Source organism: Gossypium raimondii, chromosome 12 (assembly GCF_025698545.1).
Source record: "Gossypium raimondii isolate GPD5lz chromosome 12, ASM2569854v1, whole genome shotgun sequence".
Taxonomy (NCBI): Eukaryota; Viridiplantae; Streptophyta; class Magnoliopsida; order Malvales; family Malvaceae; genus Gossypium; species Gossypium raimondii.
Window position 1 is genome coordinate 52,296,130 of NC_068576.1, and position 69,189 is coordinate 52,365,318.

The following is a 69,189-nucleotide window of genomic DNA, read 5'->3' on the forward strand; positions in this document are numbered from 1 at the left end:
GAAGTAGTTAATTAATATTTTAAGCATATCTAATATATCATTTGCCAACCTTCTTACGGTTTCATCTTCTGCTAAATTCATATGTAGCTATAGACTGTATTTTTATCCTCCTCCTTTACCATATTCCCATCTCAAATTTGTGGGAATTAACTTAATTGCATTAAATCTTACACACAAAACCTCCATGCATTATACTCATCTTTTGGTATAATTAAATTTATTACCAATGTTTATTAAAATTGGATTAAAATGCAAAGACACCATTATTAAATTACCACCATCTCCGACCAAACTTATCCCAGAGAATCATTATCAGTTAAAAGGACACTTATGCAGAGTATACAAAACAAAGCTATGAATAGTAACAACAGGAATTAATGAATCTTCATCGTCTTGATAGTGATTTTAAAAGCAGGTGCTGCTAAAGAAAAATTCATGCTGAGATTGAGCTGCCCTTGCTCCTCTACGAGTCACACGTGTCACAATGGGACACAAACTGGATATATGCGTGTGTATGCCAAGATCTACAAGGATTTTTTTTTGTTGTGGAGGCAAACCTACGAGATTCCTCCACTTGGAAGTGTCCACCGGATTTCCAAGATTTAACTGCTTTTCTTGAAATAGGATTGATGTTATACCGGGATAAAAATAAATTTATAAGAAGTTAACGAAGGTTTTAAAGTGTGTATCAATGTTATTTCTTTAGGTTCTATTCATTTCTACCTATATTGTGGTGCGTAAAAAAATTGCTAGCAAATGAACATTGAAAATACAATGAAGCCTAATGATTATCTATATTTTGCACTGACGAAAACAGTTCACTGAGCGTTGAGCGGAGCATAGCAAAGATATTAATTCCTATAAAAACATTCTGCAGTAATTCTTTATAAAATAATTTAAGAATATAAAATATAGTGGGAGAATAGAAAGAAACTTTTGATGTGTTTTTCTGATGTGTCGGACAGATAAAATTTGGCTCCTATTTACAAGAGCTTTCGTGTTTTTTCATAAGAACACAACTATTTAAATAGATAGTCACATCTTTTAACAATAAACATGATTATTCAATAGATGTATTCTTGAATAATCATGATTAGATTGTTAATAATAAAGTGATATAATTTTTGAATTTAAGAGACATAATTCATCACTATGAAATGTGATAACTTTTGGTTAAAACCAAGTGATATAACTTCCGGTTATTTATAACTTTTCATTTGCAACTATTGAAACTCTAAATATATTTTGAAAATATTCCAACAAGGATTAAAAGTAAAATCATGACCGATAATTGTTTGATATAAAATAAAATGATGAACTCTAACTCAAATTTAAACTTTAGAGATTATTCCATAACACCCAGTTTGCAATCATACAATTCCTAACAAGAAAGCTTTTAGATTCAGTTCCCTTTTTTTCTCAAATTTCAAAGCTCAATCTTCAAAACAAAACCCTAGTGAAAAGAAATGTTATTGTCAATTTCATAAAAAAAAATGTATATTATATGATTATATGTGGATGAAAGCTCTTCATTGGAATTGACTTCAAAAGCAAGAAAAGAACTTTCTCAATCTTTGTAAAAAGTCCATCTATCACAATCCTAGTTCATATTATGCGAAAAAGGCAAAAATAAAGTTGATTTTAAGCAAACTATTGCTGCTTTAAGCATGCAGCTAAATAGGAAGAGGCTGCTTTATAAAGAGATTAAAAGAACAGGACATTAAATTACTTCCTACTGTCCTTTAATCTTTGTAGTTACTTAAAAGATGTGATGATCAATTTAGAACATGACTTAACACGCGATTAAGGATGCCTTTGGATGGTCGGTGAAATTGAAAATAACAATAGTGGTAAAATTAATTATTGTGGCAATAAGATTTGATTATTGCGCGGTGACATTAAAAGTGAGAATTGACTATTGAAGACATTAGGCTAAAAATATATATATAGTAAGAGTTTTAAATTATTTCAATTTTAAGAAATTATTAAAAATAAATCTAATTCTAATTCTACTAATAAAATAATATGTATGATAATATTTTTGGATTTTTGTTACTGATATAACTATTTATTGTTTATTAAAATAATTACTTACATTAATCCTAGTGTATTGATCATTATTATTTATGATATTTAAAGTAAAAATTTGAAATAATGTCATTTATATGTTCATATAAATATTTTAATTAATTGCTTAGCAAAAATATTTTAATTAAAGTCATTTTTTTATGATATACTCTTTTTTACAATTTCATTTAGAGCAATTATCAAGATAGCCCAATATCATTCAACATGGAAAAACATTATTTAAAGATAAGGGCAATTTGAACATTGAAAAAATACACACAATTGCACCTAAAAGCTCCAGTGAAAAATGGCTGGTACGTTCCACCAATCTCACCACAATCAAATATCACACAAACACTAGTTAAAGGGCTTTTTTTTTTTGCATAAAAAGCGTGAACCACACCTAAATATGGCATCCAAAAAAGCCTAAATGGAATTGAATTAAACCCCGAGCTCAAATTAGCTTTAAACTAAAGTATTTCAGCCACCTTTTTTTCTGTATAAGATTACAAACTAATCAGACGGTTGAGATATGGGTATTGGATTTTTAAAAAACCTATGAAGACAATAGTAAGCATATTCACACAACTAAAGTTAAAGTAAGGGAGTGGCCTTTATTTTTTCAGTGCTTTACAAAATGATTGGTACTTAAGTTGCACTCAGGAAGCTAGTAGGAAGTTCTTGATCCTTATGCTTTTTCCCATTGACCTCACTCCTCACCTCTCCCATTAAGTGTTATCAAAGCACCTTTTAATTAAACATTATATCAATAGGTGAAAAGTGTGTTGTTTTTATTATCAGAAAAGACAATTTACTAATGAAAAAGTTGGGGGAAAAAAAGAATAGTGAGAGAGTCATTTCCAGAGAAGCCAGGTGTCCCCTTTTTTATGGAAGGAATCAGCATTGCTAATACTTATAAATTTACAAGGTGCCTTTTAAACTATTCTTTAATGAGACTAGCTTTCTGGGATTTAGTAGCTAGGTTATGACCTATTAATAGTAATTAACTTATAACTTGCCAAAGGATCATGTACCTTAATGGTATATCCTTCTTTTATTAATTATTTGAAGGTTTTTTTCTATCTCCAATCTTAACATGCAAGAATGGTTCTAAGAGCTACTAAGCTATAGACAGAGCTTTCTGAGGATATGCATCAGACATTCTTTTAGGCCAAATGTGCTAAGGTTAGATCCATAATGGCAACCACTGACGATAAAGCATGAAGAGAAGAGACCTTCTCGTGATTCATGTTGTTATATAATATAAAGCAAGTGAAAGCAATTTGTTAGGGGAATGATATTTAACTTCATTGTCCCCATTCAATATTTTATTAGCAAAAGCCAGAATTCAAGGGTGGGAATGGATAGAAAATTGAAAAACAAAGGCCTCATACAACTCAATTCCAAAAATCAATAAAAAACTTGCCATGACCATGAAAATCATGGATTAGATTAACTTCATGGAGACTTAAAGAGGTTGTACCGGCTTGTGGTTCGAATTAAATATATATATCTCTTTAATAGAGTCTCGGGATTTGGAGATTTTTATACAAAGAAGGTTTCAATCTAAAGACAAGAAAGAGTTACAAATGTTAAGATTCGTCTCTTTAACTTAAGGGTGACAGCATATATGAACCACTTGGGTTAAGCCCAGGTTCGGTACATGAAGCATATTATATGGCAGCCATGAACAGCCAATCTAATTAATGGAATAATTACGTCACTCAGAATCTACAACTTTCCTATTTGAGTTCAAACTTTTATATAGTGGATTTTTTGAGACCCAACAATCAGCAGAAATCAGTATTTTATGTCAACTTTACATTATGGAAGCTCTTTATGTAATCACCTGCACAGCATACAACATGATAAATCTACTTTTTTTTTGTCTGTTTCTTGTTTTTTTTCTCACAGCTATCAGGGTTTCAGTTGGTTCTAAACGTTTCGAATCAACATTCAGATTAAGTGCACCCTCTCCGTAAGGGAGAAGAACGTATAAAATATTAACTATGATGTGATGAAATGAAACCACTAGCAGCAGCAATGTGTTAGTTTATGAACTACCTTTAAATGGTGGCATCTAGCAGGTACGGGTCAAAATCACAGCATTTGCAAACTGTTCCTCTAGGCTGTGTTTTCTAGCAAAAGAAAAAAAAAGTGTACGAAAAAACAAATAAAAGGACTAGGAAAAAGTACATATACAGGGAACAGGGAGCTCGAAAGTATCACAAAGAGTACTTACAGTTGTAATAAACTAAAAACTATATAGGATATACTAAATTGATTTCGTATAATAACAAGGTAAGATCTTGAGAATTTAATGTAGTTAATTTAGATGGTCTGCCATCACTGAAAAGAAACCTATTATTTCTACTAGCTGAACAAAAAGAAAATGGATTAAAAAAACTCTTCCATGGCCCGCATGCAGCTGGTTTTAATATTTTCTATGTCACATGCGCATCCTCGCCAATGGAAAGTGGTATCTATGCTTGATTTGCATGGAAAATCCACATTAAAATTAAAGAAGAGGTGGATTGACGTTCCATGCCTTGGATGAGCCATTGGTTTCTCCTTTTTCACAAGATTTTAAAGCCAAACAATATGCTAAGGAGAAGGCGGCAAAAGCAAACAAGTAAAGTGTAAAACCAAGAAAAAGGTCTCTGTAAAGTTCACACAAGACATTACTTTTGGGGCTGGACACCATAAGGCTTGAACATCACCTTTATTCTGTGCCTGCAATGACTGCTTTCAGCATCCATTCACTGAAAATAAAGTCTCAATCTTCAAAGGCATCAATGTAGTTGCCACTTCACTAATTAAACCAGAATGGGTTAAAATCTTCATATACTTTCTTGCATTTATCCTTCCCATGAACACCACTAAAACAAAATATTTTCTGTCCTTATGATAAAGTACAATTCCCTCAACTATCAATGCACTTCAGACATTATCAATTCACAAGTCATTCCCTTATGTGTAATTGGGAATTAGGGTTCCAAATCCACTATTGTCAACAAAAGGATAAAGATAACTGTAAATGTCAGGTAGAGCAACTTTTTAGGAATCTCTTTTGAGGGAACGCAGTTGTCAAGAATTGACATTTATCATTACTCATACCAAAAAAGAAATAACATCTGAACATTCTCCCAACTTTCATTGAACCAAAATCTAAAGTTTAGGTCCAATGCCACCTAGCATAATGTTTTCACAAATGAATATACACAAAGATATAATAACCTGGTTTACTTAGATCTCTCTATATGTTCAAAGTGAAAGCATGATCACAGATATAAAATGATCTGATCCAAACATATCGATATCCAACAATCAGTTGACCAGCTTATGAAGGTGGTTGGGCTTCACAAAGCTAATTATTTAGCTTTTCTAAGTGTGTATCTTTTTTACCTTCTTGTTCTTCAGAAACCAATAATATCAAAAGATTAACAAGATTGATAAAATCATTACACTTCAATAATCTTTCTTTGCTTTGATAAGTGGAGTTGAAATTAAAGTATGAAGAATACATGAATGGCTTCAATTTTTACGATTTCACAAAAATTCAATTCATCTGGAAAATCCGCATCAAGTCACAAACCTTAGTGCTCTTATTTAGCAAGAAGATATTAAGAATCTTAAATAGTTAGTGTTGTTCTATGGTGCTACTTGCTACACGTATATATGTAGAGAAACCTATTTGATTGAATAGGATTAGCAAACAAGCTAGTGATTTCTTTCCTCAAGAATCATTCCAAATTCCCTTTTTGGGTAGAGTTACACAAGTTCTAGTTATATAAAGTCTTTTACAAAGGAGTAGAATGTAAATGGATTGTGGCAATTCTCATAAATAGATTAAGGAAAGATTGATATAAGAAAGCTAGCTTAAGCATACATGAAACTTAAAAGAGGTATCTATATTTGAGTAAACATGTTATATTAAACTTATTTAAGACACTCAATGTACGGATGGTGTCTCTTTATCCCATTGATGGTTAGGGTAGCAAGGATATGAGTAATGCCCCTATTAGTTTTCTCCTTCCATTTAATACCATAAAAAGTTTCTAAAGACTATCCTGCGGAATTTCAATTAAGATAAAACAGCCATACAAGTCTCAATGGAATTTGATATTGAACTTCCCAAAAACAGGACATTAGCAAAGGCAGCAATAAGCCACTAGCAACAAGCATTTGAATATGAAACAAGAAATTTCTTATGATACTTTCTGCATTGCTTGGGGGAGATGAGAATAGATGTCTTTATGTTCTATGTTAACATGGAAGACAGACAATTAAAAATTTTCAATACTGCAAAAACTACATATATTCTGCAGAATCTTTGCTCACTCTTAATGGCCATTGGCATTTGTCAACAAATGCTTCTTTTTCCTGTTTAGGTCAAAAGTATTATTTTTTCCATCAACATGTATGTATGTGTTGAGCATCATGTTTGTTGATGTTTCAATTTCTCCAGAACAGACATGAAAAATTCAACTCAAGGAAACAGAGTTAACAACTTGTTCAAGGTGTATTCATAATGATGAAACCGTCTTCACATAGTGACTGCAATATGACACATTGAAAGGCTAAACTTCTGACAGAAGGCCAATAGATTTATATATCAAAGGCATAGAAGCAGTAACTGAGGATGGAGAGTAGAAGTAAAGAGCCAAAGATTGAAATGGAAATCTCTCTTAATAAAAGTTTGCAGTGATAAGTTCAGGTGGCAAAGATTATGCATAACTAAAAAAGTTGGCTACTACTAGTCAGTGGAGATGTTGACTAACAGGATTCGTGCCACAAGGGATAATCCCCTTCAATCCCATTGCTTACATTGATCAAATTTTTCGATTTCATGAAGATGAAATACTAACCTTTCTCAATGAAAGAAATATGAGCGAAACCTTTTGTTACTTAAAGGTTGTGTTTAAAAGTTAAAACATTAATATGAATATTGCTTTAGAATAAGTGTTGTCTGGACAGAGTTATTGGATGGGAATTTGATGTCCAAGAAAAGCTATTTGAAAGGAGAACTTTTGACGTATTAATACCGCTAATGATAACTTTAAGGAAAAAGATGTTTTTAATGAAAGAGAAAGATAATAAACTTTTGTTCCACAAAAGTAGATAATGTATATCATAATATTCCTCATTTGGAAAAGCCTGATTTGAGGCATCCCACCAAAGTGTGAGAGGAAATAGAAGAAAGGAGTGGTGAAGGGAATGGGTAGGTGGCATTGTTGGTGGAGGTAATAGTGATGGTGTTTTGTTTTTTTATTTGTGGGACTTAATCAATACTTTGGCTCCCAGATCCCAATAGCATCTGTCAAGAACCATGTGGATGTTGTTGAACCAGATCAAGGATGTCTATTGGCCTTTCAAAGGTTAAACACAGATGATAACCTTGTTAATTCAAACCCAAAAGTTTTGTACAAATGATGCCAAAATTCTCTTACAAGTTCAAAAAGAAAGTTATATTTAAATTAAGTTTATATTTGACTGGCTATCTAAGCATAAGTTTGGGTTTTAGCTAGTTTTTTAATTAGAAGGAATACGTTAAGCTTCACAAAGGTACAAGTAATTGAGTGTATCTGATTGGCTGGTTAACTGACAGACTTTAGAGTTCAAGTAGTTTCAAAGGGAATAAAATTTTCAGCATTTTATATATATAGTGGAGATAAAGTTGGATTGATAATTTACAGGACATGCTGCATTAAATCAAGCATTAAAAACTAATCAATCGAGAACTAGATCCCTATGGAATTTGACCACATTATTAAATTACAAATTAATATGTTAGTAGGGTCAATCTCTAAATTAGACATAATGCTATATTTGTTTCACAGTTTTATTGTTACTGTTTTGTCTTATAATTTTGTTTGCATGTTGGAAGTCAACTGCTAACAGTAATTTATAGTACCATCAGTTTACCTCAGTTAAGAGAGCTTCTATATAACTATTGATCAGGGTTACACTACTTTTCCAATGTTTTTCCACATTTTTCTAATTAATTAGCTGAGTTTTACATTATTTAGCTATCGCGTAACCTGTGGCCAGAACCCACCAATCTTCCATTTCACAAGCTATTTGATCTCAGTTTAAATTCTTGGGGAAAAAAAGTCCACTTTACTTTTCCAGCCACAGAAAATATTCTTACCATGCTCTACGAAAACTCAGAATGAGTATTAGATATGAATGAGATCTACTCAAATCTTTTGGTTTTTTCATATTCAAATTCAAATATATATCGGACACAAACATTTATAACAGAAGAGAGTCCAAATATAGATAAGCATATTTAGCAGTAACAAACTCTTCAAATTAGTAGACACAACTTTCTCAAACATTTATAATAATAAAGGGTCCAAATATAGATGAGCATATTTAGCAGTAACAAACTCTTCAAATTAGTAGACACAACTTTCTCAGAGTCTCATGAACAACATTTATCGAAAAACAGTTAGCCTACGAACTTAAAGTTCATAGATGCATGTTTTCCACCATCTTTTTTTATTCGTAGATTCACAAAACTGCAGCTGAGTCTCACTAGTGAAATCAAATTTGGAAGACAAGATTTAGACAAAATGACGATTTCACAAACAAATATGTTCTAGAAGTTGGGTAATCTAATGATGATATATAACAATAAAAGTGGATGCTACAATTAATTTTGTTTTTACAGGCCACAAATCCGTACTCTTATTCTGTAAGCATGCTGATTGTTATTTAAAACATCTAATCAAAATTCTACCAGTGCATATATGACTACAGTGGATTCCTATTTACATCTTTATACAGCAAATAACGTGACCGGGTTTTTCCAAGTGCAGCGTACCTGAAAATGGTAGCAAAATTTATCAGTCTTCAAGCCCATAATCAAATCTGCAGAAACTAAAGGAAGAGAACATTCTGACATCTTAGCAAGAAATTTTAAGAGTTTATTTTTTCCTCACCATTGCGGCACAAAAGGTGCCATCCATATAACGTCACCAGCTTGAACCGGATACCTATTTCACAATAGAAAACAGAGCAAAGTGATGAAAATGGGCTTTATGGCAGATACTGGTGTGAACAATCAGATGAGAACATGAGATATATTGACTTAGGAAGGCCTTAGCATGTTACTTTCAATGTTCTATTACTTGGTTAGAGCACGTCCTCTATGGTCCATGCAAGCACATTCCATGGAAGATGGCATATGACACATGCCAGAAAACACAACTGTATGCACTGAAAATATAAAAAGGAGAAAATATTCTTGTCTTCCCCATGTAGCTATTGATACCGCATGCCAAAAACATTTTTGAAAATTTTATATTCCATGATAAACACAAATAGCAGATAAATGTGAGATAGCCAGAACTATCAGGTTGCTTTCTAGAGAATCTTCACACAATGGCTCCCGGATGATAAAGGCAATATATAGATAACTTGTAGTATGCTTTAACAAGGTTTCAACAGTCATTTATGACTCTTACCAGCTATCACCCAAGCGATAAATACCCTGTCCCTCTAAAAGCAACAAACCATGTTGATTATAATGGACCTCCTGCAAAAAGCAAAAGGAAAACTTATCTCAAAAGATGCTCAACTATAAGGAGCACTGGGTTATTCAGCGTCACTGAAGTGTAATACAAATCAGAAGTGGATCAAAATGATTAATGAATGCACATGTTTAAGCCTAAAAATGTATCAAAAAGAAGAATTAGCAAACTTTAGCCTAATTCTGTTTACTTATAAGGTGTATTAGTCAACTTTATTTTTCCTTCTATTTTCTAGTTATGGTAATATATTTCCTGGTCTCTTTGCTTATAATCAGTTCTCTGATGACACATAAGTAACCAAAATAAATTTTAATACCAGCAATTATCAAATAACATAGTATCAATCATCCAGAAACAAAGGCTTACCTTCACATTAAGGAATTCTCCCGGTTGAAAATCCATAACCTATAATAAAGGGTCCAAAGTCGAAACGTCAGCTATAAAAACAAGAATTTATTGTCTTTATTTCAGTAAAGAACTCTTACCAATCCATATCATACCTAAGTAAACAAAGGAAATGATTCCAAGTTTTACATTTATTATGGAAATAATGACAAAATAGGATTTTGTTTCAATAACTGGAAAACAACTATCAATTGGTGAACCAAAGCAAGAATCTGAATGAAAAGTAATAATCAGAAACCAGTCCACTTCTCCCTCAGTAAGAAACTGGCAATCAAGCCCAATTCATAATTTACAATTATCATTTACACTGTAAACTGCATCGCTCTAAGGTGATAAAACTTACTGCATCAAATGTTTTTGGCTTTAACCTTGGAAGACCTAATATATGAAGGTTTATTATCATGTAATCCAAATTCTCTCACTGAGTGATTTAACAAAAAATGCATGCTAGTTTAGCACTCAAAAGGGAAGTTATATGAAGCACAAAAATGACTGTCAAATGAAACACGGGATTAAGGTTTGCAGCATGCATCCTTTATTACAATGAAGATTAATTTTCGTTTTTTAGGCATCCAACAAAAAGACAAAACTTAGTTTAGCATATATCTTTTTCAATCTTAAAGTCTCAACCAAACAAAATTTGGATTTTTGTATTAGCAAATAACATAGACAACATCATAGGCTAAATCAAGACAAGAAGTGAAATTGTGTAGTGACTATAGCTTACATGGATATTGAAGTCATAAGGCATTGATGCTGGAAGAAGCTTCCTAAGTTCAAACACCTGTGAAGTAAAGAAAGATCGTATGAGAAAAAAAATCCAGATATCATCATGTATATAAGTTCAGCGTCGGGAATCCTTCTTAAACTTTTGTATGGCAAAACAACCTCTTAAAAAAAACAAAATCAATATAGTGCAATGTGATTGAATCACTTTACAAATGGGGAAATGGAATTATTTCCATATGTTCAAATCTGGAACCTAGAATAAATACTGACAAAAGAGCAAATAAGAATAGGCAAAACTATATTACCTCACCAGGAGTTTCTAGAAGTGGCTGCTTATCTGTTGAACCAACAATATGCTCAGTGATGTGATTATCCAGAAAGGCATATCTACAAGGGGCAAGTAGCACATGCTAAGAGAACTAGATATTAATAATTAAGAATGTAGGACTAGTACATCATCCCAATAAGCTTTCTAAACGTGATTAGTCCTGCAACTAGTGACCTTGGTGTCAGAATATACTAATAAGAGAAGTTTAACAGATACACAACATGATGTGTGATGATGTACCTCCGTTCAAATACTACAAGAGTAGCAGAGCCATCACACTTCAGAGAATGATCAAAATTAGGAGGAAGATAAGCATATGAATCCACCTGCATAACAGAGAGAATGACATCAAGCTTTATATTTCAATTAATGTATACATCCCCCCCCCTTCTTTTTTTTCCTTTTCTAAATTTTTGGTATTAAGAAAAACTGGAATGGAGATACATTTGTTTATTCTTGTGAAAAAACTTGAAAGGTTCTTTTAATACAAATAACAAGGTACTGCTGATCTGAAACTACAAAATAAAACTAAAAGTAGGGGAAGATAAGCTGTTAACTTTTCAAATATTATTAGAGAAAGCTACGCCCTCTAGCACATGGAAAAAATTTGATGCCTCTACTAGAACATTGTAAAGGGGATCATGCTAATTTTATCGGTACTATTGCATTCATGACATATTGGTTAGTAAATGTAAACGGAGCATCCTTTACCACCAATTTGTTGCTAATGCCAGATGAATTGGTGAGAGTGACAGCACCCTGAGTCACAAATATGAGCCTAAGAACAAAGATATAATGGGGATTAAAACTCAACGCAAAAAAATAAATGGACAGTGTAATTGTTATATTTGAGTCTTATCAATTTCTGCTAAAACTAAAAGACAAACAAAAACTCGCCACCTCTCCACATCATTAGGGGGAAGCCCTGACCTCGAGTTTTCTGCAAACAGATAAACAACAGTGTATTAAATCATGCACTTTGTTCCAATAGAACTAACACTCATATAGGATCAGACCTTGCATTTTTGCCAGATACATCACGAAATGTGAACCAATTGCCGGTGTTATTAAATATGCTCCCAGTGTATTTGTCCTGTTAAAATAACTCGAATCAATATACCCACGCTAACAAAGTCAAAGATTTAAAAAATAAAAAAAGTTTAAATCTAAACATGAGTGAAATACCAATCAGGCAAAGGACTGAAAACATGACTTTCTGGCGTTATTAACGCATGGTCCCTTCTGTAAACACTACGAGTGAAACCAGGTAAGTCTGCAAAGAAACCAATTTAAACTTGGAAAGTAAACATTTGTATTTCCCTTGTAGGCTGTAGCTGTCCAGAATTTATCAGAAGAAGCTAAAACTAACATAAACTAACCTTGGAGATGCGAAGGAGACAGGGTTGGGCTAGTGACTTTCCAGTACAAAGGTTTAGAGGAACTATCAGTTTGGTCCAATATGGAAGGAGCGGAACAGAATCCTTCATCACCCAGTACTTGGTTGAACACACCTGAGAAAGCAAAGGAAATGCGCACACACGCACACACACACACACACACAAAAAAACAATAAAGATCGGGATGATTGAAGTTTATAGTGGATAGGAAATCATAGGAGGAAAGTACTTGTTAGAGTGAAGGATAAAAGTAGAAGTCGAGGAAGAGAGGGATTCTGCATTTTCTTCAGCGTATTTCGTTGTCGTATGGATTAGGGGAAAGGGACAAAATTGGACTGAGTACTGAATGTGTTGTGTGATTTAGGATTTGGAGTATGACCCTTATTTTTTACAGGAAATTCTGAAACTCGCAAAGTTGTGTTGGGGATTGAGTTGGACCCCCACTTGTTTTGTTTTATTGCTAAACTATAAAATTAGTCAGTTTTGTTTACATTAAATTATATTTTAGTCACTTATATTTAAAATTTACTTTCTAGTTACTTAAATTATCGTTTTGTTACAAAGATATCATTCTACCATTAAGCTTCGTTTCTTGTCTAATAATAGTCCTACATGGCAGTCCAAATAGATTTTAAATGTCAACTTAAAATTCTTACATGGCAATCCAAATTAAATTTATTTAATTAAAAACATATTTTAATCGCAACAACTAAACATTCAAGTTGGCATTTAAAACCTATTTGGACTCCCACGTAAGACTGATGTTAAGGAAGTAACGGAGTTTAACGGTAAAGTGAACACTTCGTAACAAAATGATAATGTAAGTGACTAAAACGTAATATTTCAAACATATGTGACTAAAATATAATCTGAAGCAAACAAAAGTAATTATTTTTGTATTTTTTTAAAAAAATGACTATTTTTTTTAGTTTACCCTTTTTTTTCCCTTTAATTCTCTTTTTCTTTTTATTTTACATTAAGAAAGATTAATTGTTTTGGTCAACATTTGATATTAATCCTCGTAATTTGTTTAAATTATGGATTTAGTTCTTATACATTAATTTGATCAAATTTAGTTTTTATATTTTTCTAATTTTGAATTTCCATTATAACTGATTCTTTTTGTGGAGTAATATTTGAAAATAGCAAATTGACATAACATGACATTATAAATGTAATAATATGTTTGTCAAGTTAGATTTTGAAAATAGCTTAACTTAATGACTTCAAGAGTTATTATTTAGCCAAAGACTGGAATTTTAAAATTAATAAAATACAATGACTAAAAATAACCAATTTAAAGTGGCATAGAAACTAATGATAGAACTTAACCTTTTATTTTTTACTAAGAAAGACTAGTTTATGAAGGGAATAAATGCATGTATTTATTTTAAATGATGATCCACTTACACTAACATAAAAATTTAAGTGTTTTTATATTTTTCATAATTTTTATAGAGTTAATATTTTATATGCACGACAAGTATTAGTATCTTAATAAAATCAATTGTTAAATTATTAAAATTTAATTGTATAAAAATTAATTTATTATTTTAAAAATTAATATATATTATTAAAACTAAACGTCGATAATGGTAATATAAAACAATCGCAAAGTAATAAGAAAATAAAAATAAAAATACACAAATTTTACTTGAAAATCCTTTCGAAAAAAAATCTATCGGCAGAAGATGAGAAATTTACTAATATTGAAAACCAAAAAATCTTATTCTAATCAATGTCAAATAGAATAAGTATAGTTCTATATGGATTCTACTTGTGCGATATGGTCCGTACACAGATCTACTTATTTTGCTACTATTTTACTGATTGTTATTTATGAATTTCATGTTTTCTAAAAAATAAAAAGATTGATAAGTCAAAGTGATGGGTTCTCTTTCAATAAGTGTTTGGCAATAATCTCTATATCGAAGAAGATGATCTAATCAAGAGCAATAGGCAAATCAAGTAGCCTTCTGCTCTTACAAAACTCTCTTCCTAATGGTCCAAAAGTTTCTTATAAGGGTTCTCTAAACCTTAAACTAAAGAACAAGAAGTTCATATCATAATCAATGGTTATCGATGATAAATCTTTTTACGAAAATATAATGCTTTAGACAATATCGAAAATGAATAAGAAGGGAAAGTTGAAGACATTAACATTACTTTGAACTTTGATGAAAAGTTGCACATAATGGACAAATTCAAAGTCTATTGTTGTAAAAGTTTTTGGCAATACTGGGAATATGGGTTCATTTCAAACCATATGACCTCTATTTGAAGCCCTTCAAGTAAGCTTTTTTTTTTTAACTGATTAAGGCTTGACCATTTCATTATAAGGATAAATGAATGTGTTGATTGTAATAATGTCATTAAGAACGAACCTTGGTTTATTGAAAGTCATTTTATTATTGTTTGAATATAGGAATCAAATTTAGAGCTTCATATTACGATACAAGTATCTCAAGGAAAGTTGGTGGGTGCATTGGCTTCTTATTCAAAATATAGTCACACTATTGATGGAGAAATGGGAAAATATTACGCACTTGTGTGTTCAACTCAATCTTAAAATATCTTTGTCAAGGTTTTTTTAATTATTGAAGGCTTCAAATAGCCTATCATCTATGAGGGTTTAAATTACATTTGTTACCAATGTAGGAGGATAAACCATATTGTACCAAATGCTCTTTAACCCTTCTGAATCTTTCATTGACTATTCTTGTGCAAACCTTACTACAAGTGTTAATGTCCTTAATAAACCTCAAAACATTAAAGAATGATATGCTCTATAGATGCTTGTCTAAAGGAAGAAAAAGAAACTCTCGTTTTCCCATGCATGCAGTGGTTGCAACGAATGTCTCATCCTAATTAAATGACTTTGAGAATACTTTTTTTTTGTCATAACCCAGGTATAGTAGTGATTAATCCCCTTGTTACAGGTGCTCTTAAAATAAATAAACGAGTGACCATGAAATGTGCTCCATTTCCATGAGTGGTGATCGAATCTCCAACCACATGGTTGAATATTATGGTTAACTTACCACCTTTACTATTGAAGATACGATGACTGATAGTTGTATTAATTGTAGTAATGATATGGTTGTGAATTTTGGCTCTTTTGGTGCAATGAAGTTTTCTTCCTTAAATAATTCATTTTTCAAGCTTTTGAACCTTAACCTCTTTTGATGGTAAGTACAATAACGATAATAGGTTTCAAAGGTTGGAAATTTGGTATATGCAAATCAAAGGATGAAGATTTGCGTGGAAAGGAAATCTATTATGCTCTATAAGCGACCAATCATGACAAGGTTAGCTCATGTGATGTGTTAAGACCTAAGGCCAGGGGATGCTCAACCTCACCTATAGATACCCATCACTGGCCTTAGGAGAATTGTTGCTTTAACCTTCCACCCCTGCCTGTTATACATTGATTTCCTCTTGTTTCTCGACTACTCTCAACACCTTACCTCCATCTGAATCACTTTCTTTCTCTATTTCTCTTTCAATCCTTAAATGATATAAGTAAATTATTAATGGTTTAATTTGATACAAATTAAAGTTTAAGAATTTGTTTGGGTTAAAAAAAGTAAGAGCTTATTTAAATAAAATAACAAAGTTTAAAGGCTTATTTTAATGTAATAAAAGTATTATAATGTAACAAAGTTAAGAGATTATTTAACACTAACTTTTGTTACATCTATTATGAGGATGAAAGTAAAATAATTTGTATTTTTAGAAGGAAATAACTGTAGTTTTAAAAGTAAACCATATATATATATATATATATATATATATATATATATTTTAAGAAAGTAGCTTTTTAGGTGCTATTTTTAAAGGTGGATGGTTTTCAAACACCTGTCTTGCACTGATTTAAATCATGTTACATTCATCCCTCATTTTTAGTACTAGCTTTTGTGATTATTTGTAATATCTTATACTACATCCGATCATCGAATCCAAACTTTGAGATGTTATATTCGTTGTTGGAACAACTACGATCTTAATACCATATAATTAAACAATTTATACATAATATTATATTCCATATGTAATCGTGACATGTTATATAACAAATTTGGGGTTTAAACAAGCTTACAGAAGCTCTTTCAATACCCTGACGTTGCAATGCCAACCTGATAATTTTAAAAATGTTACATTTTAGTCCTTAAATGACCTTGAATTATTGAAAAAACTTTCGTAAGCCCGTTTAAACCCTAAAATTGTTATATAACATGTCATGATTACATATGGAACATAATAACATGTATAAATTGTTGAATTGTATAGTATTGAGATCGTAATTGTTTCGGCAACAAATGTAGCACCCAGTAGCTCAAACCTGACGCGGGTCGAGTATTAATTTTATTATTTTAATCAAAACCTCATTTAGATTTTATATAATGCTTTAAATATTGGATAAGTGGTCGAATTAGTCATACCACTAATTTTTGGTTCAACCTCCTGTCCAACATTAATTAAATAAATAATGAAAAATGAGTAAAAAACATAAAATGGATCAATCATATTTGTTATCCTGATTTTTTATTTTTTACGTTTTCGAATAGTTTGTTCAAAGTCCAGTTCAATCCCCTTTATTTGAATTTGTATATCAATAGTTTTTGATTCAATCAACTAATTCGATCCAAGTCTAACCACACTAATTTTATATTAATTTTTATAAATATATTTGTTAGATAAAATTTTCATCCAAGTGTACTATAATCTAAGATTATATAAAATTATTAAAAGATAAAAAGTAAAGTATTTGTTATTTAAAAAAAAAAGTTTTTATTTTCATTGAGAATATTGAATTAACGTATTTTATTAATTAAAAATGAAAAGGCGGAAACGCCACCAAACTAGGGTTTATAAAAGAAAAGGCGGTTTATGTCATAACAACAATTTATAGCCGTTGCGCCATTTTTTTCTCGGTTGAAGTTCTATTGAGAATTGGAGGAAAAATTTAAAAAGAACAACAACAAAAAAAGAGTTTCTCATTGGATGCAATGGCCGCCGCCGTTATCTCTTCACTGTCAAAGAGCTTTGGACAAATTCCTCCGTCGGCCATTCCACCTATGTTGGATTGTATATTGACCTCAACTGCCGTATCTTCGTCGTCACTTTTCTCTTCTCTTCTCGACGATCTCCCCGATCTCATTGAGGTAAATTTATTCTTCTACTATACTTAACCCTAATCGGAAAATCGCAATTAGTTTTTTTCTTATTTTATGTAAAAGAAGTAAACTCTACTATTAGTTATTTTCTTTTCCATATTTTTTATAGCAACATGTGCATTTTTTTTTGTGTAGAGTGGTAACAGAGATGGGAAATTGGATTCTGATCGTCGGAACAGTATTGCGTCAATGATTGGAGCGTTATGCCATCTTCTTACTAAAGCGAGTCAGTTATATTTTCCTTTGCTTTTTTCCATTGTCACTTTTCAGAAGAAAATGTAAACCTAGTCCTGCGTTTCTTTACGGTAGTTTGTTTTCGTTTGTTGTTTATTTCCACCGTTTTAAAATGTTACGAAGAAAAGTCGGGTGACTCTGGCCTATCTCATAGAGAACTTAAAGGTTCGTTTGAGGATAAGGTGAAGTTGGGTTCCTGTTTACCTTGCTAAGAGACTGTAGTGGCTGAATTAATTGTCACCTTGGGTGATTCTGAGATTTGTAATTTAATAAATAGGTTTTATCTGTTGAGCTGAAACGAATGAGACTTTTATCCTTTCTTTATTTATTATGAAGTTCATTACTAATGGCAATTTCTAAGCAGGTATTGGTCGTGAAGAGCTGCAATCTTTTTTATGGAAAGGGTTTATTCCACTGATGAAAATGGGACATGATTTTGACCAAGAGCTTCTTAACCAGGTAGAATAATTAGGTGCTCTTATTTAGCTTATATTTACCCTTTTTGACATCTAGTTACGTGCGTCTTCTTCTTTTTATTTTTTATAGTCTGGTCAATGCATGATGTTTTATATTAGATTGCAGATTCATTCTTTGATGTTGTACAAAGTATTCATGCCTGGGAAGTTCTGGAAGAAAATTTGGTGCCTTTTTCCCTAAGGTCTATTGGCTTGGCTGCTGGTATAATTCAAAATGGAGATTTGCAAGGTACTGGATTGGATAGGAGCTCACTTTTCCATGTCTCAAGTGATTTGATTGAGAAGTTCATAGAAAATTTGCATGTTGGCAAGGATTGTAAGCTGTCTATATCTGGATATTTTCCCTTGCCAGTATCATGCCATGTTTTAAGCCTTACTTTGGATGCTGCGCTACGAAATTTTCAAGCTGCTCCAGTTACAGGCTCAGTTTCAGAAAACGTGTCTTCTGTTGAAAGTTTCACTGCTAATTTACTTTGGAATTTGTGTAATGCGACTGAAAGACTACTCTTACAAGGTTCAGAAAGTCGGTCTTGTACAATTGGCTTTCTTCTACCTGTCATATTCAAAGCATTTGTTTCTCAAAGCTCTTTTGAAATCTCAGTTCATAGGCAGATACATATACTGTCCAGGTAGATGGTTGCTTGCAAATTGTGCTTGTTATTAATTTTCTTTTTACCTTATTTAACTTGACCTGAATCCTTACATTACTGACTAAATCTGGTTGGCTTTCAGGAATCATTTCTTTATGAGAATGTGGACGTGCTGTAGAAAATTGTTCTCTCTTGGATCATTAGAGAGGAGAGATGCATACAGGATACTTTCCCTATATTTGTCTTATTTCTCCTGTGGTGGAACTTTTCAAAACGCTAACATGAGTGATGGAGCGGAAGTGTTTGATATAAGAAGTGAAAAAGATCTTTGGAATGAAATCAAAAGAGGATTGGTATTTGACCGAACTTTTTTCCCTCTTCTTGTTGATTTAATATCTAATATAGATTAACTTACTGTCCTTTTCATTATTATTTCTTTATTTGATGATGTGTCAGGTTGATGAGGAGGGCCTAGTGAGGAAGCAGTCATTGCATATACTGAAGACACTGTTATGTATGGATAGTGGGAACCAACATCATTCTGATATTTCAGAGAAGAAAACCCAAGGGAAACATTCAGTTCCTCATGGTGTGACAAAGAGAGGGCTCTGGGCTTATAAAGAAGCAAAGTCACTAGGGGTAGGGAAACTCTGCAACTCAGTTGATTCAGGCATGAACAGTCAGCAGCAGTGGGAGGCTTTCGTTCTCTTATTTGAAATGCTTGAAGAGTACGGTACTCACCTTGTAGAAGCTGCTTGGAATCATCAGGTGCTGATAAAATCCATTTTTATGAAATTATTGGTTCAGTTGGCTTAATTAGATAGACCTTAGATCACCTGTATGTACATTGATAGAGGAGTAACCGGTGATGATGGTGACAGGCATTATAGAAATTTGATTTTGTCTAGTTAGCAAAAGTTAATTTATGTGATAAATAATGCAGCAAGGACATGTTCTCTATAAGGGAAAGTATGAAGAAAATAGTTGCTAGGTGTTAATTTCAACCACAACACCAATGAGAACTATAGTGCATGATGCTTGAATGAGAGAGTTTTAGACCCTTGGATGTGCAGAAAACGTTTGAAGAAATATGTTATATTATTGGCAAGAGATTGGAGTACTTTTGTGGCCCTTTTGAGGATTCTTTAATTACTTGTTTAGACACTTGGATGTGGTGGCAAATGTTTGAAGATATAAGGTTTCTGTCATTGTCCTCCTGAAGTGGCTCAAAATTTCTTTGCACAGAATATATGATGAAAAGATGTTGGTAATTGTTTGCCCTAGTTGACTATTTATTATTTTACAGGATCACCTACACAATCAGTGAACTTAAGTTTTTGATTTATAGTTATGGTCATCTTTCCACTTGCATGGTGGCATGTCTCTAATGTATTATGTCCCAGTGTCTTGCTGTAAAATGAAGCAACCTTCTTTCACTGATGCTAAAGAAGATGCCTTATGACTCTTATAATATTTTGTTTTTTCTGTAGGATGCGAAACTCTATTAGAACCTCAGTTCTTCTCTGCCTACCTGCCTAAGTATTTTGGTTTCTTGCAGATAACTTCGTTGCTTCAATTTTCTGTCTCACATGATAACTTTGTGAGTGCTATTAGTGGAAGCATGCATCAAACTCAGTCAGAAACTTGGGCTGAAGTCTTTAGCTGGTTATCAATTTTGTGGAAGCGAGGGTTTTGTCATGATAATCCTCAAGGTATTGATGTCTTGCTGGCATGACCTCAATTAGGGCTAACTTAATTTATGGTTTATTGCAGACTTTTTCATAGTGTGTTCTCTCTTTCTTTTCAAAATAATGCAGTTAGGTGCATGATCATGCAGTCATTTTTGGGAATAGAATGGAGAAAATATGGAAGCTGTGTGAAGTCAGTACCTGAGAGTTTTATTCTCGGTTCATTGATGGAAGCTTTGAATGATCCAGTTCACCACAGTGATTTTGGTTTGCCCTGAATCTGATTTACTTCCTTTCTGAATTAGCTAGCATGGAATAGTTTGTATTATCATATTACCAATTGGATTTAAATAAGTAGATTTATAAGAGATAAATCTTACAGTCTTGTCACTTTCAGGGCCTGATCTCTGTTCCTTCTTTCTCAGTTGATGTGCAACTTTACATAAACAGGCCTGAGCCCTCGTTGTTTCACCCTTTTTTCTTTCTATGTTAGGGCACAAGACATTGGCATGCAATCTGATGCAAAATACATTTTCACCTAAACTTCCTAGCATGTTTCAATCCGTGTTTGTCATTAACTGTGATTATGTAATTTGGAACTTAGGTTGAGCATCTCCATAAATGGCGTCTCCCCTTTGTTCTCTTTTCCTCTTGTTTTCTTTTCTGACCTTCTAGTTAGCCACCTAAGTAAGATACTTCCATATTAAAATTTCATGTAAAAACGCTTGAGTTTATTCATGTTTTATTCTTTGTAGTCTCACTCTCTACATTAATTTGTGCAGTTGTTGGTTTACTCCATCTATTTTGACTGGTTAATGTTTCTTTGAATCTTCTGAGCTGAGATGATTAACTTAAAATTCCATATTTCAATCAGCTGTTCTTTTTCTCAACTTTTAGGTGTTAAAGGAATTTACTCTTCAAAAACAATTGAGGGTGCTACTCATTTTTTGCATCACTATTCAAGCTACTTGGATGCAAGGTATGAATTATAGGTCTGATTTTATTTAATTAATTAATTAGTTTTTTAATATTGTAGAATGCAACTTGTAGAAAACTGTAAAACTAAGTTAGGTTGGCAAGAATGATTAATGTATCATTATTCTTTTACATTCTAATTAATGTTGCCTTTGACATGCATATTAGTTGGGAATAAAAAATGAGTATTAGTTGTTCATTCGAATCTTATTGGTGAGCTTTGCTACTTAAACCCAACTGAGACTTTTTCCTTTATGCTGGACATTGTTGCCAAAGTAAGGTTTCTAGATACTCAAAGATAATGAATGAAATGTAAAGACGCCTAATGTTATGCAATCATTTTATCTTTTAGGACATATCTTAGATACGTGGTAGTTGAAGAAACTATTTTTCTTTGAACTCCATATTGCAGCCTTTTAAGAATGCTTTCTTCATTTTTTTATTATTATGTTTTATGTATATAAACTCTAAATAGTTGTTTGGCTTGCAATTGGGTAAAGATTTAGAAATGTTAGATCACTTAGCTTCATATTGACAATGATCAGACTTTCAGTAAGGTGTTGGTTACCCTAAATTTTATCAAATCCAAGTGTGCTGTTTTGACCAGTTATTTCCCTTTTCATCTAGGTTTGGGCTTCAATGAGTCCTCTTTTTCTCTATAAATAGCCATAAAAACTTCTTTTTTTAGTGGGCGACAGTACATGCATACCTTTGATTTCATTATGGTCAAATCAAAGAGAAAGTACTGGCTGTCTGGCGCATTGGAAACTTCTAAGCTGTTAAATGGGTCAAATTCTGTTATGTTTGATGCTTACATGCCTTACAAGTCACTTCCCTTTCTTCAACCATAGGACTCCCATGAATCTATAAATTCTCTGTGAATAAGCTCTATAACGATGTTCACTAGTTGGGAGCAGGCATATGCAAATGCAAGAGAAAGTACTTAAATCTCCGGAGCAGTAGAAATGTCTATAATGATTGGTGGACAATAACTGTTCTGTTGGGATATCTTTGAGCCTGGTATGTTATTGTTACAGGGAAACAGTTATCTTTTTAAAGAGCTTAGCATCCCTTGCTAAAAGGAAATCTTTTAGTAGAGCCGGCTTGATGGGTCTTGCAGAATGTATTGCTGCATCTGCTTTTGGGGCTCATAAATACAGCAACAATAAAGTCGAATCTTGTGAATTCGGTACTGTTGATGAGGTCCAACCGGAATATTCTTTGGAGAACTTTCTGCATGATAACGGGACAGAGTTGCTCGATTTTCTTAGATATGTTCTTGAGAGTAGCAAACAACATTTCAATCCTAATTACCGTTTTCGAGGTACCAATCTGGTTAAGAATTTTAATGACGTTTCTTATAGTTACACATATACTATATGCAACCACTGAAGGCTTTAGAATCCTTGTGACACCTTTTTTTTTTTTGTGTAATTGTCAGTCTGTGAAAAAGTAGTAGAGGCTGCTGCTTCTATGGTGCCAGCAAGTGATGTTTCTCTTGAGATACTTTTGCACTTCATTTCTACTTTGCCACGGGAAGTTACTGATTATGGTGGTAGGAAGAACATTATATCTTATTTTATAAACCTAGCTATTTGCTAGCTTCATTTGCCGCTGCATTATCCATAATGGCATTTATGAATTTCCATATGAATTAGGTATTCTTTATGCGTCTTTTTTTCTCCCTATTTTAGATCTCTGGTTATGATATAAATTGAGTCGAATGATTGTCTACTGAAAAAAAAGGAGCTCAGAGCTTTATTTATTGAACCTTATAACAACTCTCTTTCACTGTTTCACTCGTTTCACTTCCCTGACTGAAAACATGTTTTCTCTTCACTGGAGCTAAGGAATTGGAGGTTTCAAGCATACAACCTTCAAGGGGCCTTTATTGAGGAAATAATTGTTGCACAATGTAGTAACACTTTTGGTATTGTGTAGCTAGCTTTGAGTATGGTAAGGACTGGGTTCAGAAGATATTTGAGTTGGATGGGGACACTTTTGGTGATGTTTTCGGGAAAAAGCATCAGAGGTGGATGAGATTTATATACAAATTTCTTATATTGTAATGATACAGGATGTGGGGAAGATAATTAAAATATCCTTAGTCTGAAGTATGCCTTAGCTATCGAATCTTCTTTTTTTCTCTCTGAAACTTTAGTGCTTGTTTTACTTGTTACCTTATGATCTGGATTTTTTACTCATCTCATATTACCTTCTTATCGATCGTCATCAACCCTAATTGCATGAATTTATTTTCTGATGTTGCTTTGCTTGTCTATTTTCTCAATGGAGGAGCTTTTTTTTATATGTATAAATTGGTCCATCTCTTCAGGTTTGCTACGTGTAAGAGTGCAAGACTGGCTTTTGCAAAACCATCAAGTTACTCGTTCTGGTGGTATCCAGATGCAGCTTTTGGAAAGTCTCAACGAATTTCCAAAATGGTTCATTATTCATCATTGTTTGTTTCAAAATTTCGACGATGAAGACTTGGGTGCGTGGGAATTTGAAGTGAGAAGATGGGCAAGAGTACTATTTCTTGTAATCAAGGAAGAACATCAATTAGCACCTTTAATGACGGTTTGCCTTCAATTTTCCCTTTATGCGCTCAATCTTTTTATTTATCATTTTATTCTTTTCTCGTTGTTGATCGGTATATATTTTAGGTTATAGAATGTAACTGAAAAAAACCAATTTTTTACTTCAAGGCATTAATGGTAAGGCTTAAATGCAAAATTGACCTCTATACCCCTTTTCTCATTTAGATACCTAAAGTTTTTTTTTTTGGTAAAAAATGATACCTAAACTATCAATTTTATCTCATATTACCCCAAAACATGATATGAACCAATAAGAACGTGACATGTGGCATGTTCTTATTGGACATAGTACACTTGGGTAAAATGAGACGAAGTTTATATAGTTTAGGTGCCACTTTTGACTAAAAACACTTTAGGTACCTAATTACAATTTTATAGTTGAGCCTAATGTTAATACTCTTTCATATCAAAGTTTTAAAATGTAAGCACTTAGTATGATGTCTCTCTGAAATATGAATGTGCGGATATCAATTTGAAAAAGAAAAGCTCAAAGATCATTTGTTTTTTAATTTTAAAAAAAGGGGATCTTTCTCCCTTCATCACGGTCCTTTGTTGGTTTTCATGTTTTCATATATCTTATCCTGTTAGGATGCTTGTGTTATTTACTTATTCTCTTCTCTAATGTCTGTGCTCTATTGAACATCTGGAATCTTAGTTACTACATTTTGTCGGTTGAAAGGTTGTACAGGCTTCTGTTTCCCATGAAAATGTTCTGCAAGCTGACTGCATGAAGAATCGTTTGAATTGTATCTGTTGATTCTGGCATTCCTTTTCAAATATCATTTGATAGTTTTGCACAACAGGAGTCTGAAATTCTTTCTTTTTTTATATTTGATTGTGCAGTTTATACAACAATATGGAACAAATATTCGTAAACAAAATAACTATTCAGAGTGGGTACCTGTGAAGTTTCTCACCCTTATATTGGGCTTAATTCAAGAGATCCAGGTAATGCAGAGAAGAAAACATGGGGCCAAAGTTCAAACCAAATTTGAAATTCAGCGGCTGGAGACAGAGGAGCAATCAAGTGAGGCAGAAGCTTCAAACATTTACAATATGTTCACTGATTCTTTACTTCTTATACTGGTAGTTATGCCTTCCTAAATAGTTTTACTAAACAACAAGCATTCCTAAATCATTTTGTCAAATAATGAGCATTGCTTATAACCTGTTATTGAGAGAGCTCGACATAGATGTTCTGTTTGCATGCAGGAGGAACTTGTATCCTTTTGCAACTTGTCTTGTTCCATATTCTCATCTGGTTCTGATATAGAGGACAAGGTTCTGCCTAGTTCTGTGAGAGGAAAACTTGGTGGTCCTAGTCAACGAAGATTATCAATTTCCTTGACAACTGCTGTGTTGCAAGCTGTACGTCCCATTATATTATTTATTCATTTCATTAATTGATTTCTTCTTTAGAACTGTAGCTTATGTTCAAGAACTTCAATATACCTCACCTTCATCCACTGCAAAGAAGATAATTTGAAACGATTGCCTTTGGTGCTCATTAGTTGCTCTCTCTCTTTGCATTTCTCATCTATAAATATTCTATTTTATAGATACTATTTGTTCCTATTTCTTTTAAGGTGAAGGCATAACATGTCTAAATTTCATATATATATATGAACAGACAATCTCCGTTAAAGCTGTTGCATATATCTATGCCTGGTGTGCACAACACAGAACCGGTATTCTATTAAATTCTGCCTTCACTGCTGTGTGGAAATTCTTCTGTAATACTATCACATCTCCAACTTGCAACTCTGAGGTGAGTTTTTGGGCATCTTGTTGCAAAATATGACCTTTCTTTAAACATTTGTGTGACCAATATGATTGCCTAAAACCAGAGTGAAGCTGAAGTACGTATTGCTGCATATGAAGCGTTAGCTCCAGCGTTGAAAGCACTTGTCTCTGTATTGGCTCCTCAAAGTTTGATCCTTTTTATGGAAAATAGCAAGTCGTTACAGCCTGCAATAGAAGGTGAACCTTGGTTAGATACCTTGGTTTTTTCTTTTCTTCAGAATATCAATAATCTTCTTGCTGTTGGGTTTATGGCGCGCACTAGGCGGGCAGTTTTGCTTAATTGGAAGGTAATGCTTATTTGTTAGGCTGTTTTTGGCCATTTCTTATTTGTTAGGTGTAACATTAGTCTTCCTTCATCTTTTTTTGTTTAGTTTTGGTGTCTGAACTCATTCAGAGTTATACTGTTGATTCTGATCCTAAAATTGGATGACAGATGTCAACTTGAAACTTTTGTGTATCTTTCCTTCAAAAAGAAAAAAAAAAAATTGTGTATCTACAATATATATATTTAAAATTCTTATTATGTTTTCCTTCTAATTTTACCTTACACACATAGATAGTAACCTAAATTTTTTGGCTTTGTATCCATGTTTTTAAGATTTGTGCTCTTTTCCCTTCTAATTTGCCTTGACCTTAAAAAATATTGAAGAATTTGCTAAAGCTAATTAAAGATGTTTGGTTGTTAATACAGTTATTTTTCATAGCTTCATGAACAGTTCAAACTGTACTGGTATGAGGTTTTGAATTCTAATGTGATCCGATCATTAATATGTCTTAATTCGGATGAATTTTGAAGTTTTCCATGTTTAAATATCCTTGCTTATGTATAATGTAGCATTTAAGATCTACTTTTGTTACTATATAAAATCATGATTAGAAGTGTTTTCTTTCCAGTTATTTTAGGATTCTTGTTTGAAATTATATTTGTCTGTATTGAGGTATTCTATATTTATTTAAATCTTTATAGAGGGTAAAGCTTTTTAATTAAAGTATTTTTGGAAAATGAGTTTAGCAAAGAACGATTTTGGTAAATTTTATTTTCTAAAGTTCCACAAAGTACATAATGTTTAGGTTTTGGAGTACATTTTTCTTCTTTTTGTATGGAACTTGTATATAGGTTCTTGAGATGTGAAACTTGTCTTAAGTTTTGCTTTTTTTTTCGGCTTTTAATTAATACATATTCAAGTTCATCTTTAACAGTAACAAATTCATAAATCAAAATACTAACTGATTTTCGTGATTGATTCAGTGGGTTATCTTGGAATCTCTACTCTCAATTCCTTATTATAGTTTTGGGAGTAAGCTTCAGCAAGAGGATGGTAGCTTTTTTTTCTCTGATGCTGCTCTCATAAACATTTTTACTGATACTGTTGAGAGGTAAAAAGAATTGCTGAGCTTAATTCTTTTATTATTTACTGGAAGAAGGTTGCTTACTCATGCAGTATTTAAATTTGCATCTCTCTCCTCTGGCTTTTGAGATGCCTATGCCCATATTAACTCATATATTTCACCAGCGTATTTTGTCGTAAGCAAAATATGCTTCTATGTAAACACTAATTTGCACAACACGTATTTCAACATATATTGCTTCATTTATTTACATGTTATCTGATGGAATGTTTCAAATTGTTGTTCAATCTCAAGGTGAGTCATTTAGCAGTACTTGTTTGTTCTTGTCTAATTCTGTTCACATATTTCTTTCCCTCTTGATTATATGCCGACAAGGTGATCCTAATACTATTTTATTTCTTCCTGAATAACCTTGCAGCCTTGAGAATGCTGGGGAGGGTTCTGTTTTACCCATGTTGAGGTCCATCAGATTGGCCTTGGAGCTATTTGCTTCACGAAGGTTGTCTTTGGTTGTTTCCAGATTCACTGGTGTAGATTCTCAGGTTCACATAAATTTTCTCATTTTAAGCTTATGCATATATGATCTTTTGTCTATGCATTTTGACAGCTCCCTGCTCAGTATGGTTTATGTGTGATGCAAGGGTTGCAATTGATCAGGGAGCTGCTATTCCCTCACATATTTTCTCATAATTTATGCAGATGATTTGGCGTTTGGTTCATTCTTCTTGGATATTGCATTCTAGCTGCAACAAGCGGAGGGTTGCACATATTGCTGCACTGTTATCTTCTGTCTTGCATCCATCCTTGTTTAGTGATGGGGACATGCATGATGCTGATAATGAACCTGGGCCCCTGAAATGGGTGTGTGGTTCTTCTCTTCTGTATATGCATGAATTATGGGTGTTGGTGTTTGTGTAAGGGTGTATTTATTGTGCATATGTGTTGTTGCATGAATTTATGGGTTTTGGTGTTAGTGTAAGGGTGTGCTTGTTGTGCATGTGTGTTGTTTTTGTATGTGGTAGTTCTATAGGACTATCTCATTTGTTGCTCCATGTCAATGGTACAGTTTGTTGAAAAGCTTCTGGATGAGGGCACAAAAAGTCCCCGGACTATCCGTCTTGCAGCTTTACATTTGACAGGGCTCTTGCTATCAAATCCAACAACCATAAAATACTACATAAAAGAACTGAAGCTGCTAACACTCTATGGCTCTGGTGTTGTCTCATTCTTTTCCACTTTTTGGGTCATATCCATGTTAACCTTATATACTAAAATAACTTTCGAATCTGAAATTTCTCCTCCAGTTGCTTTTGATGAGGATTTTGAAGCCGAGTTATCTGAAAACGATGATGCAAGAACTGAAGTTACATTATTGACTAAAATCCAAGATTCTGAGTTGACCGAGGTAAGCTCTTCAATCTATCAATTTATTGTTTTATTATGTGTATATAATTCTATAAATTTCAGGGTATAAGAATTTTAATATCACCTTTTTGCCCAAAAATAACTTCTTGTTTTGGAATGTCATCATTTAGTATCTTATGTATTAGGGTCCCTAAATAAGTTTCTATTAAAAGATACACATTTGGTTTTGTAAAATCTAGAGACCATGTTCTGAAATTATTCGTAGGTTCTCTAAATCTGTGATCATCTTGGAGGAACTTTTGTCTAGATTCTTGGAGGTTTATTGACAATATAGTATTTTTTCTTAATGGTGATTTTCTGAATTTCCATTGCATTAAAAGTCATAAATAAATTGCTTTGCTGGAATTACTCATTATATTATATTCTTCACTTTTCAGGCATTTTTAAACACAGAGTTGTATGCACGTGTGTGTGTTGCTAATCTCTTCTACAAGCTAGCTGACTTGACCAATAGGTCGGGATCATCTACTGGAGACAAAGCTTCCCAGTCAGCCCTTGAATCAGGAAAATTGTTTCTGCTTGAGCTTTTGGATACTGTGGTATTGTTCTTTTTGACAACATTAATTGATTGTTATTCCACATTGTCAATGAGAATGCTATATCTAATAAGTTACTATGTTTACTAATGCAATTAACACAACAAGTCTGTAACCTCTTATTACAAAATTGATTGCGTTCTTGTGGAAGTAAATCGAGTTTGTTGACATTGTGAAACAAGTTGGCAAAGGAAGAAATAGGTCATGTTTTACAATTAATGCTCACATATGCTTGTGACTAATAGGTATTTGGTAAGGTTGTTCTCAAGAGAGGTGTGTAGTGTATGCATTTAGTTCCCTATCACAAAGAAATCATGTTATTTTTCCAATAATCATGTTATCTCACTGTTTAGCATACACAGCATGTCCACCTTGTTTGTTACGTGGCTGCCTTAGCTAACCATTTCTATCCAAACTTGCTTAAAAAGAAAGTACATTCTACTTTTCTGCATTTATTTATAGGAGTAAATTCTCCTCAGAAAATGTTTGGATTCTAGTTCTCATGGCATTCATTATTTATGCAGCTAAATGATAAGGAGCTTGCAAAAGAGTTGTATAAGAAGTATAGCGCGGTAGCTGATACTTTTCTCTTCATTCTCTTCAGGTTTCTAATTCTATGTTTCAGATTGGTTGGAATGCTTATCATCTCTCCTATCATATTTCAACAGATCCATAGGCGAAAAATACGTGCTTGGCAAATGATATGTGTTTTGTCACAATTTGTTGATGATGATATAGTTGGAGAAGTCACACAGTGCTTGCAAATAGCTCTCTATGTAAGTAACTGTTGCTTCTTTTAGAAAATCTGATAGTTCTTTCTTAACTTATTATAGTTCGCTTAAGTTTCATAATATGGTAAGTTTGATAAGTTGTTTAGGAGAGAATAACAAGTAATTTTTTGGTTTTGATAGAAATTTCATGAAAGCCTATCTCAAATATTTTTCTTTTTCCTGAATGCCTGCTCTATGTTTGTGTATGTAATGTTTAGTTTACTTTATACTTCCAAAACACTGAATGCTTCTATTTGGTGTCGCCAGAGGTTATTGTTAGGTGGTTCCATAAATCAGGCAGTGTTAACACACTAATTTTCTTATTTTGTTGCATAACCCTGGTAAATGTACTTGCTGTATGGTGCACTTTGTAGATTAATTCATTGGCTGCCATTGCTAGTTAGAAGAAACTGAAAATACTGAATGGTCTTTAATTAATTATTTTGACTTTGGATTGTGTAACATATCTCCACTAATTTCTGGTCATGTCTCTTTTGCAGAGAAACAACTTACCTTCTGTTCGCCAGTATTTGGAAACATTTGCAATTAATATTTACATGAAGTTTCCCTCTTTGGTAATGCACCGTCTTAAATTTATTTAGTAAATAAAGCTTAACATTCATGCATGAGATGTGTGCAGAAACACACATATTCCAACAGTCTACATGCCTGAATTGTCAAATATGAATTTCAAGTGAGTGAAAGGGGCCCTGTCCAGAGTCCAGACACCAATAAAAAAGAGGCCTCTTTAGAAGTTCACTTCGCTTATGCATGGCATCATTTGCTAAAAGCTTGAATGATGCTACTGCTATCTAGAAGGACCAGTCACATTTTCTGAAATCATGTTTGAAGCTTCTATAACTTGATAGGTGTAGTGTAGTCATTCAGCTGATTTTATTGATTGTTATAATCATATCACAGGTTGCAGAGCAATTGGTTCCCTTATTACGAGATTATGACATGAGGCCACAGGTAAAATAACCAAATAAGGATATCTGTGCTTCCTCTGGTTAATTTTTTTATTATAGATTTTCGATTTATAAGTTGTCGTTATAAGTTGCAGCATTCTTCATCCTATGTTAATTTAGTCATTCTTTTTGAGAATCTTATAAAATTCAGCATTCACATGACATAGCATCTATGAAGAATGATTTATATTGGCTTCATGTGTAGTTGAATCATTATAGATAATATGCAGCATGCATACCATACTATATATATGGAAAGGAAAGCATGTACCTCACAAACATATAGACACCGACACATGCACACCTCTAACCAATTTCTTAGTTTAGTTAGATGTAGTTACTCACTACAAGGGGGGATATTAACTCTCTCTTTCACTTATTCACATTCTGGATTTTTGTGGTGTATGCATCAAATGCAGGCACTTTCTTCCCATGTCTTCATAGCAGCTAATGTGATCCTCCATGCTTCTAAGGACATTCAACTCAGGCATTTGGATGAACTACTTCCTCCCATACTTCCGTTACTAACCTCACATCATCATAGCTTACGTGGCTTTACTCAGGTCAGTTCCTCTCAAGTTGACGAATGTCACGTTTTAAATTTTTGTTGTCTTTACTTTGTCAATGCAATTTTCTTTCTGACATTTTTTTGCAGGTTTTGTTACACCAAGTACTTTGCAAATTTTTTCCATCACTGGATTCTAAAAGTTCTGAATTCATACCTTTGGAAAAAAGGTGCTTTGAGGATTTGAAATTATACCTGGCAAAGAATTCTGATTGCATGCGGTATGGTAATTTATCTACATTTTCTAGTATCATATGATTGGCAACTTTGCGATTCTAAGAACTGTGTTTTAGGTTGTCAACTAAATTTCCTTTGCAATGTTAATGCATATTTTGTTAAGTTTGTAATTTGCCATTTCGCTGCCCATGTTACAAGGGTAAATAGATTGACAGTTTAGCATAGTAAATTCATGTTTCCAAGCATTTCAACTGTTATGGTGATATATTGTGCAAAGAAAATTAGAAAAGAGTAAGATAAGAGAAAGAATAGAGTTAAAAGGGGGTGTTCCACAAATCTAATAAAAAATAAAAAAATAAAAGTGACTATACTGGGATACAAATGGTTAACTTGAAAAGGCATATTTTTCATATGTCCAATATTGAATAAGATTCATCAGTGGGAGTTGAAGTAGAGACAAGAGATAGTACTCTCCAATAAAGTCTAGTTACACAAGCAATACTAGATGAATAAGATGGCAGTGCAATATTTTAGGTGTCTGCATTACATGCTGCTGATGAGTTATGTATTTGAACCTTGAAATGTTTATTTGGTTGCCTTTCAGCTTGCGAGCTTCAATGGAAGGCTATCTGGATGCTTATAATCCCAAAACCTCTGTTACTCCTGCTGGAATTTTTGTTAGTCGGGTAGAGGTATGATATTTCGTAAATGCTTTTGGCTTAGTTTTGAAAGTTTAGGGAGCTAAGCGTTAGTTTCTAAATTCGAGTTATGAATTTCACAAAAATTTTTCTACATGAATAAATTCTCCTGCATAAATTCTCTGGCAAACTAATTATGATTATTGAGAAATCATCACTGGATAAATACTATTGGTGGACAAATTTTCTATCTTTGGTGAGGATTCACTTAGTACTGTGGTTTTGTAATTAACTTACCTGCTGACAGTCTTTTGCTTCCTGAAATTGCATTGTTATTGAAAGATCAGGGTTGCAAATTTACTTATTGCATATTGACTTTGAACTGTGTGATCAAAATATTAACATGGTGTTTCATTTTGTCGTAACCTATATTCATGGTTCTGGAAATGCTTTTGTTCTTCTCCATTAACTCCCATTTTTGCTCTGTGGTAAAAATTGCAGGAAATCGGGTTTGAATGTGTTCCAACATCTCTCATGGAACAAGTGATCAACTTTCTGAATGTAAGCAGTTGTATGCTTTATATGTTTTTGTGATGTTTTCTTCATATCTAATTTTCTGTTACTTCAGGATGTGAGGGAAGATCTGAGATGTTCGATGGCGAAGGATATTGTCACAATCAAGAATGAGAGTCTAAATATGGCTGCAGGTCCTGGATCGACTGAAGAAGTATCTAGCGCTTGTGAAGAGAAATTGGAGTTGCCTAAAGATGCTCATTTGGACTTCCAGAAAAAGATTACTTTCTCTAAACATGAGAAGCCAGACTTGGGTTCCAGTTCCTTATTGTGCAAGGGAGAAGTGTACAAGCAACTTCTTGGTATGTATTAAGTTTGAGAAGTAAATAAATTGAAGGTTAATGCTCTTGACAGTTTACACCGTATTTGTGAGATTGCATGTTCTAGGCTTGGATTATGAGATACTGTCAATTGCAATTTTAGGCAATAGAGCTGGTGACATTCATGATTTGACCCCTTCTATCTCTCTTCTTATGATAACCCAAAGTTTTTAATTGTTGTATTGCGTCACTAATAATGTGCAAAACAGAAATGGAAAAGGAAGATGATCTTCTTGATCAGTTGTGGAAGTCTAGAAGCTTGGCTCTGGAGAGGGTAAGAGGAAATCGGCAGCATATTATCCTAGTAGCATCATTGATTGATCGCATACCCAACCTTGCTGGATTGGCACGTACCTGTGAGGTATGCTGGTTATTAAGTTGTATTTCTTTTTTCTTAGTACCTTGATTCTTATTTATCATTTATTATTTTGAAGTTAGTATTGCAATTTATTTAGCATGTCTACGGTTCACACAAACACTCCTAAGTCTTGTTCCTTTCAGGTTTTTAAAACACAGGGGTTAGCTGTTGCAGATGCAAAAATAGTACAGGACAAACAGTTTCAACTCATCAGGTTCTGATGATAGTTTTCATTTGTGCTATAACTCTCTGTATCACCCTTATTTGTTTGGCATTTATCATATGAAAAATGAATGCCCCTTCACGTTAGGTGAATGATTGTGTTCTTCTGTAACTAGAGTTATGACCTGCCTTCTGTTTGGTTGAGACTTAACTGAAGATGATATGCTAAATTAAGAACAAACATATAATAGGCATTAAAACTCAACGAAAAATAAATGTGGACACTGTGATTGTTATATCTGAGTGCTAAACTAAATAGCAAACAAAAATTGACGTATCATCCACTTACATAAACTGTGCTCTGCAGTGTGACAGCAGAGAAATGGGTTCCTATTATAGAGGTCCCAGTAAATAGTGTGAAACAATTCTTGGAGAAAAAGAAGCGGGAAGGTTTTTCGATCTTGGGACTAGAGCAAACTGCAAACAGTGTACCTCTTGATCAGTATATCTATCCGAAAAAGACTGTAAGTGATCCTCTGACAAGTCTGTTTGGCATTTTGCTATCAAGTTATTACTCGGCCTTGTTGCTAGCTTTTTTACAATAAGCCCAGGTGTTATTTCATCAATTCTGTTGGGCTTTTAATTTTAGCATTTTCAGTTTCCATTATCAGCAGAAGGTGGTTCTCTAAAAAAATTAACTACCGACTTGAATCGATGCAGTGAGGGAATTAATGTCTGTGTTCTATTGTCTTGGTAGGTGTTGGTTCTTGGGCGTGAAAAAGAGGGCATACCAGTGGATATAATCCATGTTCTGGATGCTTGCATCGAGATACCTCAGCTGGGAGTTGTTCGTTCACTTAATGTACATGTGAGTGGAGCCATTGCTCTATGGGAGTACACTCGACAGCAACGATTGTGATACGTTAGAAGTAATTTTCAAACTTTACTTGTCATTTTATACTCGAAATCAGCAGCCTTGGACATCTCTATCCTTTCCATTTAAATGAATCATTTTGTACCCCAATATCTTCAGTTTCTATCATTTGGCAGGTTGTAAATTAATTTGTTGTATCTGATTTGTAATTTGATAATGTACTATTTTTGGGAATTATGCCCTTGGGACCTCTCTTTCTTAAATAAATGGTACTTCTATAATTGTACCTTTTTTTAACTATATAAACGTACCTGATTGGTTACTATATTTCATAAAATAATTATTTATTAGACATTTCTTTGGAACACCTAGTACAATCTCAGTTCAAATTCAAGGAATATTATATGTTTTAATGTGTGCTGAAGTGTTAATAAATATTCAATTAATAGAATAACATTGATTGCAATTTTACGATGATTATTATTTACTACAACCGTTGTAGGGTTTTTGAATTTTATTGCTGTCTTCTTCTAATTTTCGCTTTTAAATACTAATTAACGGCATTTGGTGGTGCTTTAAAAGTTTAATCCATAAATTAGTTTTTTTTTGAAATATCATAAAATGATATTTAAGTCTTTTTCTATTTTGGTATTTATATATTTTCTTTGATCATAAGTAATATTTAAGCTACTTGCTCATTAAATTGTTGAGTCTAATTTAAAAAAAAAACTTAAAAACTATATATATATTTTATATTCTGATCTTGAAAATTATTTTTGATGATCTCTAAAGTGCTTTTTAATTATTAGTAAAAGATTTTAAGATCATTGTTTGAATTAATGAAAGTATCAACTTGAGAAAAGTGGAAAATGATATAATTTAATTATTAAGTTAAGGATTGAATTTTGTGAGGATGTACTTTTATATCAAATTTGAGTAGTCATTTGCTACTTGCTGGTTGATAATTCCAAAATCAAAGTTATTTGTTACTTATTTTAGTAGGATTTTAAGATTTGTAGTTATCTTTATAAGTTAATTTTGTTAAATATAGGTATTTTATTTTATCAATGTTTTAAGTTAATTATATATTTATAGTTTTAAATCGAATTAATTTTCAATGTGCTTTTATTCAATGTAGGTCCGACAAAACATAAGAAAGAATTTATTGACATAAGTAAATCTTCGTGGCAATGGAAAATTTCTCTACTCAAACAAGCGACTTTTTGCCTTAAGGGTTATAAAAAAGGGAAAAAGAAATAAAAAAGAGGGGGAGAGAAGAAAAAAGAGGAACCCTCAAAGTTTCACATATTAACAATCGACGGATTCCAACAAGAACACAGAGTTTCTCCATCATTTTTTTCATTTTAATTTTAAGATGTTTCTCAAATTCTCCATGAACTAATTTCTTTTCTAGAGTTACAATAGATTCATGCTTAGTTAATTGACTGTTATCTATTTCATCTTTTTTATTGTTAATAAAATTTAGATTATTTATTCATTTTGCTCATCTTTGATAATAGTTTGGTCAATTATTAGTTTGACAAACTTAAAGAAATTGGAAGAATATTTTTCATTTTAGGTATAGTATGGGTCAATGCATGATTTTTAATTAGGATAGGAATATATTTGATTACCTTGTATAGCCATAATTGAGGTAATTCTTAACCAATTTGGTCTACGTTATTGGCATAAGAATATAATACAATAGTTGAATTAATTTAGTTCTTTAATTGCTCATAAGAGGAGGTAGTTTAGCTCCCAGTTAGTAATCAACTCTATTAGGGTAAACCGGTGAATATAGATTAATTAACTAATGTATTGGATGAAATTGTAATCCTAGACTTTTACTATTGATTGTTTATTTGCTTCAATTTGCGTTACGTACGTATTTTTAACTTTTGTAGGATCAATATTTTATTCTACTTATAATAATGATATATATACTTATATGTGCAATTTTCAGTCAACAATTTAAACCCATTAGATGTGGTAAAATAACAAACATTGGTAATGAGATTAATATTATAGTAAATAACACTAAATTGAGGAGTACAAATAAAGTAATATGTTTAGTGAATAATTTATATGTTTATTGAGCATTATAAACTTAGTTTTTTTTTTGTTTGAAGTTATGGATAGGAGTAATTATTGTATAAAAAATAAATTATTTATATTTAAAATTTTGATATATTTTATTTATATATTAATAAGTTCTTTTAACAATACATTTTAATCAGTTAAATGAGTATTTTATATTTGTATAAATTTAGTTATTAAATTATAGATGAATATATATTCAAAATAAAAATGTAAAGAAATTAAAATAAAAAAGAGTTGAAATCGAAACCTTTTTTTCCGAACAAGATCCAACAGTTGCAGTAGAGGATAAATACAGGGAGAATTCTCCAAGCGCCCTCTGCCATGTGTGGGTTTCCTGTTTCCATTTATAAAGTGTGGATTGCACCGTCTCAAATAAATGCAATATAAAACATATATGTTTATATAAATATAATCTCATTGCTGCCAACTGTACAGCTCTCCCTTTGCATTAACTATAGACCATCTTAATTAGCACTCTTTTCATTGTTCTTGCTGTGTGTTTCAGCTTCTGGGTTTTTCACTGTTGAAAATTATTAGCTTTAGGCAACCATGAATGCTCTTGCTGCAACTAACCGTAACTTTCAACTCGCAGCAAGGATACTTGGGTTGGACTCTAAGCTTCATAAAAGCCTTTTGATACCCTTCAGAGAAATCAAAGTAAATTTTTATGTGCACTCAAATATTAGTTGGTTCTAGTTTTGTTTTATTTCCATATTTATACGGAAAATTTTTTAACTGTATATTTTTTAGGTTGAATGCACAGTTCCAAGAGATGATGGTTCTTTTGTCTCTTATATTGGGTTTAGAATCCAACATGACAATGCTCGTGGACCTATGAAAGGCGGAATTCGTTACCACCCTGAGGTTTGCCTCTCATATTCATGGATTTAATCCTTTGATCCATGGCCTTGGTTGCAAATATAATAGTTTAGGATTTGATTCATTAGACAAAAAAGAATTAGATGTACAGTCAAGTTTCTGCAGCTTTTTGAATGATTTAAGGTGGACTTATCAGATTGAAAGCGAGATTAGTGATGATAATTATAAATGGTAAAATATTCCTATCTTTCATAACAGCTTATGAAGATTATGTATGTTTTACTCCAAGTTTTCCAATCTGTACCGTGTATGGACATGTTTTTGTTGCTCTAGGTTGATCCTGATGAGGTGAACGCACTTGCTCAGTTAATGACTTGGAAGACAGCTGTAGCAAATCTTCCATATGGTGGAGCGAAGGGTGGAATTGGTTGTAATCCTAGAGAGTTAACTGTAAGCGAACTACAACGAGTTACGCGCGTTTTCACTCAGAAGATCCATGATCTTATTGGAATTCATAGAGATGTTCCTGCACCTGACATGGGAACTAATTCACAGGTACCCCCTATTTCTTGCCCTCTGAGCTGCTTATTAGTTGTTAATGTTACTTAACTGTACTCTTATGTTGGGCAGACAATGGCATGGATTCTTGATGAATATTCAAAATTTCATGGTTATTCACCTGCTGTTGTTACTGGAAAACCGATTGTAAGTTTCTCCGTTTGAGATTCTCACCTTTATTAAGGGCGAGTTTGATAGAGTAGGAATAGTTTTTTTTAGCTCTTGTATATTGGTTTGGCATTGTAGGAGCTTGGGGGTTCACTAGGAAGAGAAGCTGCAACTGGACTGGGAGTTGTTTTTGCAACTGAGTTTCTTCTTGATGAATATGGAATGTCTATTGCTAATATGAAGTTTGCTATCCAGGTACTTCCAGGATTCTTCCTCTTTAATATGCTTCTTTGCATATAGTGTTTGGTTTAATAACTTGAATCACTATCTTTTAGGGATTTGGTAATGTGGGTTCTTGGGCAGCATCATTTATTCATCAAAAAGGTGGGAAGGTTGTTGCAGTTAGTGACATAACTGGTGCAGTAAAAAACCCAAACGGAATCGATATCCCAGCTTTACTGAAACACAAAGAGAAAGCTTATAGTTTGAAGGATTTTGAAGGTGGAGATGCCATGGATCTAAATGATGTGCTTGTTCATGAATGTGATGTTCTGATCCCCTGTGCATTAGGTGGAGTTCTTAACAAGTACATACTCTGCACTTCTTACAAACAAAGCTTACCGTTCATCAATTCCTTCCTTTTTCCTTTCAAGAATCAAAAGTGAATTTATTTCAATTTCTTTCAAAGGGAAAATGCTGCTGATGTTAAGGCAAAGTTCATCATAGAAGCTGCAAATCATCCTACTGATCCAGAAGCAGATGAAGTAATATGGCAACTGTGCCTTCAACTAAGTTTTTCATCAAGTAATTTTCTGTTCCAAACATGGTTACATAACGAAATCTCTGTTTCATGCAGATTTTATCCAGGAAAGGAGTGACTATACTCCCAGACATATATGCAAATTCTGGTGGTGTGACTGTCAGTTACTTTGAATGGGTTCAGGTAGTACCAACTATTCACTTTCCCACACTGCTCTTAAAGCATAATGATTAGTTGTGCATTGATAACATCCTTTTTGTGTTGGGGTATATCTAGTTTATAACATAAGTTCATTATGCATTAGAGTGTCCACATTTACGATAACTTGACCGTGTATGTTGGTATAGAACATTCAAGGATTTATGTGGGAAGAAGAAAAGGTCAACTATGAGCTTAAGAGGTACATGAAGAGAGCTTTCAATGACATCAAAGCAATGTGCCATACTCATAACTGCAACCTCAGAATGGGAGCCTTCGCCCTAGGAGTCAACAAGGTCGCTCGTGCTACGGTTTTGAGGGGTTGGGAAGCTTGATAACCAATCCTTCTTCTGTTCACTGTAATATATTGCTTTTGTAAATACCTGCAGGCTTTATTTTGTACCTTGTTTCAATGGAGTGTTAGTGACTTTTAACCTCATATTGAGCCTCCTACACAAATTAAAGAGTCTTGGCCAAGAGCTGGGAAAGTAAATAAAGCAAAGGGTCTAATACCATGTCAATCACATGTTAGAAACATCAACTGGAATCTTCATATATTAAGCATTGCATTGATACTTAAAATAATGCTCATAACAGTTCAAGATTACAACTTAATAACCTATTCAAATTTCGATCCTTGCTTACTCACAAATAGGGGAAAACTACAACTACAGGATTGTTAAAAAGACAGAGAATTCCAATTGAACTAGTTACTATTGGAACCATTGTTGTCATCCTGCCATGTCGCTTGCCATTGCTTGTCAGAAAAGGTGGTCTCTTCAATCAGTTTCTTGATGTTATCTAAATCCTCATTCTTCCTGATTAAAAGCACTCCCACAACTGCTACAAACAACAGAGTTTTGGAAAAGAAGTTGCCCATTTGGTCAACCAGACCTACTCCAGTCAAGCTATCCACAAGGTAAGCCATGAAGAACCCTATCATTGCTGCCCGGCCTGCACAAAACTCAAAACCACAAATTATGGTTAAAACATTATAGGTCTTCACACTATATCAAGACGAGAAGGATATAGATTTTTTCACAAACCATTGAGCAATTCAGCTTCAGGTAGATGGAATCTCTTCATCCATGCCCACCAAGGAATGATGGATGTATCAAACACTACAGGGTCTTCATTACTGGTGGTTTCTGGATTATCCTGGAGCCATTTTCTTCTCCTGACCTCTGAGAAAAGGGTTCAAGTAACAAACAAGAGGAATCAATAAATAGGGAATATTATTGGACTATAGTGCCAAATATAGCAGAGAATCACCAATGTAAGTCTAAGAAGTGTTACCAGCATCAATAACAGCATCCCAGTCAGGGGTTCCATCTTTTGCAAACTGTTGCAAGTCCCAAGTGCCTCCAATCCACCTAGGGTCCTCAAACTTGCTCAAAACCTCAGCATCTGCAGCCGAGGTGGTCATAGCCGCTCCGTTAGACCCAGCAGAGGCCTCCACGGCGTTTTCAATCTGGTTGGATGCTGGGTCTTCGACAGCAGCAACAGAAGCTGAAAACCCAACTTCATTGTCTGGTAAAGACTTGGGAATAGTGGATAGTAGAAGAAAGGGTCTCTTGAAAGGGAGAGAAAGAGTTGAATTGTGGGTTAAGTGTGGTCTGACAGAGAAAGATGTAGGTAGAGGAGGAGGAGAAAACGTAGCCATGGATATGGGCTTTTTGAGGGTTGGGTTATTGATGAAGTGATGAGTGTTTTTATTAGTTTGAATTCATGGCTGAGTTTAGTTTGTCTGGACTCTGGAGTGGAGTGTGTTCTGAGGTTGTCACTTGTCAGTTATCCTATGCCTGTAGTATTATTAATATTTCGACTTTAAAAGGAAAATAAATAATAAATTGGCTTCACTTTACTTTTTTACGACTTCATAATAAATGTAGTGAAAATCATGCCTGTATTCATGCCTACTTTAATTTCTTGTTGAAAGCGTCTTGATTACGCCACTTTCTCTGTTCCCACTTTGGACTTTTCCAAGCCTTTTTAGGTTCGGCTTTAGGAGATTTTCATAAGGGTGATTATCATAAATTCCGGACTAAGTTAACCGGTTATCATAAATTCCTCCAAATGAGTGAAGAAAGTTGGAGGCTTTGATCATAGATTCTCAACTTCAACTCCAATGCAAATCTGATGGTTTTGATAAAGGAAATACTTGTGTTTGTTTGTCCTCACTCCTCATATTCTTACAGTTTTTTTATGTTGTGTTTTTTATGGGAAGGGAGGTTGAGCTTCCCATTTTTTACTTCATATTAACCTGAAAATAGTTAATTTTACGATATTTTTTAAAAATCAAGTATAAAATATAATAAGATAGATGTATGTTTTAAAATTTTAAAGGTAAATTATTTAAACAATAATGTTAATAAAATAAAATAAAATATTAAAATTATAAAATTCAACATTAAATGATAAGTAGTCTTTATCCACTTATCATTTTTCATATTTTCATTGAAAAATTCTATTATTTATTATTACACATGTAATTTTAAAATTTTAAAGGTAAATTATTTAAAAGATAATGTTAAAAATAAAATAATAAAAATTTAAAAATCAACATTAAGCGATAAGTAATATGTGTAAGTTTTAAAATTTTAAAAAGTAAATTATTTTAAAGATAACGTTAAAAATAAAATAAAATAATAAAATTTAAAAAAATCAACATTAAACCCTTATCTATTTATATTTTTCACATTTTTTTATTGAAAAATTCCAAATTCTTTAAATGCCAAATGATTGATTAGGAGTCTATTACACAAAAGGGGGCGCTGAATGGCTATTTCAGCCTCTTCCCCGAATGTCATCCTTTTCTTCCTTAGAAAATACCCTTTTCTTCCCGGAATGGTTATTCCGTTATTGGAAAGTGGATGGGAGCAACCTCCACTGGACTTGGTATCGTATTTATATTGGATAGTGTACTTGGGGAATGCCACTAGTTCCTTCTGTCACAATGTTAACATTGGCTGATTTTCTTTACCTTGAACTTGAAGATTAGCAGAAGCTTATTTACTTGTACATGAACTCCACTGGAACAACCGAGGTATGCTTTTCTTATTGAAAGTTGACCGCGTTGTAGCCTGTAGGGGCATAAGTGTAGTATTTTCTGTGGTTATGGGCTTCGATTAGTTATATTTTAATGTGTATTATTTCTTTCCTAGTTTCACATCTATGGTTTTAAAATAATTTTTCCTGGAAAAAAGTTTCAGTCAATTCTTATTAGAATGATACTAACTAATAAATAGTTTTGCGTCATACGAACAAATTGTTTGACCTAACTCTGCTGACATTTTATGCGTTACTCTACAAGAAATGCCTGAGATATTGCCACATGTACTGCCCATTCTTTTTATAAGAAGGTAACCATCTCCCAGTTATAGTTTTCAACTTTGCAAATATAATCTCCAGCTTCATTCTTGTGAAAATTCCCATTATCAGATACTGCAGAATGGATGAGCAGTTGCGGATGGCGGCCAAAAATGGAGACGTTGATGCATTGTATGTAAAACTCGCCCAGGACCCATATCTTCTAGACCGTATTGATCACTTACCGATTGTTGATACCCCGTTGCACGTTGCTGCCATTGCAGGAAAGCATCATTTTGCCATGGAAGTTGCAAACTTGAAACCCTCACTTGCTTGGAAGCTAAATCACGTGGGACTCAGTCCTATGCATCTTGCTTTGCAGCACAAATGCACCAAAATGGTGAGAGGGCTAATCACAATCAACAGTCAGCTTATCCGAGTGAAAGCAAAGGGGATGATCACACCTTTACACTATCTGGCGCAGACAGAGGATCCTGATCTACTAGCTGAACTTTTATCTGCTTGTCCGTCATCTATTGAAGACACCACAATTCACTGTGAGACTGCTGCCCATGTTGCTATTAAAAACTGCTCAATCAGATGTTTCAAAGTCCTTCTTGGATGGCTTCGACGAGTCAACAAAGAAGACATTCTGAACTGGAAAGATGAGGATGGTAACACTGCACTGCATATTGCCATATCTACTAATCAGACAGAGGCAAGTTTTAATTATTTGCTATATATGAATGATTTCGAAACATAATAATTGTAGACTAATTAAATTTTATTTTGATCATGAAGGTGGTGAAGTTGTTGGTTAAGCATGCGAATGTGAATGTCAAGAACTTCAATGATTTGACAGCTATGGACATATTTCACCTTCAAGGATCATTACAGAACACTGAAATTGGTAAGATTCTAAATAAAGCTAAAGCAAAAAAAGCATCTGATCTTACCTCAAATATGACTCTTGGAGATTACTTGAGCAAGGAACTTACTCTGATTGATAAACGAGACAAATATTTTGGAATCAACATCCAAAATAATCCCAATGACAACCGAACTGTAATCCTTGTGGTGGCTATACTGATTGCAACAGCCACCTACCAGGCGGGGCTTAGTCCTCCTGCTGGGTATTGGCAAGATGATTATAAACCTCCAGCAAACAATGGCACCACCAACAACACCCACAATAGCAGCCTTGGGGATGGGCAAAGGCAACACCGGGCAGGACAAATGATAATGAGTCCTGCTGATCTTTTCTATTTCTTAGCTGTTAATGGTTCAGCATTTCATCTGTCAGTTTGGACGATTCTGGTTATTATAATCGGCCTCCCATTTTCGAGAGCTGTCTATATATCAACATGGTTGCTTCTTCAGGCTTATTATTCTTCCATGACAGCGACCTTTCCAACACAGGGAAGTGTGGCTTTAACTGTTGGGAGGTTTTTATACATAACCTTCACTGTCATATCCGCCGGTGTGGCATACATGATTCCTCGGAGAGCATTTTGTAACCACCAAAAGCTTAAACGTCGGGTGGATACAATGCGAGGAAGCAGTGTACTTACCCGTCCCGAAAATTAAAGCAGGGTATTTGCTGTTATGTTATTCTAGGGTTGAAATCTGTGTAAAGATTTGTCGATATATAGCATAGATACACACTACTTGTTTGGTTTTGGAGTTGTCTAGTTACTCAAGACTCAAGATGTCATATGCTCTGTTCCTTCACTTTTTATTGCTAAAACTTGTACTCGTAAGTCAGCATGCAACTTTCCCAAGAATGTAGAGACCCCTAAAATGTAATGCATTATAATACTACTATTGTTTACACTTGCTTATCAAATATCATTATATATGAAATAATTTATATTTAAAACTCACATTCAAATCCTTTTAAATGTGATAGGAGGTTGAAAATAAGGAATCCACCATTTTTACAACCTTCCATTTTAGGGACACAAATTCTTAGAAGTCATCTTAGTATTCTACTATAACTTCAAGAGCTTTCAACACGCAACAATATATCTATATCAAAATCAATTTCGCTATTGATATTTATACTTAAAAATTCAGTCAAAAAATATATATTATATGTTCATAATACAATATATGATATAATTTCTCAATCTGAGTATACGTAATAAGTAGTACTTTTTCTATTTGATATTTTATTTTTTGGCATAAAAATCAATTTTCAAGCATAACAATGAAGGCCGCAAAAAGTCGAAAGAATGCCACCTATTAAACGACAACGTTTACTGTGAAGGGGAAAAACCGAAAGAAAATAAGATAAAATAATTCGGGCTAACCCAACCCGTTTCAAGATTCCTATCGGAGTTGATCCGGATATAGTTTTCCAATTTCCTTGTTTTGAGTATTAGAATTTCTTTTTTTACACTCTCGTCCAAAACACTGCTCTCTCGAAGCACTATAGCCATCAATGGAGGTCGCAACCGCAGCCGCATCAAGCTTTGCGCTCCACACGCGCATGTTATCACCGCCAACCTCCGCACGAATCGCAAACCCTACCCGAACCCTAACGTCTCCTCCATCGACTTCTCTCCGAGCTTCTCTCTCCACTAACTTCCTCTCTCCCTTTCCCACCGTTGGCAGCGTCTCCGGAGATTTCTCTGGGTTGAAGCTACGACCCGACTCTCTCTACCCGGCTTCTCTCTGCCGGTCCAAGCCCAAACGAGGAGTTGTCACCATGGTACTTTCAAATCCTTTTAATTTAATCTAAATTTCCTTACTTTGCTTTTCTAGGGTTCTCAAATGTTTATTAGCAGTGGTAATAGTGAGTAAGTAGGAAATTTTATCATATAAGACTTCTGAAATTTTATTTCTAATACTTATTTTAGTTCTTAATCTAAATTGGAGTGTTATGTGACAGTTGAGTTGCCCCATCCAAGATTAAGTGTGATAAATAATGGGATTAGTCAAGGATGCAATTGAATAAATTCATTCGTGCTGTGTTTCCCCGGAATTTTGTGATAGGTTATTCCGTTTTCGAGGGGAAGTGCATGGGAGCAACCTCCACCAGACTTAGCATCGTATTTGTACAAGAATCGGATAGTTTACTTGGGAATGTCGCTTGTTCCTTCTGTTACAGAGTTGATACTGGCTGAATTTCTTTACCTTCAATATGAAGATGAGCAGAAGCCTATTTACTTGTACATAAACTCCACTGGAACAACCAAGGTATGATTTTCTTATTGGAAGTTGACCCTGTTCTAGAGACTGCAGTAGTTTCTGTGGTTATTGCCTTGTTGGCATTGGATGCTAAATGAATGCCAAGGAATGCAAGCCTATGTTTAGAATGCATTTTGAATCTGTCTTCTATTAAAATGTATTTTATGTGAGCTTCCTAAGTAAAAAAATATTCCTTTTTTTTCTGGCATTGTTAAGATACTAAAATGTTGCGTTTGTTTGCCCCCTTTTTCTAACATTATTAAATTTTGTTTTCACATTTTTCAGGGTGGCGAGAAGTTGGGTTATGAGACTGAAGCTTTTGCAATCTATGATGTTATGGGGTAATTACGCTTTCTGCTTTTTAGCTCATACTTTATTCCCAATTGACTTGCTTTATGAGTTGCACAAATTTTGCATTTATGAAGTGTTGGAATTATTGGAATTCTCTTCCTGGATTTGTGTGGTAGTTTCAACCTCAAACTCCAGCAGCATCAACTACTCATAAATAGTGAATGCATTATTCTTTGTGAATGATGATAGGGCCCTTATACCTTTAACATTTCTATAGCAGCATTTTCATTTAGTTATGATGAGGCCTAGCTACTTGCAGATTTTATTCTTCCTAGACACTACGTAGATACTACCTGCTTTAAGCTGGGAAGCATTTCTGAATATATTCTACAAACCACTGTACATTTTTGTCCTTTCTAACTTTATTTGTGTGTTTCTGAATACTTTCTTTGACCGCAGGTATGTTAAGCCTCCTATTTTTACTCTCTGTGTTGGAAATGCTTGGGGAGAAGCTGCATTGCTTTTAGCCGCTGGTGCAACAGGAAATCGTTCTGCTCTTCCTTCGTCGACAATAATGATTAGGCAGGTTGGTTGTTGGACAGTGAATCTCTGATGCTCTTAACTATCAATTTCTTTGAATATGTTACACTCGTTTAACATTAATGTTTAATATTAATTGCTTTTCCCTCTACCACTCTGCAGCCAATTGCTAGATTTCAAGGTCAAGCAACGGATGTTGACCTTGCAAGAAAGGAAGTAAAGAATGTGAAAACAGAGTTGGTGAGAAAATAATCTCTTGGTTAAGGATTCTGATTATATGCCAATCTTACATTTGAAAACACCGTGGTCCTGCTTAACGGCTTGTATTTGCTCGGACTTATGACTAAACTATAGGCTGCATATATTGACTATAAATTTACTCATTAAAGCTGACTTTACAAATTTTGCTGTTGGATTTGCTTCCAAATTTGGGCTAAACACAACTGCATGTTTCTTGTACGTATTACACTCAAAGGTTAAACTCTATGCCAAACATATGGGAAAATCAACTGAGCAGATTGAAGAAGATATAAGGCGCCCAAAATATTTTAGCCCCAGTGAAGCAGTTGAATATGGCATCATAGATAAGGTTCTCATACTCGAAGTGGTTATTTGTTCTGTACTAATTTTCTTGCATTTCTGTACTATATTCTTTTTCCAATTTTTATAATTTGCAGGTATTGTACAATGAAAGGAGCAGTGAAGACAGTGGTGTTGTTTCTGACCTTAAAAAGGCTCAACTTATCTGAACATGGGAGAACTTGTACCTGTGACAGTTAAAACTACTCAGGTATAATCTTGAATCCGAATTGTATGATTGACTACATGTCATTTTATATGTTATAGACATTTAGAAATACCATGATGCACTTTGTTGTCAGGGGAGCAATAGACTGAGTTGAAAGATATTTTTACTGCAGCAGTATAGACCGAGTTGAAGGAGGACAAGAGAAGCTCAGAACTGTGTGTAGTTTTTTTTCCGGGGAATGCGGTCTCTTCATTTGTAGCACACATTTTTTTCAATAAATAGTATGTTTAGTTATAACACAAGTAATTGCAATTAAATATTGGTTCCCCCTTTCTTTCTCCTTCCCCCTTTAACGTGCTTGTGCATTATAAGTCATCGCTGAGATAATCTCCTTAGTTTGAATATACAAGCAAAAACCCTATTGATGCAGCTGAGAGGAAAAAATTAATACCCAACAAATTCAAAAGAAAATTAAGGATCATGAAAGTTACCCAGATTATTTGACCATTTTAATCTTGTACCAAGATCAAGTTGGGAATGATGTTTTGCAAGTAATTGAAAATTCCGGCATTATATTTAAATGATATTATGTTTCAATAAAAATATAAGAAAATAACTCTGATGTGAATTATAAATTTTAAATCATTTTAAGCCATTAATATAAAACTATATTTTAAATATTAACATAGAACCATTGCAAATTCAAATATATAAGGTTATATATTTAAACTATATTTTAATTAAAAAATAATTCTATACTCAATATAAATAATAAACAGCTCTCCACAAATGTTCAAAAGCTTTGGGTTCAAAAAGCAGTTTTGTCTGTTCAGCAATGGTGAATGGAGCCTAAGACAGCAAAGCGCTCATCTGCTACTGATCGGAAGGATGAAATGGAACCATGTAAGACATCAAAGGTTAATGAAAGTTGCAGTTGCCAAATTTTGATAAACGTAGAGGGCATTAACTTGCTTACTGAATTCAACTCAAATAAGTAGTCAAAAGCTCAGAAACTGCAAGTTTGATTTAATGTTCAAGGTGGAAGATGTACTCTGTCAGGCGCTGCAATTCGTCGGGGTCTAATTTCTGCCATTTAACGGTAGCCTTCTTTGTCACTGTTAGTATTTGGGAAGCAGGATCGAGTGTCCAACCATGCAAAAGTACATCTGCATGCGGAACCGAAAGCAACTAGACGTTAATACAGACAACCTAATAAGAAAATGGGCACACTAAATTCAAGTAAAGAACTCTATTGTGGAACATTCAGCTCAAAACAAGTTTTGCAAGAGCTAGTTCACCAACCGTACCACCACAACCACTAAAACAAATCAGCACAAGTGAGAACGAACCCCAAAGCAAACTTCTAAGACGAACCCCAATGCAGAAGACTTGGCATAAAAGTAAGTTAAAACAACCATCAAAAGCATTAAATTGGAGGCTTCAAGAAATCTTGCAGAGTCTATGATCCTCTTATGTCAGACTAAATCAAAGGACCTACTTACACAGTAATTTCTGGCCTTATACACAACCAAGAAGAAAAGCATATCCACCTTGAGCATGGAAGTTAAGAGCAATTAAACTATTAGTATAATTAATGAACTTGAATGGTAATCAAGATGAATACCATCGTCCAAGTGTGGGGTAAGCCTATAAACAACAAAAAGCATGGGTTTCCAATGGGAATTTAGATTTTTATGGTCATTAGTCTCATTTCATAAAACCAAGAATCAAAAGACAAGGTACAAGTAGTACTATGGAATTGAAAAAGACAGCTTTCCTTTCACACTGTTAGAGCTAAGACTATCCAGTTACCTAATCTGTCAAAGATTTGATCGATTTGGTCCGTCAAGACACGAGACAGCCTGAACATATTTATATTTTGACTTCTTTGACGTAGACTTTACTGAGTATTGTTTTAATAAGCAAATGGATTTTTGGAAGTTCTCATTCCATTCGTTAAAATTGAAATTGAAGTGGTGTGCATTTGTGAAGAGTTTTAAGTGTGTTGAAGAGTTTGAATTCGACTTGAATTATAGTGAGAGTTTGAGTTTTACTTGATATTTTTGCCCTCTTGTATTAGGTTTTTATTAGAGAGTTTATACTTGATGTAAGTGAGGTTTTTTGAGTAAGTGATTTGAAACAATTGGGGTCGATGTTGGGGCTGCAATTATTTCTTCGTGTGAGGGTAGATTGAGCGCTTTAACCTATAGGTAATCCAAAAGATTATTGAATAAAAATCATTCACTAAGCAAGGCTCACAAAGTAGGATTGCTTCCGAACTGCATTAACAAACAATTGTGTGCAAATCTCTCTTTACAATCTCTAAATTTCACTTTTGTTTGGTTGTCTATTCAATCTTGTAACTGAACACGTACTCGGAACAGTCGCGTTAAAAGCAAATTGATGTGTTTTTCACACACAATTGGTTGAGAGCCTCCAAGTTCTATACAATTTGCATGTACAGGGAGCACAAATGTTTAATGTTTGGTAAGGTAGAGATTTTTCAAGTCTAGAGTTGTTGACTTATTAGTAAGATGCACCAGAAATTTCCCCAGCAGTATGCACTAAGGCAGTTAAACATATATAAATAAGACTTCATTAAATAAAATATTTCTATTTCGTATGTTTATATTTATACTTAAAGATAAAAAGAAGCTTACGGAGAAAATTGAAAACCAAACAGTAAAACAATAGAACCCTCAAGCATAAACACAATGAGCAATGTTGGTACTTACAATTTGTGGCATCTTCCTCACTCACTTCAAGAAATTGAGCAGCATCTTGGATGCTTGTTGTTGAATAAGCAGATAGTAGCAGTTCAACTTCAAACATCCTCTTAGAGTGAAGCTCTATAAAACGGAAGGCAAATAATCCTCTCAACTTCTATATTGCCTTGAATCTGTATTGGAAATTCTATTATACTTATTTTCTATGCCATTTAGCCCCTTCTATATCGTATATATCAGTCAAAACAAGCATTTCAATTATCGTAGCCCATGCTAAACCATAATGTTTGCATTAGAGACTTCTTTTTCACACTAATTTTTCCCTTTATTTATTTAAATTCAGAGTTCATCTTTCGCATATAAAATTAATCTAATTACTTAAACTAGCTTAAAAGCTATGGTAGAGAAAGCTTGCCTCACAAAGCAACAATATGAGCTAAGAAATTCTAGCAGAGCACCATATGCAGAAAAAAACAGCCAGATTAGCTTTATGTCAGAAACCTATATAGGTAAAATCGTCATGGACCAAATCTATAAGGTCCACGAATGAAGCAAGCCAAAATAGTTTATCCATAATATGTTCTGAATCCATTCGAATCATTTGAGTTTAATTTACACAAAAAAGAGAACTTGCCATGGATTAGAACATCTATGAATTAGCATTAAACCACAATGACGTGGGAATGAAAGCTCATCCATAAACGATATGTTCACTAAAGAAGATCATTAGCAACAAAATAAAACCAAAAACAGCATTCATTTCATTTACACGAAGCCCTTGCATATTCATATTTAACTATGAACATGTGCATATGTCAGTGCTTCTTTAGGAATCCAAAATGTTCTTAATGGTCTGCCTTAATACAGCCTACCAGTGCACTTTGAAGAGCCACAACAGCAAACTTTCTTTCTTATGTCACCACTCTCATCGTGAACTTGATCTATCATATAATTGTAATGGTAAGTCAACTCTTGCAAGGGAGGAATATTCTCGGCAGCAAAAAGCATTATGTGCGGGATTCTCTTGTCGTCATGATCATAAAGGACATTTTGTGCATACAAATTAGGTGAACAACTATGGTTTATGAATCTGCCCATATTACCAAACCTTGCCGCATCAATGGTGAAACCACATTCTGGTACAACTTGGCGGAAACTTGAACGTGAATCATGTATTAGTGTTGAAAGGTCATCCCAGAGAGAACTGTCGCTGTATTTATTTCCGATATCAAACAGATATTCATCCTTCCCTGTTCTTTTTTCAGCTTCCCTATCTTCAAGGAGCTCTCCAGCATACTCACAGATAAAACTTCCGGAAGGGATAGAATTTAAGGACCTAACACCCCAGCCCGTTGATTTTGTTTTAAAGATTTCAAACTGAAATTTTATGCCATGTTGACTGACCCTGTTGTAGCAAGAAGCAGGACACTTACAAGTAGGGCCACATTCATAGACAAGGGGCTTAGTTTCAACAATGGCACCATTATGGTTATATGGGATCTGTCCTCCATTTCTCATCACACACGAACATTTCACAGATTGAGAACATCCATTGATACAATCACAACCTTTGGAAGGAGTACGGCGGCACCAATCAGGATATATCATGTGAGGTACATACAAAAATAGTGGAGGTCTTTCACTGTCTCTGGTGTTTATAGCACAAATGGGAATTATCTCCTTTCCTTGTGAGATATCCTGTACACAGAGCCCTTCCCGCACTTTAGATTTCCTTACAACTTTCCAAGCAATCTCTGGTTGACCCGGAATTCTGACCAGCTTAAATTTATAAACCAGCTTACCATGTGGTCCCGGTTCCTGCTTAAACTCCTCCACCACATAGAGTCCATCATAAACATATGTCTTACCTCTACCTTCTGACAAACCAGAAGACCTTGTCTCCCCACGAATCACCCTCACTGGATTCTTCACAAATCTGCTATTTGCCAAAGCTAGGTTTCCTCTTTCAAGCCTCTGGTCTTCAGGTTGCTTACCTTTCTGCATCACATTTCCTCCCTGACCCATATAAGTCAAGATATCTGAGTTATCCAACTCATCCTCATAGGCCCCCGATGCTATGATACTAGTGGCAATGGTCCTTTCCCCTCGCTTAATATAATCTATACCACCTTGACTTGGGCGATGAAGGCCAACAATATTGAGCTCAACAAAATACTGAAACTCATCACCAACTTCAACACCAGGAACCGATCCAATAATCTGTTTGCCCGTGTTGACATGTTCCATTTTCTCTTTGAGAATCTTTGCAGCTAGGAAATCCACCCTCTTAAGAGTCTTTCCTTCTCCGTTTATCTTTGATTCTTCTTCATGTAAGAGCTTTTGGCAGATGTCTTGGAATAGGCGTAATATCTCTCTTACTTTGTTCCTACTAGTCATTGCATCATTAGCACGACCTGTACTAGTTCGGCAAGGAGGAAGGCTCACATTGTTACCGTATGATCTCTGAGCAGAACTATCATTTGTGTATAGCACATCCTGCTGTAATGAGTCTTTCTTATTCCAAATAACCACTTGGCTGAGTCCTTGATGAGCCCGCTTCGTGGGAGAATTGTTCTTGGTATTAGCTCGTGATAGCAATGCAAAGCTGTTCATCCTTTTTCTTTTAGATGAACCACCAGCCAGACCAGGATTGCAGGTGACTTTCGCGTGCAACCAAGGGGAAGCAATGAGGCCTGGAACAATTGACCTGTCTGATAAAACTTCTTGACTCTCATCATCCTCCTCAAGCAATTGATTCTCAAAGGCAGATGAATCAGAAAGATTTGTCTCAAAATCCTTGTCCTCTGCTTTCAGAGCAATATTACATATAGGATTTTCCTCCGAAACTCTAATATTTCCATCTCTTTTTTCAATTACTTTCTTCAACTTGCTATGAAATTCCTTTGGAGAAGCTCCACAAGGAGATTTGGTGCTGTTTCCAATTATATTGTACATGCACTCCTTCACATCATTCCTAGAAGAAGCTTCGCAAGCACCTTGCTTCCTCATTTTTTCAGAAGGTGGCTCCTCTGGTTTAGATTGAATTTCTTCTGCAGATAGTCTAGGAGCACGACCTTCTAGAGCAATTACATCCTGAACAGCTTCAATCACTTGTTTACCATCAGTACATCTGGTCTTTTCAGAGAGCTTTTCTTCGTTCACTGCGGTCACTAGTTTGATACCCTTGTTCTTTAGAGAGGCAAGCCATTTCATGCGCTCCTCCTCATTAAGAGGCGGAGCATTTCTTCCACAAAATGGAGGGAAGTCTCTCACGACAGTGACTTCTTCCTGAGTATAACACTTCCTTCCTAGAATCCTCCTCCGACTGCTCTGATCAGGATAGGATTTCACACCACCTTGTGGAAATACCTCTATTTCTGAAGTAGCAACATTCTCCTGAGGCAAATCCTTCTGCAAACAAGAAATTCCATTTACCTTAGTGTCACCTAAAAACCCTTTCACACTCAACCTTATCTACCCAATCAAACAATAATGCAGGGTTTTCAGACTCGTAAACTACCTGTTCACTTGGTCTATCGATCGGTTCATCCAACCATCCACAATCTGGCGGAAAATCTCGAATAGCATAAACTTTAGCATGCTTATACTTGGATGTTGAGGCAAAATGACCATTTTCAGTTGAAACTCTTCCCGAGCATTTCTCAGAATGAGTACCACTTGCAAGCTTTGATGTTTTTATATGCAGCATGTCATCAGAAACCACCATTTCAAGTCATATGTCATAAATTGCACAAAAAGCAACCTATAAAAACAACATAAATATCATTAGACAGCAACTGACTCAAAGCTTTACTAAAAAATTACCCTAATCACCTATTTCTAACCAAGAACAATGGTAAAACAGAAATTCAAGGCCATGAGACTTAGTTTCCAAAAATAGCAAAAATGGCTATATCAACAATCAAATACTCAAACCACGAAATAACCTTAAGCAATGTCCCAATACTAAATAACATCCCAACTGAAACGAAGGAGAAAAAGAAAAGCACATAGTAATTTCAAGACCATGGAAAAACTCAAACTCCATATTCAACCAAATAGTGAAGAAGAAGAAAAGCAAGGAATTAAAATAAAGAAGCGTGGATAAATCTATTTTCTCGTAAGCGCATCAGCACCTAAACACAATAATCAATTCTGTCTAAATTTGAAGTTTTCCCGTAAACCAAACAGGACAAATAAACTCAAATTCGCCATGCATTAAAACGGATACACAAAAGAAAATTAATGAAGGAAAAAAAAATGCTACTTTAGCATGCAAAGAAAATCACAGCATTAAGAGTAAAAAAACTATGTGAAATGATCAAAGGTGAAGAAACTATGAAAAAATGGAGAGAGAAGAAGAAAAGTTTACTCGAAACTATTTGAGAAAAAGTACTAGTAGTACGAAGAGAGGACAGAAAGAGAAATGAGGAACGGACGGTTACTAGCGGAGAATAAGCTGGGAATGGAATCAACGGCGAAGATCGTGTGAAGAGCTAAGATTGGATGCTGAACCAGAAATGGTGGTGTTTTTGGCGCGTAGTGGAGAATTGGTTTTTCCCATGTTTACTGAAAAGAAGAAGCTGCCATATAAAATGGTGGCGTATGTCAGATGACTGTTTGACTCCTGCCACCGTTCTGTTTTAAGCAATTATTGCTGGCATTGATTTTGCATTATTATTCTGCTCATTAATTTTTTTACCAAATCTTCTATTTTGACTAAATCTATTAAAGTTTTTTTAACGGTGGTAAATTTAAAATTTGAACTCATTATGTTGAAGGAAAACGTTCGTTTCAAAACATGAAGACAAAAACAAAGCAGAATGATATCTCAACAAGAAGCATATCAATTAAAAACAAACTAAAACACAATACCTTTAATAATTTTCCTTAGATAAAAAACTGAAATCAATTACAAAATCATTTCGGTGTCATCATGCAAAAGCCAAACATTCAATCATAATTGCTCCACGACCACTGTCAGAGTTTCCTGTAACGCTATCGGACTATAAGAGAAAGCTCTTATCATCCCAGCCTATGTATGCACAACTACATTGGGTTTTCTAGAAGCCTATGTCTTCTACGTAGCTCTTGAATTTTCAAGACCAGATCCCTATTCAATTACCCACAGAACTTATCTAAAATAGCTTCCACAGCTTGAGCGTAATCTATTTCGACAATAATATTAACCCAATTAGCATCCCACCCCAAAAGGAGTCCATTGTAAATCGCCTAAAGTTCAGCTTGCTCTACGCTACACCTGCTAATGTTTCTCCCAACTCCCTCACGCCATGTACCAAGGTCATCTCTTGCCACAGCTATCGCTGAAGCTAACCCCTAATTAGGATCCTTTACCCCATCCGTGTTCAACTTAATGAAACCCAAAGATGGAGGTTTCCACGTTCAACATCGTCTCTTGCTCATAGTGTTATCTACAGAGATTTTAGGCCTATGTTTGATGGAACTCACCTAACACCACGAGGATTGGAGAATGTAAGATATATTAAAAGATTCCCTTGAAACACCCACAAATTCTTCTGTTTCCACAAATTCTAAGAATTAATGTTGAATAAATATTTCTAGTCAACTTACGTGAAAACCAAATCAAACTCATTCTTCAAATTCATTAAAATCCACTCCATTAATGGAGCAGAAAAAAATTACAGCAAAACCCTCAAAGGGATAACTTGCTTCCACACTTCACGTGCATTACCACAATCTCGAAACACATATCCTTCAACGCTCCCACAAATGGTACAAGAAGGGTCACCAAAAAAACCTCTTCGACATCGTTTTACATTGGTCAGCAAGCGTTCCTTAAGTACCAACCAAAGAAAATGTCTCACTCTTTGAAGGCTGGTAAAAGACCAAGCCAGCTTCCATTTATTATCTTCTGGATTTAAAAAATTCTACATAAGAAAGTTATAAGCAGATTTAACAGTGAACTTCCCATTAGCGGACCAATCAAAGTTTAGTTCATCATGTCCAACTAAAGGGCTTGGAGACAGAATGCATGTAATATAAGAAAGAATGTTATTATCAACAAAATAACACAAAGTAATTCCAATTCCAATTGTCGTCTACCAACAAAATCTCCCTTAAAGTAGTAGACACATTGTAACACCCCTAACCCATATCCATCGCCAGAATAGGGTTATAGGGCATTACCGGAGTTTACAAATTAATTTACAAACATTTCATTATTTCATCAAGCATTCATATTTATAACCAATCAAAATCAAAACATTAATGAGCTAACGTTGGACAATTTAACTTATTCATGCCATTATAACCAAAATCAAATCATCCAAAATTACTGATAGAACCAATGGATAGTGTGATATATCTCCGACAAGCTTCCAATCCAATCGAGCTTCCGATAATCATTTCAATGCATCTAATAATTATACATATTACCAATAATAATTCAATTCCAATAATAAAATACATATTTATATAATATTCATCACCAAATAACATTCAATTTAATTAAAATTATACAAAATATAGTTCATACGAACTTACCAGGCTAAATTGCAGAAATACCAAAATTTAGGGACATTTTGGTAATTTTCTATTTTCCTCGAATTTCCACCCAATCTTAATCTAAATTAATATTTTATTCAATTTATTAATTTAAATAATAAAACAATTCATTTCATGCAATTTGGTCACTTTTGACATTTTACAAATTTACCCTTAATTTTTACTTTTATTCAATTTAGTCCCCTGAACCTAAAACATGCAAATTAGCCATTTTAATGAAAACTCATGCTAGTTGAATAATCATATGTTTTCATCCTCCTCCTCCTCTCCATTCCACATCCTTAAATGTATATAACATGCTTATATGTAACATTATCTATAATTTCATTATTTACTTATTTGTTCATTCAAAGTTGTCCACTTGAGTCATAGTCACAAAATTATTTATATCTTGAGCTACGTAACTCCAAATTGAGATCCGTTAATTTTATATGAAACTAGACTCACACATCGTTTTACTATAAAAATTTTAGAATTTTTGTTTAACCAATAAGTACAGTTTATTCTTTAAATTCATCCCTATTCTGCTGTCTGACAGTTTTGACTCTTCTTCACTAAAATTAATTATCTCCTTGTACAGGATTCGGATAATGTTCTCGTCTATTTATATTGAAAATAGACTCATTCAAGATTTTTAAAATATAAATTTAAGCCCTAATCATTTTATCCAATTTTTATTATTTTCCAAAGTCAGAATAGGGAACCGAAATCATTCTGACATCATCTCACAAAATTTATTATAACTCATGATTTACAATTTCATTGCTTACATCGTTTCTTTTATGAGAAACTAGGCTTAATAAGATTTAATTTCATAATTTTTTTATCCTCTAATACAATTTTTATGATTTATGGTGATTTTTCAAAGTTAACCTACCGCTGCTGTCCAAAACTATTTTAGTGCAAGATGTTGATAATCAAATTTATAACACCCTCCTTTCCTTTCTCCACAATATTTTCTATCAATTCCTCTTGTTTCCCTTCTCTAACATATCAAGAACATAGAACCTTATATAATAAAACCCTACATTAACATCAATTTCATACTTTTTCAATAATATCAAACTAAAAAATATATTGAAATCTTGATGTTCTTACCTTGTTCTATTGATTTCAATCTTTAACTTGATTTTCTCTCTCCTCCAGCCTCTATTTCTTAAATCTAACTTGATATTCTAGCTCCCCATGGTCTCCTTATCAATTTTCTCTCTTGGTGGCTATGGAAATTTCTTTGATTTCTAAGTGAAAATGGTGAACTTTTAGTGAGAGGACCAAATTGTAAAGAAAAGAAAGTTTCTTTCTTTCTTTTCTCTTCATACGTTGGAATGCATGGGAGATCATGATGATTCTTACCTTTTCTTCCATATATATATATACTAAATAAAATAATAATAAAATGATAAAATATCATTTAAAAATAAAATTAAAATATTAATAAACTAATATTTATTTATTTATTTAATCCAATATATCTCCAACATCATCATTATTTTATAGATTTCTCTTTCTTTTAATTGACCATTTTGCCCTTTAGATCTTTTAAAATTCCATCCTTGAGTCATCACTTAATTTGGTAAAATTACGATTTAGTCCCTCATAATTCTTCATCTATTCAATTTGGTCCCAGTTCATCCATTTTTCTTAGTTTCTAGATTATTTCACCCTTAAAATATTTACACAATTGGTCCTTCAAATTTTTTCATATTTACACTTTAACCCCTCAAATTTTGAGTATTTACTCTTGGGTAACAAAACTTTTCTCACTTTTGCAATTTAATCCTTTCTTTAATTAATATGTCATAATATACTTCCCAATGTTGTCATAACTCAAAATTCTCCTTTTTTTTCACTTTATTTCCTTACTATATCAAAGATAATATCTTACTGTAAAAATTTTCGGGGTATTACATTTCTCTCCGCCTTAAAATAAATTTCGCCCTCGAAATTTCCTTGTTTTACTATATCAAGAATACCTACTCTCTTACTGTAATAATTTTCGGGATCACATATCAATTTAGACTTTTTAAATAAATTGAGTGCTCAAACGTCGAAATTTTCGAATGAAATTTTCATGAAATCATTCCGTGAAATTGTAGACCATAAAAATAAAATTTTCCTAATCGAATTTGTGGTCCCGAAACCACTGTTCCGACTAGACCAAAAAATTGGGTTGTTACACACATCAATAAACTCAATGTTATGACAAAAATTGAATAAAGGTTTGATCTTCGAAATCCAATTATTAATCCAAACCTTAATAAGGTTGTCATCGTCAACTGACTAAGCAAGGCTTTGACGTAAAAGTGGTCAAACCTTGGAAATGGATCTCCAAACAACAGAACACAACCCCCTCGAAATATCTTCAGGACATACATTTGTAACCTTTTATTTGGCTCGGAGTATCTTCACCCCCAATGCTTGCTTATTGTGAGGAGATTAAACCCCAACTTAAGCAAAAAGGACTCGTTTGGCACCTTAAGACTTCGAATTCTAGTCCAGCATTAGTGAGAGGTTGACAACAATCTGACTATTTAACCAAAGACAACTTATGCCTCTCTGTATTCTTACCCCAAATAATTCCCCATACAAGCCTCACAATTTTTGCACAAACACTAATAGGGACTTTTATAGTTTGTATAAAATAATTAGATATCGACAAAAGGAGTGATCACACAATAGTGACCCTTCCTGCCATGGAGAGCATTTTAGCGTCCCAACTATCTAGCTTCCTCCTGATTTTATCCACTATAAGTACTCATTGTCACCCTTCAATGAAACAATGACATTCCCAAGTAATACCCCAAATCATCCGTCTCAGCAAAACCAAGAATGTTACAAATTTCTACGGTTGCACAAGGCTCAATATTTTTAAAGAAAAACACATCCATCTTATTAGCATTCACTTTATGCCCCGAAACAGTCCCGAACACATCCAGGACATCCCTTACCATCCATACCTGATCCACATCTGCTTCCGCAAGCAAGAACAAATCATCAGCAAAAAATAGATGCAATATAACTGGGCCCTTCTTTACAATCGAAATAGGCCTCCTAGAATTATCCTAAACCCCTTTATGAACAAGTTAACTCAATCTCTTCATGCAAAGAACAAATAGATAAGAGGAAAGATGACAACCTTGACATATTTTTCTCATTGGAATAAACTCATCCAAAAGACTCATTCCAAACAATCTGCATAGATACAGAAGCCTTCATTGGAATAACAGAGTCTCTTTGATAAAATCCCACCTGAGTCTATCATAAGCCTTCTCCAAATCCACCTTAATGGCCATCCAGCCCTTCCTCCATTTTCTTGGTTCGCATCGAATGAACAATCTCTTGGACAATAATTATGTTGTTCGTAATATGTTTCCCTACTACAAAGCTGACTTGGTTCTAAGTAAAAAGCGTAGGAAATACAGGCTTGAACCGGTTAGCAATAATCTTTGTAATAATCTTATACAATACATTACCTGTAACATCCTCAAAACCCCCTAGGTCGTAAATAATATGAGATAAAATCTTAGCGAAATAAGGTATAAGATCAAAGAAAACGAAAGTTGCAATATATCAAAAGAGAGTTAAGTCAAAAAGCATGACATGATGTATTAAGAAAGGGACTAAATCGTAAATATGTGAAAAGTTTTTAACTCAAGTGTAAATATTAAAAATTTAGGGGATCGAAGTGTAAAAATAAGAAAGTTAAACGACCAAAAGTGAAAATAATCCAATTTACTAATATATGGAATTGGCATGCAGGGACCAAATTGAATAGGTGAAGAATTGTGAGGGACTAAATCGTAATTTTACCAAATTAAGTGATTATTCAAGGATGAAATTTTAAAAGATTATAAAGGGTAAAATGTTCAATTAGCAAAAGGAGAATTCTAGAATGTAATTATGATGTTGATAATATTTTGGTAATTTTTTAATTAATTAGTTAACAATTATTTTATTAATATTTTACTTAGATATTTATTATTATTTTATTTAGAAAATGGTAGTATAAAAGAAAGGAAGGATGAAGGAAATTCATCATACTTCCAACGTGAGTGAAAGGATGAGAAATGAAATTTTCTTTTGTTTACAATTTAGTCTTTTGCCATGAAAACCTACCTTTTTACCCAAAATTTATGAAAATTTCCTTAGATATTAAAGAGAGAAGATGAAGTAGAGATTCTAGATAATATGTTCATCAATTTAGAAGCAAGAAAATAGTAGATGAAAGTGGAGAAAATGAGAAGAAAAAGGAAGGAAAGTGGCGAAGATGAGAAATGCATGGAAATGAAGAAATTCTTGACAAATGAGGTAAGTTTCATACTAAACCTACTTGTATTTCAATAGATTGAGTTAAAGATGTTTTGAGTGAGATGTATGAAACATGTATTTAATCTAAATACTAGAAATAGAAAGCATTTGATGAAGAATAGAGACTTAAAACACTAAATTGGTAAGAGAAAATGTGATTTGTATGGTGAAAAGTACTAAGATTAAGAAATGAATATGTAATCTACACATAAACATAAGTGCCTAAATTGTATAGTAATCAAAAGTATGGCAATTATGTGTGAATGAATGAAAGATAGTGCGAAGAACCATGGAAAAGAAAATATTTTTTCATTAAAACAGTTTGGACAGCAGGAGTGACTTAATTTTAAAATTCACCAAAATTATAGAAATTTAGTTAGAGGTTTAATTAAATATTTAATTAAATCTTATTGAGTCTAGTTTCATATGGAAAAACGGTGAAAGAAATGGAATTTTATAGTTTGAGATATATTAATTTTTGTGAAACAAGGTCGGAGTGGATTCGGATTCCCCTGTTCTGACTTTGAAAAATCATAAAAAAAATTGTAAAAAAATTATTAGGGTTTTAAATTTATATGTTTAATTTCTTAATGAGTCTATTTTCAAGAGAAATAAACGGAAACATCATCCAAACCCTGTAATAAGATATAATTAATTTTAGTAAAGAAATGTCGAAGCTGTCAAATAGCAGAATAGAGACAAATTTGAAGAATTTATTGTACTTGTTGGCTTAGTCATAAATTCTAATTTTTTATGGTAAAAACATATTTGAGTCTAGTTTCAAAAACATCAAGCGGATCTTAATTTGAATTCTATAGTTCAAGATATAAATAATTTAGTGACTATGACTCAAGTGGATAACTTTGATATGAACACACCAATAAATAGTGGAATTATCGATAATGTTACATATAAGCATGTTATAGACTAAAAGTTAAAGATTCTAAAAATATATGAATATATATATAGTAGATGAATTTGAAATGTTTGAAATGGTTGTAGCGATGGAATGATTAATACATGTGAATATGTTTAAGCGAATTGATAAAATAATAAGTGAATAATTGTTAATTGATGTAATATTGAATTCTTTGTTAAAATTTTATGAAGAATTAAATTTATTGGCACAATTTAGAAATAAATATGAAATATACGTAAAGTGGGTAAACTACTTTTGAAAGTGCAAGTCCTCCAATGGTTTTATTTGTAAAACTTTAATATTTGTGTTAATTTTATAAACTTTGTTATCTTTTATTGAATATCATATTTTTATGAGGACTTGATATTAGAAATAAATGTAAGTGTATGATATGTAAAATGAAGTGGTGGTTATGACATCTGAATATATATTTAGGTACTAATATAAAAAAATAAATAAAAATAAAGTGTGGAACTTGTAGGAAAATGGAGACAACGTCACGATGACAAGTTTGCTATGTCGCAACGTGGAAACCCCAACGTCGCGATGGCAGTTCAAAATTTTTTAGGAACTATACAATTTGGCCTTTGATCAATTGTGAATGTTTTAATGAGTTTCTTTAACTCATAATTCGTTCTATCGTAAATTCAATTATTACTGAAATAAGTTAATGATCTATATTAATTAAATAATATGATACATTGTTCTGAAATTTTCGGTAGTTGCTTCGGTAACGAATGTGACATACTAATACCTTGACTTGACGACCGGGTCGGATATGGATGTTACATTACCAAAGCTGATAGGACGAAATTAGGACAAGGATTCTAAACTCTGCACTTTTGGAATAAGCACTAACAGGGTTTTATTAATAGATTGGTTAATAGGAAGACCAACAAAAATACCCCGAATCCAATAACACATATCCTGACCAACAATCTCCCTTTGGTTCTAGTAGAATAAAGCATGGAGCTCATCCGGGTCCGAAGCCTTCAACGGACCCATACTAAATAGAGCACTCCGAATCTCATCCATAGTTACATCCCTAGCTATATACTCCAACCCAACCGAATCAATACTCGGAAATAAACCAAGCATGCCTTCAATCATTCAAAGAGTAGAGGGTCTTGAAAAACGAAACCGCTTCATACGAAATATCTAATGGTCATTTGTAACTCTTTACTTGCAAATCCAAGAAGCATCGACTATTTTTTGTTTTTGTTGTATTTTTTTTTTTTGTAAACCACACAAATAATCATAAAAAAGTTTATATTTTAAGCATTCATATTACATAGTTTGGTCGTTTTAATCTCACATAAAAATCACAAATAGTAAGTTGACGTGGCAATTAAAAATCAGTATAATGACAAATCGACCTTCAACTTTTACATATTATATTGATTTAGTCATAATTTAAAAATTAACCCACAAAATTTACAAATATTCTCAATTTGATCCTAAATCTAAAAGAAATAAAAGCATATATAAATATATAAATATTTTCAAAAATATAATAATAAATTTAAGAAATAAATACAAATAAAGAATATTAGTGACAATAAATAATAATATATAAAATTTAAAATATATAAAAATAAATAAATAATTTAAAAAAATAATAATAATAAATTTAGATTTTATATCAATATTAATATGAAATAAAAATGTATGAAGTATTCGGAAAGAAATGAACATGAAATGCATTGATGAGTATTAGAGAGAGATGAAGTTGGACATCCCCAAGAGACATGGAACCGACAAAGTTATCTCCCTTGGTTCAATATTTTCAATTATTGGATTAGGTTTTCTAGGGCTTTGATCGTTTAATTGGCGTACTTGAACTACCCAAGTTTGAAAGTTATTGATGAAATGTTTAAATCTGAAAAAAAAATATTTTCAAAGTTTTTCCATTCTTGAAAGATTTCACATTACATTATTTTCTCTACTTGAAGATTAGAGATTTGATTGTTTTAAAATAAAAAATTTCAAAATATTTGTTTTGTAATAGTTTAAAATTTTGTTAATCTTTAAAGAAATTTAATTAAACAATATAATATTAATGATACAAAGTTTCAATTTAGGAAATAATCTAATGTGTCATCATTTATATATCGTCATTTGACACTCTAATAAATTAACATATGTATATATTTAAATTCTAAAACCGTCTTTTATAATTTTGATTAAAGACCCTAAGGTCAACCATCCAATATAAAATTAACATTCTTATTTTAAAATCGGCAATTATTTGCCCTATTGACAGGAATGAAAGCCTCATATTTGCAAATACATAAAAGAAGAAGCTCCATACAAATCAGGATAATATTATTATTATTTATTTACTTTTATATAATTTCAGTGAGATTTAAGTAACATATTTTATATAATGCGTATGTTTTAACTTTATTACTCTCCATGTTGATATCAGTTTTGAAGAATATGAATTGTCAATTTGTACAATTATTGCCCATAAATTTCCATAATTAAATGTCTAAATAAAATTATTATTTAAAATCAATATAATCAATTTTATTGGGCAATTTTTGTTTTAGATATTTGAATATTAGGTCTTCCAACTTTTGTTAAGTATATAATTTAATTCTAATTCCTTCTAAATGTTTTCAGTTAAATGTAAAGTTTGCCGTCTTAATTTATTATTTAGTTACTGTAAAGCTCATAGTAAATTTATCCAATCTCAACTCATTACAAGGATTATAATTAGTATAAATATTTACTTAATAATAATTTTTAAAATACGTCACTGGATTACTTTTTAAGCTTATAATTGGTATAAAATTTATCTATACTAATTTTTAAACTAATTACTTTTAAAAAGCATATTAACTAATAAAATTTAAATATTTTTATAGAATTTTAATAAATTATTTATACGATTATTCAAATTTTAAAATTTTATTGCGTACAATATAAGTATTTTTACGGCATTAAAATGTAGTATTTAAATAGTTTGCAATAGACAATATTTAAAATACATTACTTTATATTCTTTGTAAAATGCACAGTTTTTTAATAATTTTTACAAATAAATTTATTTTTTAATTAATAAATATAATTAACTCGTGCATCGTACGGATAAAAAATAATTTAAAATATGATATTTTATTGGATTTAAGCCAACTTAATTTTTACCATATTCACGAATGTAACATTTGTTTAAAACAAGCATAATACAAATGGTGTTAAATACTTTTTTATTCAATAGGTTTGGAGGTGCATCATGGACTATTTTTAAGAAATGAAAATATTTTAAATATTTTTTGTAATGATCTAATTTTCAAGAGTGTCGAATAGTGATTTGAGATCACTAAATTCGATGAAAAGTTAGAAAAATTTATTAATTAATAATTATAAGTTAAGCGTGAGTTTAGAAATATTTTTGAATTAGTGAATTTTGTGATTTAAAAGAAATTATTAGGTAAATTGGGTCGAAAACGAGGTATCGAGACCTCGATATTATAAACTGATCCGTAAATATTTTTATAAATATTTACGGTGTGTCATTAGGGTAGTGTTAAAGTTTCGTTAAGAAATTTTAACGTTTCGATGGTTAATTGATTAAAAAAGATTAAATTGCAATAGAGATAAAAGTTTAATTAAAGATTATAGAAAAGTTAAAAGGACCAAATAGGAAATTATGACTTTTCTAAAGTTGAGGCGGCATAAGTAGATTTTTTAAAATCTAAAGTTAAAATATATTATTATTATAATAATATTACTTAAAAGTTAAGTTATATATTATATATTATATTATGTTATATTATAAAAGAAATAAAAGATAGAAAAGAGAATTGAAACATAATTGAAAAAGGAAAACAGAGAAGAAACAGGGAGAAAGAAAGAAAGAAAGAAAAGAAAAAGGAAAATTTGGGGTTTTAAAGTTCAAAGTTAATTTAGTAAGTCAATTTAATCTCTTTTCTTGTAATTTTGAGTTTTGGAGTTCTAGAACAAAATTTTCATGGTTTATGTTGAAATTTTGAAAGATAGTTGATTTTTAGACATGAGTTATGTTGAATTAATTGACGAATTAGGGGTTAAATTGATTGAATTTCAAGTTAGAAGTTAGTAAAGGGTTGGTTTGTAAAATAAATTATAGGCTTTGAATTAATAGAGACTAAATTGAGAGAATTTCGAAATTAAGGATTTATGGTGAAATTAGAGAGTTAAATTAGTTTAAAGTGGGAATGGAATGAAAATATGAAATTAGTTTTGAAAATAAAAGTTAGTCTCGATTCAGGGACTAAATTGGAATTTAGGCAAATATTGAGTAAAAATTGAAATATTTAATGTGAGATTGAATGGTGTTGTATTGATGATTTTTAATTGTTTTAATTCCGTAGCAATCGTTGTACTGAAATTCTCGACTAAAAAGGGGAAAAATATAGTCGACGAGGAATAGCTCGAAATCCCTAGTTTGTATTTCTATAATCCGGATCTAATTATTAATTGTTGTATTTTTAATTAAATGTTATGGTAAGTGATTGAGGTGAGAATTATTGTTTTTTTTTTTTTACAATTGAAATGAATTGTCTTGATATGTGATGAAATTATATTTGTTGAATTAAAGTGGAATATATATTATGAATATATATGTGTAAATGTGAAATTGTGTAAATATGATAATTGAATTATTTTTATATGTATAAAATTCAGCCTTAATGCCCAAGTAGATGGAATTTAGAACTATTGGGATATTAGTGGCATGCCATTAAGGAACTTTAGCGCGCTCTCTGTTTATTAGCACGTTGGTGCTCTCTGTTCATTAGTGCATAATAATGCACCTCTGTATTTGTGAAATAGTAAACTGAAAATAGAATGTGAAACATGTTGTAAATACATGGAATACACGAGTTATATACTCATAAATTGATTGTCGAATGGATAGTGCCATTGTTTAAATGATACGTGAATAAATTATGGAAATGTATTATATATAGTAAGTGATGAAAATCGAGTATAGTGTGATTTTAAATGTTCAATTGTGCTTAACATTTTATTATACATATTTTATTTTTTTATTTTTTTAAATATTCGGATTATAGAAATACCACTGAGTTTTTACTCAGCGTACGATTTTGTTTTTTGTGCGCAGGTTAAGTACTTAAGTTTGATCGCTGATTCAGCATCCAACAACGATCCCGAACTCAAATATGGTGATGTTTATTTCTTTGTGTCGGCATGTACCTAGATTGTCTAAATATTTATTTTTTTATGGTTTGATTGTAAATGAAGTTATAAGATCTATTTTTGAGAGTTTATAATTTGGATTAAAACGATGCTTGATGACTTGTTTTGATGATATAAAATATTTGAGATTTCTGTCTGGTTGATCTGTAATCTCAGGTAATGCTCCGTAACCCGGTTCTGGTGAGGGATACGGGTTGGGGGTGTTACATTTTTCTTTTTAGGGGAATTTTAGAATTATAATTAAATTGATCAATTTTGTAAATGTTGATGACTAAATTTATTAAATTTTTAGAATTCAAACTAAAATGACAAATTTTATAAATATTGATTGAGGGCTAAATTTATTGAATTTTTTAAAATTTAAGACTAAATTGATAAAATGTGTAAACATAATATAAGCAAAATATCGTAACAAAGAGAAATTGAAGATAAGATATCCAAGTTTGCTCACGACAGAATTTGCCTGAAAAGAAGAAAGTGCATTTTGTTCTTATAGTTAGTATAATTCTTTGGAAGGAATTTTAATACTAATATATAATTATGTTTTTAGAGTTAATATAATTTAATAGTTTGTTAAAATATTAATAATAAATCATTAAAATTTAATAATATATAAAATAAATAAAAATATAATTATAAATATGAAAATAATTATTTTGATGTTTAGGTAATTAGTGGTTAAAAATAAGAGCAACGTATTGTGTTGCAATATGTAAGGAAGGGATAAAATAGTTTTTGAATAATTGAAAAAAATCAAAATGAAAGAGTGGATTTTTTATAGTTTTTAATAATACAAAATTACTATTTATATTATAAAATAGTTATTTTTAGGATAAATCTCAAAGTTCAAATGTAACTTTAATTTCGATCTAACTGTATATATTTTAAAATAAATATATCAATTTATTTATATATTAAATAAATATAATTATTTGTGTATGCAATGATTCTCTAATGATACTCATGTTAATAGTTTAAGAAAATTGAATGAAATAAAATTACACAAAATCGAAATTAATATATAACATTACATATTTGATCAAATTCTATTGTATCTCAAATTTTATAATAATTGAAGTACCCAAACTTAGTAAAAAAGTATTATAATACAATGTGATACATAAAACTATAATTGTATACTTATTAAAATAATTATTTTTCCTTTTTCTTAATAACGATCAGAATTAAACCTTAAATACCTGTATTGCATCGATTCCACAAGAGGCGCCAAGTCATCCAACGGTCAAAATATAAAAAAGGCGGGAATCTATTCAAAAAACCTAACATATTTTATTTCCTGAAGTGCGGTTGGTTGAAGCTTAAGAAAAACCTAAGCTCTCATCCAAAACGACACCCATTTTCGCCAGTCGGATTTTATTATTACTCCTTCTCTGGTTGCCGAAATCCCGCTGATTTTCCGGTTGCTTCTACCGGAATCACAGCAAAATGATGAAGAAAGAAACATACTGATAGGGAAAGTAATCAAGTAGTAGGAGATTTGGATACACCGGTGGGATGATCCAAATTCACATAGAATGAAAGTGAAATGGAGAGAAAACGGGCATTGCCTTCATGCGCTAACGGGAAGGTGCGGGATGGTGAGATTGCCGATGAGGAACTGGAGGTTAACGAAACGGAGTTGCCGCTGGGATTAGTTACTTCTGGGTAGCATTTTGGTAAGCTTGATGGCTTAACTTCTTGGGTTTGTCAAGTTTTGGTAAAAAGAACTCTCCGGTACCTCTCGATTTTGATAATGAGCAAATTGGTCCCTCTAAAAAAAATTAGAATAATTTAATCTCGTCATTTCGAAAGTGAGCAACGAAAGACAATTAATCACTACCTTAATTTTTTTCATCAATTGTACATAACTCCGATTGATATAATAATAAACATAGCCCTCAAAGTTTACGTATCATGTCAACTTGGTCTTGATTTAACAAATTTAGCCTGTAACATTTGTGCAAATGTGTAAATGCTGAGGCTAAATTTGTTTTTTTTTTTTAGAATTAAGACTAAATTGACAAAAATATGTAAACATCAAATGTTAACTTTGTTATTATATCAATTAAAATTATGTGCAATTGACGCAAGTAATCAACGTTTTGATTAATAGCCCTAAGTTGCTTAATTTCAAAATTG

At 32.8% G+C, this 69,189-nt stretch overlaps 8 protein-coding genes across 18 annotated transcripts; 4 read left to right on the top strand and 4 right to left on the bottom strand.

Moving 5' to 3' along the window:
* Positions 1–8,667: 8,667 nt before the first annotated feature.
* LOC105765058 ((S)-ureidoglycine aminohydrolase) lies at positions 8,668–12,868 on the bottom strand. The gene is made up of 13 exons (XM_012583958.2): positions 12,694–12,868; positions 12,447–12,578; positions 12,253–12,340; positions 12,084–12,160; positions 11,968–12,007; positions 11,779–11,845; positions 11,308–11,393; positions 11,045–11,126; positions 10,738–10,794; positions 9,972–10,010; positions 9,540–9,610; positions 9,015–9,068; positions 8,668–8,896 (listed from the first exon to the last, which is right to left on the bottom strand). Exons 1-13 carry the CDS (start codon positions 12,743–12,745, stop codon positions 8,827–8,829), a joined length of 915 nt encoding a protein of 304 aa, XP_012439412.1. The 5' UTR covers positions 12,746–12,868; the 3' UTR covers positions 8,668–8,826.
* A 4,491-nt stretch (positions 12,869–17,359) lies between these two features.
* On the top strand, positions 17,360–35,004 carry LOC105765059 (uncharacterized). 2 transcript variants are annotated; one of them, XM_052625445.1, is made up of 36 exons: positions 17,360–17,629; positions 17,777–17,867; positions 18,240–18,334; positions 18,451–18,580; positions 18,704–18,980; positions 19,084–19,294; positions 19,398–19,709; positions 20,500–20,653; positions 20,759–20,896; positions 21,527–21,608; positions 22,642–22,928; positions 23,046–23,159; positions 23,940–24,184; positions 25,048–25,290; positions 25,417–25,572; positions 25,835–25,972; positions 26,052–26,294; positions 27,257–27,384; positions 27,776–27,899; positions 28,057–28,218; positions 28,424–28,571; positions 28,662–28,762; positions 29,160–29,321; positions 29,843–29,890; positions 29,987–30,094; positions 30,589–30,663; positions 31,010–31,060; positions 31,476–31,619; positions 31,712–31,842; positions 32,403–32,490; positions 32,938–32,997; positions 33,065–33,311; positions 33,539–33,690; positions 33,831–33,901; positions 34,217–34,373; positions 34,607–35,004. In XM_052625445.1, exons 1-36 carry the CDS (start codon positions 17,474–17,476, stop codon positions 34,766–34,768), a joined length of 5,391 nt encoding a protein of 1,796 aa, XP_052481405.1. In that variant the 5' UTR covers positions 17,360–17,473; the 3' UTR covers positions 34,769–35,004. The 2 variants fall into 2 exon arrangements, with proteins under 2 accessions (XP_052481405.1, XP_012439415.1); XM_012583961.2 differs by having other exon boundaries at positions 18,451–18,980.
* A 2,205-nt stretch (positions 35,005–37,209) lies between these two features.
* On the top strand, positions 37,210–39,705 carry LOC105765060 (glutamate dehydrogenase 2). Of its 2 annotated transcripts, XM_012583963.2 has the most exons (9): positions 37,210–37,480; positions 37,574–37,687; positions 37,976–38,197; positions 38,273–38,347; positions 38,447–38,563; positions 38,644–38,894; positions 38,997–39,072; positions 39,165–39,251; positions 39,416–39,705. In XM_012583963.2, the coding sequence occupies exons 1-9, from the start codon at positions 37,373–37,375 to the stop codon at positions 39,599–39,601; spliced, it is 1,236 nt and encodes a 411-aa protein (XP_012439417.1). In that variant the 5' UTR covers positions 37,210–37,372; the 3' UTR covers positions 39,602–39,705. The 2 variants fall into 2 exon arrangements, with proteins under 2 accessions (XP_012439417.1, XP_012439418.1); XM_012583964.2 differs by lacking the exon at positions 37,210–37,480 and having other exon boundaries at positions 37,574–37,873.
* An 89-nt stretch (positions 39,706–39,794) lies between these two features.
* Positions 39,795–40,999, bottom strand: LOC105765061 (light-harvesting complex-like protein 3 isotype 2, chloroplastic). Its single transcript, XM_012583965.2, has 3 exons — positions 40,563–40,999; positions 40,313–40,450; positions 39,795–40,220 (listed from the first exon to the last, which is right to left on the bottom strand). The coding sequence occupies exons 1-3, from the start codon at positions 40,927–40,929 to the stop codon at positions 39,973–39,975; spliced, it is 753 nt and encodes a 250-aa protein (XP_012439419.1). The 5' UTR covers positions 40,930–40,999; the 3' UTR covers positions 39,795–39,972.
* A 1,053-nt stretch (positions 41,000–42,052) lies between these two features.
* Positions 42,053–44,379, top strand: LOC105765064 (ankyrin repeat-containing protein BDA1). Of its 5 annotated transcripts, none has more exons than XM_012583975.2 (4): positions 42,053–42,312; positions 42,708–42,767; positions 42,860–43,293; positions 43,377–44,379. In XM_012583975.2, exons 3-4 carry the CDS (start codon positions 42,877–42,879, stop codon positions 44,160–44,162), a joined length of 1,203 nt encoding a protein of 400 aa, XP_012439429.1. In that variant the 5' UTR covers positions 42,053–42,312; positions 42,708–42,767; positions 42,860–42,876; the 3' UTR covers positions 44,163–44,379. The 5 variants fall into 5 exon arrangements, with proteins under 5 accessions (XP_012439429.1, XP_012439425.1, XP_052480985.1 ...); XM_052625026.1 differs by lacking the exon at positions 42,053–42,312 and adding an exon at positions 42,564–42,628; XM_012583971.2 differs by having other exon boundaries at positions 42,708–43,293.
* Positions 44,380–44,952: 573 nt separating this feature from the next.
* Positions 44,953–47,680, top strand: LOC105765065 (ATP-dependent Clp protease proteolytic subunit-related protein 4, chloroplastic). 3 transcript variants are annotated; one of them, XM_012583976.2, is made up of 8 exons: positions 44,953–45,288; positions 45,573–45,776; positions 46,053–46,108; positions 46,518–46,644; positions 46,761–46,838; positions 47,074–47,187; positions 47,276–47,388; positions 47,480–47,680. In XM_012583976.2, the coding sequence occupies exons 1-7, from the start codon at positions 45,019–45,021 to the stop codon at positions 47,345–47,347; spliced, it is 921 nt and encodes a 306-aa protein (XP_012439430.1). In that variant the 5' UTR covers positions 44,953–45,018; the 3' UTR covers positions 47,348–47,388; positions 47,480–47,680. The 3 variants fall into 3 exon arrangements, with proteins under 3 accessions (XP_012439430.1, XP_012439431.1, XP_012439432.1); XM_012583977.2 differs by having other exon boundaries at positions 47,519–47,680; XM_012583978.2 differs by having other exon boundaries at positions 47,522–47,680.
* A 446-nt stretch (positions 47,681–48,126) lies between these two features.
* LOC128035529 (COP9 signalosome complex subunit 8-like) lies at positions 48,127–50,862 on the bottom strand. Its single transcript, XM_052625314.1, has 3 exons — positions 50,824–50,862; positions 50,082–50,229; positions 48,127–48,512 (listed from the first exon to the last, which is right to left on the bottom strand). Exons 1-3 carry the CDS (start codon positions 50,860–50,862, stop codon positions 48,373–48,375), a joined length of 327 nt encoding a protein of 108 aa, XP_052481274.1. The 3' UTR covers positions 48,127–48,372.
* On the bottom strand, positions 50,811–54,659 carry LOC105765062 (histone-lysine N-methyltransferase, H3 lysine-9 specific SUVH6). Of its 3 annotated transcripts, none has more exons than XM_012583969.2 (3): positions 54,512–54,659; positions 53,593–53,835; positions 50,811–53,483 (listed from the first exon to the last, which is right to left on the bottom strand). In XM_012583969.2, exons 2-3 carry the CDS (start codon positions 53,797–53,799, stop codon positions 50,931–50,933), a joined length of 2,760 nt encoding a protein of 919 aa, XP_012439423.1. In that variant the 5' UTR covers positions 53,800–53,835; positions 54,512–54,659; the 3' UTR covers positions 50,811–50,930. The 3 variants fall into 3 exon arrangements, with proteins under 3 accessions (XP_012439423.1, XP_012439421.1, XP_012439420.1); XM_012583967.2 differs by having other exon boundaries at positions 54,445–54,630; XM_012583966.2 differs by lacking the exon at positions 54,512–54,659 and having other exon boundaries at positions 53,593–54,410.
* Positions 54,660–69,189: the final 14,530 nt, after the last annotated feature.

Excerpts from the sequence above, each read along its gene's own strand:
- LOC105765060 (XM_012583963.2), top strand. The coding sequence starts at position 37,373 with ATGAATGCTCTTGCTGCAACTAACCGTAACTTTCAACTCGCAGCAAGG. Across the intron at positions 38,198-38,272 it reads ACATGGGAACTAATTCACAG|ACAATGGCATGGATTCTTGA; the intron begins GTACCCCCTATT and ends TATGTTGGGCAG. Across the intron at positions 38,564-38,643 it reads ATATGAAGTTTGCTATCCAG|GGATTTGGTAATGTGGGTTC; the intron begins GTACTTCCAGGA and ends ACTATCTTTTAG.
- LOC105765058 (XM_012583958.2), bottom strand. The coding sequence starts at position 12,745 with ATGCAGAATCCCTCTCTTCCTCGACTTCTACTTTTATCCTTCACTCTA. Across the intron at positions 12,008-12,083 it reads GTATCTGGCAAAAATGCAAG|AAAACTCGAGGTCAGGGCTT; the intron begins GTCTGATCCTAT and ends ATCTGTTTGCAG. Across the intron at positions 9,611-9,971 it reads GAGAATTCCTTAATGTGAAG|GAGGTCCATTATAATCAACA; the intron begins GTAAGCCTTTGT and ends TGCTTTTTGCAG.
- LOC128035529 (XM_052625314.1), bottom strand. The coding sequence starts at position 50,862 with ATGAATATGCAAGGGCTTCGTGTAAATGAAATGAATGCT. Across the intron at positions 50,230-50,823 it reads GTGTAAATGAAATGAATGCT|AAGTTGAGAGGATTATTTGC; the intron begins GTTTTTGGTTTT and ends AAGGCAATATAG. Across the intron at positions 48,513-50,081 it reads TGAGGAAGATGCCACAAATT|ATGTACTTTTGCATGGTTGG; the intron begins GTAAGTACCAAC and ends TTCCGCATGCAG.
- LOC105765065 (XM_012583976.2), top strand. The coding sequence starts at position 45,019 with ATGGAGGTCGCAACCGCAGCCGCATCAAGCTTTGCGCTCCACACGCGC. Across the intron at positions 45,289-45,572 it reads AACGAGGAGTTGTCACCATG|GTTATTCCGTTTTCGAGGGG; the intron begins GTACTTTCAAAT and ends ATTTTGTGATAG. Across the intron at positions 47,188-47,275 it reads AATATGGCATCATAGATAAG|GTATTGTACAATGAAAGGAG; the intron begins GTTCTCATACTC and ends TATAATTTGCAG.
- LOC105765061 (XM_012583965.2), bottom strand. The coding sequence starts at position 40,929 with ATGGCTACGTTTTCTCCTCCTCCTCTACCTACATCTTTCTCTGTCAGA. Across the intron at positions 40,451-40,562 it reads GGATGCTGTTATTGATGCTG|AGGTCAGGAGAAGAAAATGG; the intron begins GTAACACTTCTT and ends CCCTTTTCTCAG. Across the intron at positions 40,221-40,312 it reads TGAAGCTGAATTGCTCAATG|GCCGGGCAGCAATGATAGGG; the intron begins GTTTGTGAAAAA and ends AGTTTTGTGCAG.
- LOC105765059 (XM_012583961.2), top strand. The coding sequence starts at position 17,474 with ATGGCCGCCGCCGTTATCTCTTCACTGTCAAAGAGCTTTGGACAAATT. Across the intron at positions 23,160-23,939 it reads GGAAGTTACTGATTATGGTG|GTTTGCTACGTGTAAGAGTG; the intron begins GTAGGAAGAACA and ends CCATCTCTTCAG. Across the intron at positions 33,691-33,830 it reads GATTGGCACGTACCTGTGAG|GTTTTTAAAACACAGGGGTT; the intron begins GTATGCTGGTTA and ends TGTTCCTTTCAG.
- LOC105765062 (XM_012583969.2), bottom strand. The coding sequence starts at position 53,799 with ATGGTGGTTTCTGATGACATGCTGCATATAAAAACATCAAAGCTTGCA. Across the intron at positions 53,484-53,592 it reads TCGATAGACCAAGTGAACAG|AAGGATTTGCCTCAGGAGAA; the intron begins GTAGTTTACGAG and ends TCTTGTTTGCAG.
- LOC105765064 (XM_052625025.1), top strand. The coding sequence starts at position 42,582 with ATGCCTGAGATATTGCCACATGTACTGCCCATTCTTTTTATAAGAAG. Across the intron at positions 42,629-42,707 it reads CCCATTCTTTTTATAAGAAG|ATACTGCAGAATGGATGAGC; the intron begins GTAACCATCTCC and ends TCCCATTATCAG. Across the intron at positions 43,294-43,376 it reads TATCTACTAATCAGACAGAG|GTGGTGAAGTTGTTGGTTAA; the intron begins GCAAGTTTTAAT and ends TTGATCATGAAG.